Below are 72,089 nucleotides of genomic sequence, written 5' to 3'. Positions count from 1 at the left end.
GACAACTCTCACTGCTTTATTTTTTTAATTATCTCCCTTTTACTATTTCGAAATGGATTTTTTTTCTAGTTGCTTCTCGCCCAGCATGTGATCATTTAATGTAGTGAATAATTCGAATAACTTTCCAGGCTTTTGATATCCTCATTAAATTGTTCATTAATACAATAGTTTCATAATCGACAAAAAGTATTTTATTTTAGCTATAAACTTTAATTCTAGTTAGGAATTATTTTATTTAATTTAATTCAAAGGCTTCAAACCCACTTTTGAATGTTAAAGGCCACGAAGTAAACATCATTCCCGAACCCACCCCCTCATTTTTATAGATACAAAATATCTGTCATGATGATTTCTTTGTGGCCGCCTGAAATTAAAAAGTAATTTCTCGCCATAGTTAGCCGTGGTTCTCTTCAGAATGTGCTGCTGCCATTGCACACAAAATATTTTTTTTCTATTTCTTCTAACATAATAGATGTACTGAGACTAAAGCCACTTTGAAGATTGCCAGCAACCATTGTAAAAGAGTAATAAAGAACGTGAGAGACTTGTATGCACAGTCTGTTAAGTCCAAAGTAGCTGAGCAGTGGCTTGGTTCCCACCAGTTTTGGCAAATAGCAAACAGGGTTCTGAACAGAAGTGTGTGCTCTATTCCAACCATCATCAAGGGACCTGATGGAATCTCGTCATTATCAGACAAAGTCAAACTCTTTGCCAAGAACTTGGCAGCAAATTCTAACATATGCAATCACGGCTGTCAACCCCCTGTATTTCCTCCTGTATCTGAAAACATGCTATGCGACATACAAATATCTGTGTGATGTTGTCAAGCTAATCAAAAACCTTGATTCCAGTAAAGCAACTGACCCTAACGGTATTCCTATTATAGTGCTAAAAAAGCTTCAACCAGAACTAGCTCCCATACTTACAAAACTGTTTAAGCGTTGTCTTAAGAAAAATTGCTTCCCAACACCCTGGAAAATCTCATCAGTATGCTCTGTATTTAAGAATTCAGGTGATCTCCCTCTCAATACAGACCAATAAGTCTCCTGTGCATCATGAGTAAGTTACTGGAATCTGTGTTAAATAAGGAAGTAGTCAACCACCTCAGCAAAAATAACCTTTCTAGTGACATGCAATATGGTTTCCATTCTGCTAGATCTACAGCAGATGTGCTAATGGTGATATCGCATATGATTAGTGAATCTCTCAATGGAGGCTTCCTTTCTAAGGCAATTATACTTGACATATCAAAGGCCTTTGATAGGGTATCTTTACAAGATCTCCAGCTATGATATAGCTGGAAATGTTTTCTCAATTATTAAACCATTTCTCTCTGATAGGTTCATAAGAGTAGTGGTTAATGGGCAGAAATCAGAAGCACAAAGTATTAATGCTGGAGTCCCTCAGGGGTTTATCAAGGGCCCAACTCTCTTCCTGATCTACATGAATGATCTCCCAAATCACATCCTAAGATCATTTGTAGACATATACTACCATCTATGGCAACACTTCAAAAGCCGTAAATAATCAATTTTTCTCTGATCCTCTTTTCTCTGATCTTGAGAATGTTGTACAATGGGAAAAAGGGTGGCTTGTTAATTTTAATACATCTAAAACCAAGCTTCTATCTTTACATCATCAATGCTCTGATTCCTGTCTGGCATCAACTGAAATGAATGGCTCTCGTCTTGAGGAGGCTTCACGTTTTGATAAACTTCTGGGTCTGACCTTTACTCTTGATCTGAAATGGAATGTATATCAAATCCATTGCTAAGGTCACTGGAAAAATGGTGGGATCCTTCTACCACTCCAGTAGATATCTCACTACTGATGCAATTCTCTAGCTGTATAAGAGCCAAGTACGTCCAAGGATGGTTTACTGTTGCCACATCTGGGCAAGAGCTGCTAGAAGCACTTATCCTGCCTTGACAGAGTTCAAAATAGACTTTGTAGCCTAGTGAGCCTTTTCTCTTCCCTGTAACCGCTTTTCCACAGAAGAGATGTTGCGAGTCTGTCTCTGCTTTATCGTTATTTTCATGGCAAGTGCTCCGCTGAGCGCTAATATATGCCCCCCCCCTCGCCAAACTTTCATAAAAAACACCCATCTAGCTAAAACCACTATTAATAATTTCCACCACTCTTTATCTGTGCCTAAACCTCAACGTAAATTCCATAAACAAAGCTTCTTTCTTAGAACTGAACGCCTTTGGAACTGTCTTTCGTTTCTCTGCTTTCCAGCTGACTACAATATGGTCGTCTTCAAGTCCAATGTAAACAAGTTCTTGATGAACCGTTCCCTTAAATAATCCAATTTACCAAATTTCCACTACTAACGATTACTACGATATTGTCCCATTGACTACCGTACACCCATTAACCCTTATCCTCGAGTAGCCTCCGGGCCTTGATAAGTGGTTATCCTTTCTAAAAAAAAAAATTGTTTGTTTACATAGAAATGCTGAAAATTATGGGTAAATCTACATATCAACCTGATACAGGACAAACCGGAAATGACTGAAGCAATTTATGATTTTTAACCCACGCAAAAAATGAAAAAAAAAAAAAAAACTGACGACACTGAACCATACAGCTGCAAAAACCGAAATGAATTCAAGCACAACAACTGTTTAGTTTCCTGAAGAATTAATCGCATTCTGAAAAAGAAAGCATGATGGCAAATCCCCAATATTGAAACAAATGCAAATATTCATTGTTGCAGAATGAAAAATGCTGACTTTACATTTTGATAAGAACGGAAACATTTTTCGAGATGTCAACATTGGAAATGGTGCAGATAGATCTATGGCATCACAGAATGGCTATAGAAGAGATTGTGTGATTGTGTGCCAATGTGACATAGAATCAGCTAACATCATAAATGAATGGAAGAATTTTATGAAGGACAACTGCATCGAGCAATTCAAAAATCATCCTCGCCAATTGAACCCAAGGCATTTGGTTGAAATAGACAACCCTCTTGTCTCCATAATTTCACAGAAAATTTGAATATAGGTACAGAATAGTTAACACAGTTCTTATATGCAATTTTGTCCTCTTTTGAACGTTTTCCACTTTTTTTAGTACTTTTTTTAGTACAGAATACGGACCATGCTATTTTTTTAGACAGGATTTTCAAGTTAAATTAAATTTTTACAGTATTTTTGTTTATTTAATTGTCAGATGAAAGTACTGAATAGTTAAAAATAAATAAATAATTAAGGCCCCCTCTTCGTGTTAAGAACGGATTTCTAAATAATGCTATTATTTTAACATGGTCTATATTCTGCATAAGTACCACTTACTCTAATTCTGGTCAATGTGGTCTGGTCGTCCCACTGAAGACTTACCTTCAAAGAGTGTTTATTCCGAAAGCCCTTCTTAACATGAGGAGGTTAAGGATGTTTATTCCGAAAGCCTTTCTTAACATGGAGACTCTTTGCAGGTAAGTCTTCAGTGGGACAACCAGGCCGCATTGACCCTAATTTTTCCTATTTTTTCTTTCATTTGCATCCACTGTTCCTTCGTTTGCATGAAAAAAAGTTTTAGTTGAAGTCAAGCAGAGATAAGTTAACGTTTTTTTTTTTTTTAACTTTTTATTTTTGGTAAAATTATATCCTTCAATTCATCATATTTTACCAATAAATCAAATGTAGGAAGATTTTCTTTTTAAACCGGGAGAAGACATTGCCTGTAGAGGTTAGTATGATTATGATTATGTAATAATAAAAAAAAATTTTTTTTAAAGATGGGTCGAGAATGAGCTGTGTTCTTTTTCCATTTTCAGTTGCATGGATAAACTAATGCAATGCACTCTAGGCACATTTTCACTTGGTGGTATCTGTAAATCGTAATCAAAACATTCAAGCCAATATGAATTCTTGTCTGTAGAAAGATGGCATTATGATTAATTTGTACTCTAAATTTCTAAAGAAAAATATTTTACGATAACGCACTATTTTATTAGATAATGACCTTAGTAAATTGTTGGTTTGTAGCAGTCGAAATTACAACAAGCACAAGAAGGAGCTAATTCTCACGGCTGGAGATTTTGAAATCCATTTTCTTCCAGGCTGATCCAATCAGAGGCCATTTCTCAGTCACATGATCGAGTGTATAAAACGTAGAACTGTCAACAGACTCCATCTCTTTTTCCCTGGCTTTTGCTGGCAGCCGATATAGGCACACATGCAAACTTTCTTTCTCATGCTACAGGACTGCACGCGTCCATACATCGACGCACGCTCCTATTACCAACTTAAACATGTACACACTAAACACTTTTCTCTTTTCTTCTCATTAAACCGGCTTGTCTAATATAAGTCTCAAAACTTTCTAATATTTTGTTCCCGTCCCTACATGAACACATGCTCCTGCTACCAACTACACTGAACTATTCTCTCCTTCAACAGGCCTGTATAATATTTAGTCTACGTTTCTAAACAATAACATTTTCAGCTACTAACACGTGTCTCTCATATATTCTTACTATCGAAGATAACCAATAAAGTTATTATTAAATGTTAGAATGAGACTTCTTTCTTTATTTTCCTTTTTAACTAAAGGTTTGCTTAAAAATGTACAAAACTTTCTTCAGATAACAATCGTTCGTAAAAAAAGTAAATTCGATTCTATTTTTTTGTGATTCTAATTGCGTTAAAAAAAATTTTTTTAAGTTTTTATTAAAGATTTTAAAATTTTCATAACTTAAGAGTTGAACAACGCCAATTTAAAAAGAAAAGAAATAAATTGCCAAAATTTATAATACCAAAAAATGTAAATTATTGTATTTTGCTGTAAGTCCATAACTATCCCCCAGTGAAAATAATCTTTATGATATACGTACCCATGACAGTATTTATAAAGATTAGGCGTCCAGAGGATTTCAATACTTACGAAGTCAGTTTCTGATAGAGATTCCTAAGTCAGTCGCAGCCATTTATGATTCAAAAGCCACATTTTCTTTTCTTTTTATTTTTTTGGAAGTTTTTGTCTACTTTTATTTTTGTTTTGAAGGCCTAAAGATTTGTTTAACCCTAACAGAACCCTTTGCATGTAAAGTGTCGTCTGACTTTTATATTTTTTCGTAGCTTTCAAAAGATTGTATATGAATTAGTTTTAAGATGTTACGTTTTCATATTCTTCAGATTAAAAGATTATTTACAATTTATATAACTAAAAGATGTATTTAGGAAATTAATTCCTATTTCAAGCACATAAATTATTTCGAGCTGAATTATTTTGTGTTCTTTCTTTTTTCCCACAATGAAAACATTCATTTTTTTCACCTAAGCAGCAAATTTTTTCTCTTTAACCAGCAATAAAAAGAATCATACATGAATGAGCAAAAAATATATTTTAATTCTGCTACCTTAAACTCCCAACAGCGTCTAAATTTGCATAATCGTATTATTCTTGTATCTGAAGGGTTCTAGGTTCACACACACCTGTTTTCCTACAACAGGCACATGCAAACCGTGGTCGCTTATTGCTGTGCCTCTTCACACTGTTACAACACATATAGAGGTTAGATTCCTTCTGAGATCCCAATGAATTATATATGCATGTTTGGATTAAGATGTTAAATTATTTTTACAATTCGAAAATTGACCTTCAAAATTATATTTGGCCATTTTAAAGCATAATGTATGGACTAACTAAAGAACAAACAAGCAGATTATTATATAAATTATTCCGTAATTATGTATTTATAGTTGCCAGAGGAATTATTTGTTTCTTTTATCCCTATATATATAAAATGAACTCATTTTTCCACTTATGATTTTGACCTTAATAGGATTAAAAATCAATACACTTCATGCAAATGTAATATGCACAAACTGCAGCACAATATCTGAGGTGTGTTATAGGCATATAACCTCTCCACTTCCTCAATAATCATAGATTCCTATATTTTTTTCTGCTGAAAGTTTACTGCCACAATCGGTTAAAATTAATGGGAGTAGTAAAATCTTTTCTCTCTAATTAATTCCTCCTTCCCCCGCCGCCACTTACACTGTTTCCGGGATCGGTCATAAGGGACAGTTACGAAGGAACACTGGTTTGGGTTTTCTTTACTTCGTAGTTGCTTAAAAAAACTGGAATAGAATTTTAACGTTCCTTTTCGTTCTATGCTTTCTACTGGGTGATGCCATTTTTTTTTCGCTTTATTTCGTTTTGTAGTTGCTTAAAAAAAACTGGAATGGCATTTTAACGTTCCTTTTTGTTATATACTTTCTACTGGGTGAAACGCACCATAGACTTAAGCGAATCCCCTGTGTATTTTTTGTCTTTGTTTTTCCGAACACATACATTTTTCCCCTTATTTTTGCTTTTCTGATTTCTTTTTTAAAGAAGTTTTATGTTTGTTCGCTGTTTTTTTTTTTGTTTTGGTTTTTCCAATGTTTTTGGTTTTTCCAAGAAGTTTAACAGTTTTTTTTTTATTATTTAAATAGGGTTATTTTTGCAATATTTTGGGTGTATAATGGGGTGTGATCCCACACAGTCGGACGATTCTATTTATAAACGATGCTGCTAAGAACTGACGAATCAAATTAATTCACGTTCTGCTACCAACCAATCAGAAACCAGAATTGCTTCATAAATATTAAACCTTTTCTGGAGCACATGTTCTTTCCCGGGTTTCGACACGGTAAGAATATTTTGTTCTGTGGAACTGTCTACTACAAACAAGTCACCTCCCAGGACTTGTGTGGAACAGCGAACCATCTGAAACTGTTCTGAAACTCAAAATGGCTTACACTTCTAGAGGTTATGCGCCCAGCGTGCGTCTTTATTTCGATGGATCCGAATCAAAATTCGAATTGTGGCAAGTTAAATTTCTGGGATATCTACGAATCCAAAAGCTACACAAAGTACTACAAACACAACCTGAAAACAGAAACGACCCCGACTTCATTGAAAAGAACGCAACTGTCTTTGCGGAATTGATACAGTGTTTAGATGACTGAAGTCTATCACTGGTAATGAGAGAAGCCCTGGATGACGGCTGCAAAGCATTAAACATATTGAAAGAGCATTATTTATCGAAAGGAAAACCCAAAATTCTTTCTTTATACACTGAACTGACCTCTCTAAAACGAATGGAAGCCGAAACTATTACTGATTATATTATAAGAGCCGAGACAACTGCAAATTCTTTAAAAATGTCTGGTGAAGTTATAAGTGACAGTCTGTTAATTTTCATGGCCCTTAAGGGATTACCGAGTGATTTCAAGCCATTTACCACCGTGATAACCCAGAAAGAAAAACCCATGACTTTTAGCCAATTCAAGGTAGCACTCAGAAGTTCCGAAGAAACTGAAAAAATGATCACAGAAAAAAACCAATCCACAAATATCATGAAATTTTAAAATACACACATAAAAACACCAAAATCGAATTATACCCATGCCAGGAATAAAAAACGCAACTTTGCCAAAAGCAAGTTTTTTCCTAAGAAAAGTACAAAAATTATTTGCTATAATTGTGGACGACCTAATCACAAGAGTTTCCAATGTAGATACAGGACTCAAAATGGCGACTACATTAAAAATGTAGAGAGCTCTGTTAGCGAACATACATTTTTATTTTCGTGTACATTTGCTGCTTCAACAAACAATAATAATTTTCTTGTCGATTGTGGGGCCACGGCACATGTGATTACAAAGGAATCTGATTTTATCAATTTTGATCCCAACTTTAAGCCACAAAATCATTTTGTAAAACTAGCTGACGGGAGTCGAGTCAATGATATCGTTTTGAAAAGAGGCAATGCGAAAATCTCGCTAAAGAACAATAAAGGTAAACAGTGTTTCTGTATTCTAGAAAACGCTCTTCTAATCCCAAAATTTAAACAAAATATATTTTCTGTACAAGCTGCCACAAAACAAGGTGCAAATATAAACTTTAGCCCCAATAAATCAAAACTAGTATACCCGAATGGAACTGTATTCGACATTAAAGAAAATGGAAGACTATATTATTTAAATAGCGTAGTCCCATCAAAAACCGCCTGCCATGATCTACAGACATGGCATAAAATTCTTGGACACTGCAATATTCCTGATATCAAAAAGTTGCCGACTGTAGTTGATGGAATGCAAATACAAACATCAAAAACCTTCAACTGCGACGTCTGTACGCAAGGGAAAATGACAAACTATCAAAACAAGATACCAGACAAAAAGGCCAAAAAAATCCTATCAATGGTGCATTGTTACTTGAACGGTCCCGTAGAACCAATGGCCAGAGAACATTATAGATATGTGTTGAATTTCGTAGATGACCATTCAGGTTTAATAATGGTTTACTTTTTAAAGAATAAATCTGATACCCTGCTAGCAACTAAGAAATATCTAGCCGACATGGCCCCCTACGGTGAAATCAAGTGTATTCGCTCTGACAATGGTACGGAATTCACCAATAAAGACTTTGAACTTTTACTAATTAACCATCATATCAGGCATGAAACATCAGCTCCTAGATCGCCACACCAAAACGGGACTGCTGAACGTGCGTGGCGGACACTTTTTGATATGGCAAGATGCCTACTCATTGAATCAAAACTCTCTAAAAACCTCTGGACGTATGCACTTATGGCGGCAGCCTATATACGCAACAGGTGCTTTAACAAAACACTATCTAAAACTCCATATGAATCTTTCTGTGGTAAAAAAACAAATTTAAGCAGAATGCATATATTTGGTTCAACTTGCTTCGCATATATAGAAAAAAAGAGTAAATTGAATATTAAAGCCGACAGAGGTATATTTCTTGGATACAATAAAAACAGTCCAGCCAATTTAGTATTTTTTCCCGAAAAAAATAAAATAAAAAGAATCCGGTGTGTAAAATTCACAGACGCGTTTAATTTTACAGATGAAAACCCATCATATGAAGAAGATGAAATTATATTACCTCAAATAATTAGAACAAACGAAAACAATAAAAATGATGGAGACGAGAGTGTCCATGATGATGATGATGATGATGATAAAGTCGAAAGATATCCCAAAAGAAATAGAAGACGACCCGATTTTTTTGTGGTCGACAATATAAAGGATTATCAAATCGACTATTGCTATTCAATGGAAAATGCGCCAAAAAGCTTCAACGAAGCAATTAATTCAGAACATTGTGATGAATGGAAAATTGCCATGAAAAAAGAAATAGATGCCTTAACCGAAAATGATACCTATACGGTAGTGCCTCTCTCAAGAGATAAACTACTGGTTTTGGTTTTGTGGGTCGATGATATTTTAATCGCCTCAAATTGTGACATGTTAACTGATGTTAAGAACAAATTAAGTAAAAGATTCAAAATGACCGATCTTGGCAAAATATCCTGGTTTCTGCGGATAGAATTTACTCAAAGCAAAGGACTTGTTACAATGACTTAATCGAGATACATCGACAAAATACTATTAAAATTTGGAATGAAAGAGTGCAAGAAACCCTCTACACCGGTCGAAAATGATATTAATAAAAATATACACACAGAATCTGAAATAATAAATGACACACAATATCGCAAAATTATAGGTAGTCTTATATATTTAATGACTGCAACCAGGCTCGACATATGCTATACAGTAACAAAACTGTCACAAAAATTATCACGACCGAGAATGAAGGATTTAAACAGAGCTAAACAAGTCCTACATTATTTAAAAGGGACTAAAGAACAGAAGTTAGTATTTAGAAAATCAAGAAATCCCCTAAAATTAGAAGGTTTTTCGGATTCAGACTGGGCAAACGACAAAGATCGCAAGAGTGTATCTGGATATTGTTTCAGACTCTCAGAAAATGGGCTATTATTTCATGGAAATCTAAAAAGCAACAGATTGTATCTCTCTCTACGTGTAAAGCAGAATTTATCGCGATCACACACACGACCCAGGAAGCACTCTACCTTAAAAATATCCTACAGACTATTTTAGAGCCAGAATTAATTGCAAGCCCCGTAGTAATTAATTGTGATAATCAAGCCAGTATAGTCTTAGCACAGAACACGATAATCAACCAAAGATCTAAGCATATAGATATGAAATACCATTTCATAAAAAACGAGATAAAAAAGGAATCCATTATTTTGAATTACATATCATCAGAACAAAATATCGCTGATGTATTTACGAAACCCGCAACAAAGAAGCTACAACGTTTTTTCTCAAAACTTGTTGGGGAATTCGACTGAATAATTTTTTTTTCACTGCCCTGTATGTATATAGATTTCTATATATGAAAAAAAAAAAAAAATTAGTCCTGGACAAGACGTTAAACTGTATCCATTTTATTTGTATTAACACTTTAACCTACTATTGTGTAACTAATACTTTTGCTTAAAAAAAAAAATTAAAAAAAAAACTCTTTGTAATTTTCCTTTTTGACATTTGAACACAATTAAAAATGGCGTCTTTTTAATTGCTAAAATTCTAAGATCCAAATGATTTCTAATTTTTGTTATGTCTAAGTGAATATAAAAATATATATTTATTTTTGAGCAGAACAAACACAAGGGACTTCCCCATTATAAAAAATAGGGAGGATGTTGCAATATTTTGGGTGTATAATGGGGTAGTTATTTAATTGCCGCCCACATCGGCAATATTTGGCACAAGGCCTGGAAAGTGGGATTTTAAAAATTGCCTGAGTAACCCCGTCGGCATTCCCCGGTCGGGGCGCCTCAGGCAGCAAGCAATAAACTTGCCCCACCGGAAAGCCCGGTGGCAAGGCCTGGGAGGGTGGACCTCCTAGGTATTACCCAGGCAGTGTACCTCAGTCCAACAGGTGCTGGGCCGGTTCCCGGCCCCTCACCTGTTGGGCTGAGTGTCAAGTGACGAATCCTTGACTGGTACTACCCTGTCTCCCTGCAGCCAAAGCCGCTAGGAGGCACATCCCATCACAAGAGTGTTGTAATGGGGTATGATCCCACACAGTCGGACGATTCTATTTATAAACGATGCTGCTAAGAACTGACGAATCAAATTAATTCATGTTATGCTACCAACCAATCAGAAACCAGAATTGCTTCATAAATATTAAACCTTTTCTGGAGCAATTTCACATGTTCTTTCCCGGGTTTCGACACGGTAAGAATATTTTGTTCTGTGGAACTGTCTACTACAAACAAGTCACCTCCCAGGACTTGTGTGTAACAGCGAACCATCTGAAACTGTTCTGAAACTCAAAATGGCTTACACTTCTAGAGTTATTACTTCGCTTATTCTTTATTTTACCCCCACACCCCCTTAAACACGCACCTCCAAACACCTGGGCAACGCCGGGTACCCCCGCTACTACTGAAATAAAGTGAACAGCATGAACATAAAACACAAAGACAAATCCGTATTTTGTCGGGTTACATAAATAATTTTTTGTGTGCATGACAGAACATATACTACACTTTGATCTCAGCCCAAGGGACTAGAAGTGAGTTCGTATTTATTTGCCTCCCTACGAGGACAAAGTTAGACACAATGTCGGTTTATTATGTGAGGTATATCTAGCATTCTTCAAAAAAGATGGGACGAAAATTAAAATTGCCCCAGTCAAGGAAATAACAGATACTACACCTTGATCCCAGAGTGTCAGTAAATCAGAATTTTTTCAATCTGTTTAACAATTTGTGAGACAAGTATCCATTTCCAAATAAAATGGATTAAACTCTCAAATGGAAAAATAAATAGGAAATAAATCTCTCTCAAATACACAAATTTTTTTTTTTACTTTTTAGAATGTAAGGAGCTACTATATGGGATCGTATCTAACGAAACTGTGGGGAGTTGAGCAGCAAGATGTCTGTTTACATTTCATTTAAACTGCTGCAGGTTACTACAGTCAGGAAAGCAGAAAATGGGGAGGGAATTCAAAAGTCTAGCAGTCAGAGGGATTAAACTATTAAAGTAGAAGGCTTTCCGGCATCTAGGAATCTCAATAGTGAGGAGGTGGGATTTTGCTGCTTGTCAGGTGAGCAGAAGTATGTATGTCGAGGGGGCTCAAGTGCGTTGAGTTAATCAGAGCACATTCCATTAAAGTACTTGTAAAACAGGCACAAGGATGCAACATTGTGGTGAAGGGACAGGGGTTGGAACTTGGTTGATAGTATGGGACTTGATAGTATTGGAGACTCTTTTTTGGAACCTTTGTAAAAAGGAAAGACTAATGGTAGATGCATTAGCCGAGATGGGGTAACAATACTCCATGCATGAACAAATTGTGACTTTGTAAAGATATAGGATGTTGTCTGCTCTGAGACATTTTCTAGCATGCTAGAGGGAGCCCACTTTCTTTGCAGGAATTTTATCAAGTTTTACATGTGGCCAAGCATTTGTATAGAAGGCTCTGTCTGTACGTGACACTCAAGTTTAGGATATCATTTTTGTTTTTTTTCTAAATGTCCAAATTAAATAGATACATTTTAAGAATATCCGTTTTTATTTTTATCCTGTCTTGTATTTCCATATCTGTCAAATACAATTTATGTCAAATAATGAATAATAATTACTTGCAACTTTCTAGAAAATTTTATTTCAAAGTAAATTTTAACAACTTTTCTCATTGAAAAGAAAATAAATATTTTGTAAAATACATAAAAAAATTATAAATCAACAAATTAAAAAAAAATAATAATAATTTAAAATTATCAAGTGCTTTCACAGTATATATGGAAGCCCCAAAATAAGTATCATAAATATCCCACAGTTAAATAGAAGTTACTTAGAATAGAAAAAAAGTCTAAACATACAAAGTGAGTTAAAAAAAAATATATTGTAAACTGTCTGAAAGAGGAATACAGAATCATAACCTACCAACAACAGAAACTGCTTAATGGAAAACAAGGCATGATTAACAAATGTAGACATACTAGCAAGTTCTTGCTTTGTCAACTAGTTCTTGATTTGAAAAAATGTTGATGTGAATAATTCATATATATCTAAATATCTAAGTATATTGGGTTTACAACAATATTGTAGCTATTCCTTTGCCATAAGCGATGTGTGAAAGAAACCCTAGGAAAAAAAAACTTTTTTATTTTAATAACAAATTTATTATTAAAATAAAAAGTTGTGAATTAATGTTTTAAGCTTCTTTCCTTAAATTTTAAAAATATCTGTTTTTATTTTTAGCATGTCTTGTATTTCCATATACGTCAAATACAATTTATGTCAAACAACTGTTGTAACCGAGTTGTTACACTATTTACATAACTAGGACTTGTTAGCCATTTTGAAATAGCATTTTTAGATTCGTCCATCAGTTTTTTAAAGAGGCTCTGTCTGCCAATTTATACGTTGGTTCGACACACTTCTGTTTGAAATAGTATTTTCATTACTAAACATGCAGATTGAATGAACGTATTTTAAGAATCGCTATTCTTGTCTTTTTTTATTTAAAATAGGAATCAATTAAGAGGTTTATGCAGTTTGCTTTAAGCATTGTTCAGTATGTATATAAAGGAAATTTATAGACGGTAATACAATGCAGAGGTGTAATGGGTTGATACAAACTGTAGCAAATTAACAGTAGAACAAGATATGCAAATTCACCTTTTATTAATACAATATATATGTATTTGTTTAACTTGTGTCTGTGTGGTCAGATGGAAGTTCCATAGTATATGATGTTTCAGGAAAAACTCTTCTTCGGATAAGTGTTCAGATATAGTTTAAACATGCATACGGGACTGTTGTAGATGAGAGCAGTTTCACAGTAATTGAAATGGACCTGGAATTAATTTCAACCTGCATAACTCGTTTCACGATTATAATTTGCTTCAATTTGTGTCAATTCATTACACCTCTGTGTCAAATTTCCTTCTGTAAATTACCTTTATAGAAATCAATTAATTTTTTTTATATTTAATATAAATTCTCTGCTGCTATTTCATTCATAATTTGAGGGAAGTGTAGATTCATGCCTTTTCAAAAATATTGGTGCATACATGAAAGACTACATTTATTGCAAGATTCGAATTTTGTTGAATGTAAAGTTAAATTTCAGTTGTCAATTAATTTTCAACAATGGGTCGTCTAGACATGCGTCATATTATCCATAAGGGCGACTAAACTTCAGCTGAGGGAGCCTACTAAAAGCAGGAGCCCATGCAAAGTTTTTACTTTCTTTGATTGTTAAATATTAATATTATGAATAGAGCAACTGTGTATCCCTGAAATTAATTCATAGCAATCCTCTTTGATATGAAACACACTGAAATATTATAAGAAAATGTATGAAAAAAGAGTATGAATTTTGTTGAAATGAATTAGCCCCCAAAAGCTAAAAAACTAAGAGCCTAAGTATGACTCGATATGTTACTGTTCGAAAACCGTCTTTATTCCAGATAAAATGCCCAAACATTGAATTATCGAAATAACATTTGTTAACATTTGGATTTACAGTTTCCTGGTGGTCATTATGAGATCTTTCATTTTCAAAAAATAAAAATACAAAACAAAAGAAAAAAAAACATTACAAATATCAATTCATTGTATTGGCATTACAATATAATCTCAAACCATCATCAACATTTTTTATAATGATTAATGAAAATTAAATTATTTTTTTAATATCAGTTTAAAAAATGATTGTAGAAAAAGTGTATATTTATAAACCAAAATAAGGCAATTTGAATACATAATTTCAATGCTAATGAATTTTTCAAAAAGAATTTTCAATAAGTAATTACCATTCGAACATATATATATATATATAAGCAGAAGTTTACTGCTCGTGACAAGAGTCTTCAGATAAATGCCTGCAGATCTTTGTTTTGTGCAATCCGACTAATAAACTGCTTATTTAACTGTACAAGTTGACCTACTTCATAGCAGCACAAATACTGATAAACTGGAAGAATGTAAGAATGAGGCAGTGGAATTAGGTTTTTCTTGTCTACATGTGTAGACTTATTTGTGCATACATATTGGAAGGAACAAACATGCAATCCAAAAACAAACTTGTATCAAAAAGCAACATCTTCAACAATATGACACAATATCATAGCTGAAGGGTCACGCTACTTTTAAGCGAGGCATCCTATATATCAAGCATATTTTTATATTTGCTCGTATTGAACAGAGCACTTTTTTTGGATATTTTCTTTTCTTTTCTTTTTTTTCAGCTCTATACATTCATTTCAGTTTTCCAACAGGTTGTCTAAATATATATATATATATATATATATATATATATATATATATATATATATAAAATCGGAAGTAAACATACCAAAGATGCATTTACATTATACTCATGTTATTTCATTAGTAGTATAATTTATCTTACACATGTTTCATTGAATGGTGGAAATTCATGAAACAACTTATATATTTCCTCGGAAAAAAGACATACTTGGAGATCTTTTTCCTTGGATTAAAAATATATATGCATACACATAATCATCCTTGGATATACATACATATAATCATCCTTGGATTAAAAATATATATACATACACATAATGATCCACAACATAGTGCTTCGCTGTATCACAGTTTTCCAGTGTGGTAAGCCAAGCAGCGAAACACACTGAGATAGAAACCCAACTATTTTAACAACAGGCGGATTTCTTACTCATTACATTACCAACACAAGCTATAATGTCAGTGAAAAATAAATACTTACATTAAGCATTATTTCAGCAACCAAGAGTGCTTTATTCTTTTGCATAAAGCTATGCATTATTGCTAATAGCAACTTTGCTAGAGTGTTCAACCACCGAAGGTGGAGGAGAAGCATATATAGCTATCCACATTTTGTTGACTGTTTCGCTTTATTACAGCTCTTCAGTGTGGCTAGACAAGCAAGTACTTCAACTGGAGATCAAAATTATAGAAGCCATAGAAAAGCATGAAATGTCTGTCCTTAATTCCCAAAATACAATATACAAAACCAATGTAAGAAACAAAAACAAACCAAAAGCCATTGAAATTATCAACAGTTTCTAAAATAGCAACTGTCAAGCATTTGTAAAATATTTTTATTAAGGCAACTTAATGGTTCATGCTCTGATTTTTTTTAAAATGCAATCAATTCTTTAAATAGCAAACGATGAAAAAAAAAAGTTTGTGCTGCTGCCATTATTTAAAAAATTCTCCTGAGATTTAATTTGTAATAAAAGATACAAAACAGCATTTGACACTAACAAAAAAGCATACATTTATATTCTGACAATGTTTCAGGTCATCGACAATTGTTCATCAAAATTGATGTCCTGAATATAAAAACTAAAATAAGAAAACTAATCCAAATATAAGTAATGCGATTAACAATTCTACATGTGAATATTTAATGTTTTTATTTTAACCACAGAAGAGAGGAACTGCTAGAAAATTAAAGTAATAGTGAAGTTTTCCTTTTCGCTCTGCTATTTCATAAGATTCATACCATTCCCTAATTCTTGAATTCTGCATACCAAGTTCACAGAAATAATCATCAGCTCTCTACCTGTACTTCCTAGATTAAATCTGTAAATTTAAATTTCTACTGTGATTTTTACATTTAGATATCTTTTCATGAAATTAAAATCATGTTACAAAAACTGATGACAACTGAGAAATTACTTGCAACAGTCATTTTTATTTTTACATAAATAAAGCATTTGCTTTTCATAAATCGTATGTTCAATAAAAAATAATCATAATATAATTTGACAATGTAGACAGAGGTAAAAATGTAACAAATGTTTAATTTCATTAGTTTTTATATATAAAAAACAATGTCTTTCAAAACAAAAAAAAAAAGATGACCGATGTACACGAGTCGGATCCACATTGCCAAATAGGGACCGGCTTCAATGTCGAACATGCCATGCTGTGCTATTATAGGCACCAGCTACAATGTTGAACGTGCCATGATGTGTTATTTCTTCATGTTTCTAGCCATCCAATGTTGTTTCTAAATGGATTTTGTCATACTATTTTTATTATTTAAGAATTTTTGATAACAGTATCATGCATTGTTTTAATTAGTAAGAATTAAGGCAGAAAAATAAAATATGTAAAGATTTGTAGTGGGTGTCCAATTTCTAATACGAACCAATTTTGGAACCACTTGATGTTTTCAGTTGAAACCTATAAAAGTTGACTTTTTTAAGTTGGACTTAATATAAAAAATTACCTATTTATATAAAATAACTCGAAAAGCACTAAGTGCAAGCCAAATTAAAAAAAAAAAAAAAAGGCCACAGGCCAAAATTCTTGTAAAAAAACAAAACACAGCTAAATTCACGAAATTTGGTCTACAAACGTCAAGTGGTTCCAAAATGAAGAAATAATAACACAGCATGGTGCGTTCAACATTATAGTCGGTGCCTAAAGAAATGCATGATGCGGTTATCAAAAATTCTTAAAACAGTATGGTAAAATCCATTTAGAAACAACATGGATGGCTAGAAACATGAAAAAATAACACATCATGGCACGTTCAACATTGTAGCTGGTGCCTATTTCGCAATGGAGGTCCAACTCATGTATGTTGGCTAAAAAGATGTCTTTCCCTTAAATAATCTGACATCTATGGTTTTGATTTTTTTCTTTAACAAAACGTTCTTCACTCCCTTAGAATGACAATAATCACATGCAAGTGGAAGCAGAAAATGGCAAGATTATTACTTTCATACTTGTCACTTATTAAAAAAAAGGGACGAGATTGGTTGCCTCCCTTGATTAGAATTATGATTTCATATTTATCTCCCTTGTAATTTTGTCCGAAATTTATAGACTCGATATTGAATTTTTAAATATAAGCTGTTTTGTGTGGATCAGTCAATTTACTATAATTACTTTATTCACTCATTTTTTTTTTTTTTTTTTTTAATTATAATACGACTTTAAGTAAAATATGTTTTTAGGAGTAATACCGAAAACGAATCCATTGTAAATAATAAGCGACCATACATTTGGCACTTACCATTATTTTTGATAAAATATTTCTTTTTTAAATTGCTCAATTTATGTTTATTATCTATTTTTTAAGTTATGAATTTGAAAAAAGACATACAAAAACGCATTTGTTTTTTTTTTCACAAAAAATATTTTTTAAATGTAGATTGTCCCACACATTGAGAGGCCTTTAAAATATTTGTACAGCATTATGATTACAAAATTAGTTTCACTGCATTCACCACTATCTGGAAAATTGTTACATAATTTACTGCCAAAAGTTAGTCTAAACAAAGAAATCTAATGCAATATTTTCATCCGATCCTAAATTTTTAATAGCCTACAATGAAATCAATTACAAAAAATGCTACTGTGTTTTTTTGTTTTTTTTACTGAAACTAAATGTAAATGTTTCAATTTAATGTAAATGCATGAAGGGAATAAGGAAGGTCATAAATTAATCACAGCGTTTTTTTTATATGTTAATAAAATTTTGTTGTGTCAAGTTCAGGCAAGTACTAATATAACCTCCTAAAAAAGATGGAAGGAGGTTTATTTTGTTTATTTGTTTGTTTTTTTTTTAAACATAAAATAATTCCAAATAAATAAAAACATTTTTCAATTCAATAAAAAAATTTAAACCAACTCAACATATATTTCTGAAATACGAAAAGCATTTAATCTCTGAAACTTCTCTCCAAGTCTAATAATACTAAATTAACTATAACAATGGCATAATATAATGTACATAAAATGTCTTTTTTACTCATTCCTTTTCACACTGCTTTTTCAGCTATCTCATTCTGATTCCTATTTAGAATTCGACTTATGATGCACAAAGCCATTACAGGAGGAAGATATCATATTCCAAAAATCATATGAATTCATTAACTAAGAAAATCAAAATTTACGATTTTTAAGTAATTAAAAAGTTTTAATTATTTTGAATCTCGATAGTTGAATTGAGCTATCGACCTTGAATTTTAAAATATTCTAAAACAATATGGTGGTTTCTGGCTCCCATTTCACTTCATCATAAAATTTGATTTTCTTAATTAAAAAAAAATAATTACTTGATCAATTTGTATGATTTTTGGAGTCTGACATTTTTGTTCCATGATAGGCATGTAGATCAAAGATTTGTCTGTATTTTTTTAAATTAAATTGAATTCTAAAAAAGAACCCTCTTTTTTTCCCCATCCCTCTATTTTTCTATTTAACACATTTACATACTTCTTTCTTTAAGTCCATTATTTACATCTGTATCTTACATTCTACATCTGTGCTCCAATTGTTAGTGTTGATTTAGTATTATTAAACTGTTCTAGTTTTCAGAAGAAAATGTAGAAAAATTATAAGTTAATTATAAATAAATATTTGTAAAAAGTACCGGTTTTATTAAAAGCAATCTTCATCACTGGCATATTTCTTTAAAGTTTTGATTTTGCTTAATCAGATTTTGTGTAAGTGGGTACTGAAGTAAGCATGCTAATTAGTGTTGGGTGAAGGTAGAGACCCTTTAAACAATGTAGGAGAAGGAGGAGGAGAGATTGAAAAACAGTTTATTCCTATCACTTTCCTTATTCCCTTTTCCACAAGATTTTTTTAAAAATCATTTTTAGCTTCGTTCAGATCACTAATCATCTCTCTCATGATGGAAGATTCCTGGCGGTTCTGGTTTGGACACGTAAAGTTTTCGGAGAGTATTGTTCATCATGTAGTCCACCGAATGGTCAATTGGTTTCACGATGAATGGAATGCAACCAAGCCCAATGAATGTTGTTGTCCATTTGCGTATGTTTGTTGGAAGAGTTGAATTTCTTTTCAAAAGGTAATTGCTGAGAGCGCATACACGGTTGATAGTAAAACCTGGAATAGCAACAGAGGCAAGGCCTTGCCAGATGACAGTGTCAGCCATGGCAATGCCTCGTTCTTTTATTGCTGTTGAAGTGTCGGTTACTTTCTGAAAAGAAAAGAAAATGATAATTTTAAAGTGATGAAATTGACAATCTCTCCTTGTTATGCTGTGGTGATGATCTACCTTATTTTGTGACCCTACGGGCTCTTTTAAACACTATGTATAAAGAATCCTAGAACAAAATTTTTGAGTGGTCTCTCTGCAGCTTTAGTTGCTTAAAGACTCTGGACTGCTAAATATTAACTCAGGATCTATTTTCAACAATCAGTCCAATGGAAATTGAGCTATTTTGGTATTTTTTATTTTTCGATATTGTCGATAGAGGTTGATCCTCCCAACCCTTGCTTCCCCTTTTTGGGGTGAAGTAAGTTTATTGCTTACTGTCTGAGGCATCCTGACTGGAGAATGTCGAAAAGGCTGCTGAAGTAATTTTTAATAGGCTAGAGTGCCCTTTTTTTAAAGGCATCGTTTTGATTTTCTCTTCCGACCTTGTAGTAGGAAGGAAGTAAATAATGCGTTCTCTCTGCAGCTTCAGTTACTTAGAGACTCTGGATTGCTAAATATAAGTTGCAGACTTATTCTTGATAATCAGTCCAACTGAAACTTTGCCATTGTGGTGACCTGAAGGCCCAGTTTCAGTTCAAAGTAGTCCATCTTTTGAGGCCTTTCCTTACCGTTTTGGGAAGGAGTTAGTTTATTGTTAACTGCCTGAGATATCCCAACCAGGGAATACTGATGGGAATGCCTTGGCAATTTTTAATAGGTCAGAGTGCCTCTTCTTTATGAGCACTAGCTTGATTCTCCTTACCTTCCATCCTTTCCAACCTTGTGTCACATCCATCTACATTGAAAAGGAAGTAAATATCAGCAGTTTTTCTGTAACAAGGTATTAAAGTACACCACTGTGTTATCTTATCGGTCTTTCAAGTTCACAACACTTTCTTATTTAGTTCTCATATATATTCCCTTTCATATATACTTTGTGCAATGAACTATTTTAAGATCAATTTTTTGTCTCAAAAATACAAAATATTTCAGTCAAATTCTACTTTAAAACGAACGAACAATCCCTATTTTAGGATGAAAAATTAATATTAAAAGGTTGTTCATTTCAATCAGCAGATGGACTCAGAATTGCTTGGGTGTAAAATATGCAGACAAATTTTTATTTAAATTTATACAAGTTGTAATAAACACTACATAAATTCTTTAAAATCCTCTGTTCATAATAAAATCTTAAATTATTGCCATTTTACAGATTTTAAAAATAAATCTTTGAAAATGTCCAAATCCCAAAATTTTTTAACATTTATGTTATATAGAGTACCCGTCTCAGATGGATTTATAATGCATGAACATATTCATTGGTTGTTTTGTTTTACGATACATCAACCTTTTCCAGGTTATTTAATGCCAAATCTAGTAATTTTGGAAAATACTTTTATTCTTCGAGTTCTTTATATTTTCAAATATTTATTCATGATGTTTAGTTTGATTGTTTTGTAGAAAGTAAATTGTAGTTTTTGTTTTTGGCTTTTCAGAATATGATTGAGTTTTGCAAATGAAAATAAAACAAAAATAAAATCAATGTTTGGTGCAATTTTTTTTTTTTCTTTGTCAGGAAGCCAGTATCCTCAGATAGCCTAATCTGGTAGCACCAGATGCCCTAACAGGTATTACCGCTCTAAGATAAAGTAGATATATATATATATATATGCAATGGTAAGTATTTCTTACAACCCCCAAATGGGGCCTCCCCACTGGATGTCTTTTAAAGTCATACCTAGTATCGGAATATATTCAGGTTTTTTCTAAAGTGCAAGATATTAAACCTTTAAACATTTCAATGCAATTTATTTTTGTTAAAAATATTTCTTATAAAGCAAATTGAGTGAAAATGGAATTTTTACAATTGAATTTAAAAATTTGGAGAAATGTTAACTTTTTGGTGTTAAACCCTTAAAGACAGTTTTAAAATGATTAAAAATTGTCAAAATCAATAAAATCTTGCATTATTTTCAGTTAAAATCTAATTAAAAATCAGAGTTAAAAAAATTTCAGTTGTGACCTGCTACTAACTGCAAGGCATTACCATTTTTTGTTGATATGTCATATATTGGAATCTAATGCAGTAAATAACGATTAAGTTAGCTAATGTGAATTTTGACAGGGATCACATTAGTACAGGTCAAGATAACCCAGATCTGTAAAATAGATGGTTCTCAAGGTTGAATGGAAGATGGGTAACAAAGGTCAAACACATAGTCGAACGATATGAGGAAATAATGACAACATTTCTTCAAGAGAGAAACAAAATGAATGTAAAAATCAGTCTCACTGTAGAAACCATGGTGATAAGATACGACTCAATAAAGTGAATAATCTAAGATGAATGTCACCTTGATGTTTGCTGGTTGCTTTTCTTAATGCTCAAGTTTATTTTAATTTTATCTTTTCCCTTAATTTCCTGTAATAAAATATTTACATTTTTGGAAAAAATTCAATGAAGGAAAGACTGTTGTTAAAAATTTTGTTTTGCAAAAAAATTGAGAGAAATATTGAAATTTAAATCCCATAAATTCTTTTAAGTTCTTTCATATGTTTTTTGTTTTGTTTTTCTTTTTTTTTTTTAACAATCTAGTCATGATACAAATATATTTTTCCAACTGGTGTTGCACGCCAGTTCTTTTTTCTATTTATTGTTTTTAAAATTAGAGTTTTTTGGAGAGTTTATTTCAATTATTTACGGTATTATTTGGTAATTAAATTAATTGAATAAAATTGTTTAAACATGACATTCTTAAAAAAAAGTTGGTACTTATATAGTATTTAGCACAAGTGAAAATTGCAGTTCCAAATAAATTAACAGAAAAGTTTGCTGATATACTTACATGTCAGACAAAAATATGTATCTATACAAAAATTAAGAAAAATTATTCGATAGAATTTTAATTAAAAATAAAAATTAGTTTTATCATATTTTGTCGATCTGCCATTAATAAGAACAGAAATCCCATAAAGCAAGAGGAGATAAATTGGTGCACTTACACTATAATAACGAAATTCGAAATTTTTAATATTCAATTTCAAGGCAAACCAATTGTCTCCACTTAATTGTCATGTCACAGTAATAAATTTAAAAAATTACGAAAAACAATACGGTAGAAAAAATTATTAAAGGAAACATTTTTTTATGAAAATTAGTGAAAATATGTTTGTCCGGAGAGTTCCAAAGGAAGGTAAATAGCATGTAACTATTGGCAATTTTTTAAATAAATTGTGCGTTTTGCTTTGTTTTTAGCATAACTGAATTACTTCCCTTGTTATGTCATATCTTCTCCAAGAAATATTGTAATAGTTTTTTATGATAAAGATCGAAAAAATTTTTATTTTTTTATAATGCGGTAATATTTAAGTACTTCTGACATGCCCATTAATTAAATATCATTTCTTTTAGTTAAAATTGATACAAAATGTTAGTAGATACCACTGTTTTTTTGTTCGCTTTAATCAGTTTTTAATTTTCCGAATTTTGTTACTATAGTCTAGTTGCATTAATAAATCAGTTTGTTATTTAACCAAGTAATAATGAATATAGTCGATCAGCAAAATATAAAAATTGATTTTTATTTTTAATCAAAATTCTACTTAATAATTTTTCCTAATTTTTGGTAAGAATACTTATTTTTGCTTGATATGTAAGTACATATATCAAAGAGATTTTACTTGGAATGCAATTTTCATTTGTGCTCAATACAATATAAGCACTTAAAAGTTGATTTAAATTGAACTGTAACAGACAGACGCGGACTTGTCTGACAATTTTACTGTAAAGATATTTAAAAACAGTCAAAACAAACCTCAGCAGCTAGACCTCCTTTGTGGTTTGCATCAGCCGCAACGTAAGTGCAAGCCACTACGTAACTAAAACGCACAGCGTTGACGTGGACCAGAGCTCGAAATGCTTCTCCAACTTCATTTGCATATCCTGTCAAAAGAAAAAAAATATCATGAAAAAAGTTAATGATTAATGAATTAATGGAGTATGTTTTCTGATCAACTTATGTTTTGGGATAAAAAGTAGCGAAAATTATGGAGGTTTTACCAGAGTATGGTGAAAAAAGATCTCTTTACTATCACTCCTGATTTTGGTAGCAGTTTCTAGCCGGTCTAGTAAAGTTATTTTAGACTTAGCATATCTGATAACTTGAGAGGAATGGGGAAAGAAGACTATGGATATGGCGAACTAAAACAGCCAGATATTTGTTAATTCTGCGCGCGATGGCACATCTAGAGATAGCTCTAAGGATCGATTGTGGAAGTGATGCTATTATTGTGGCATCTCAGATCATTGGTTTTCCCATGCTTGAAAAGGAACACTATAATTAAAACCGACGCGTTATAAGATAAAGAGAGAGGGTTGCATGGACAGATGCAGATAATTTAGAAAAAAAAAAAAAAAAAAAAAAAAAATTGCAAGAGAGATAACTTATCTTATCTATAATATATGATATTATATTAATTAATTGCATTCAATTACTTCCCTTGAATTTATTTTTTTGGGGCTTAAGATATAGTCGACAAATATATATATATATATATATATATATATATATATATATATATATATATATATATATATATATATATATATCGTTTTAAGCAAAAACAATATTACATGCTTAATTGTCATGTCGAAAATAGTAATATATCCAAAAACTTACAAAATTTCATCAAGTAGGACAACTACTATTGTCTTTTTAGTAAAATAAAGTCTATCACTATAGACACAAGTAATCTAAAATATTTCTTTCGGAATTATGTCCCCTGTTATGATTCCTATAGTCTACTTTATAACGTCAAAGAAAAATGCGATTTTACCCTATTTTCCATAAAAATTACTTTTAACTATAAACAACTTTCTACTCAATGATATTTCTTAATTTTTGGATATATTACTATTTTTTGCATGCCATTTAAGTACGTAATATTGTATTGTTTCTGCTTAAAACTACATTTTTTTTAATCGATTTATCGACAGTATCTTAAACACCATTTTTTTTTCCAAAATCGATGAGCATACTTCAGATGTAACGAACGATTTATTATTTTTTTTATTTATTTTGTGTGTGTGATTTATTAAAAACAAAGTGCAGCAGCACAACTAAACTACCGTAAACGTCACAAATGAATAGATAGACAAAAATAATTTTTTGAACTTATTTCCCAACTGTATTTACTTTAAAATAATTTTTGTCAAAAAAAGTAACATTTACTCTAATTACACTACATTACATTTATGACACTCAGCCACCTTATTCTAATAATTTATATTTTAATTACTCTTTATTCAACCAACGAATTAAAAACACCTGTATTCGAAACATCAGAAATTTTTATTGCCTGCACTGTTGGCTTGGTAGGCGATAATATATATATATATATATATATATATATATATATATATATATATATATATATATATATATATATATATATATATATTGCATTCTATTGAATGCTATCGATTAAGCGCTGAATTTTCAAATTGTGGGGAAAATAATTGTTTTAATGTATTTGTTAATTTTTTAACATGAGTAATTCGGCATTCTATATGATTTTGATGTAAAGCCCCCACGAGGTTTCACCTGGTCTTTAGTTAAGAAAATCACTTTTACAAAAGTGTTCTCAGAAAGTTGAGCATAGAAATTTAAATGAACATCTTGCTACCCAACTTCCTAACCTGCTTTCCTCCATATAAATCTAGCCACTATCACGATAGCACCTTACACATCAGTGGAAACATGCCTGTGGACGGGTGATAAAAGTAAAAAAAAATAAAAATAAAATTTTCAGTCCGTCTAAAATGGTATTTTCAGCAATTTGTCATCTCGGGTTTACTTTCGACAGCTTTGTAACTCTCACTTATCTTATATCATCCTATAGTCCTCACATTATATGAGCGATGTTCCTGACAAAGGGGGAAGAATTGCAGTTTCTTGGGTCAGAATTTATCCATCTAATACTTATTGTTGGATAGTTTTTTTACCTCAAATAATTTTAATCTTTTTTTTTTTTCTCATTTGTTCAACTCGCTTAGCAACAAGTATGATAATAAAATATTATTTCAAACTTTTTTTTTTCATGGAAATCGTTCCAAACAAGGCATGAAACAACTGTAATTTTTCATGCCTTGTTTCATGCCTTGTTTGGAACGATTTCCATGAAAAAAAAAAAGGTTTGAAATAATATTTTATTATCATAAAACGTAGAGAATGAACATACTTGTTGTTGCTAAGCGAGTTGAACTTCTGTATAGAGCTCACAAAAATCATGCCTCAGGATTGCCTGGTCAGCATGAAGTCCTCATTGGTTGTAGCTATTCATATACCTGCAAAATTACAGAGCAATAAGGCTTGGTAGTTGCATATGAAGTCAGGGAAGGTTTAACCCAGAATACACAAAGGAATGACACTGAAGCAACATTTCTACTTTTACTCCATTGAATGCATTTTATTTTAGAGGCATTCAAACATCATAATAAGAAACTGTCTGTTGGTCGATTTGTTATGCTTACGTTTGAAACAGTATTTTTGGATGGACATGTTTAAGTTGGAAATAGATGCATCCATATATCTTTACAAAAGTTTAACATGCTAAAAAGTATTCTATATTTTTACGAAGCAACAATTCACCCACGCATGGCGCATTGCTGTTACATCTGGTGCATCTGTGACGTAATAAACCTGAGGGAGCAATTTGCCCTCATTGGGGAGCTGTAGATCTCCCCCAGGGGCCTGAAGAGGGCCAAATAACTATGCTAAGATAGCTTCAATCGATCCCGGGTAACAACAGATATCCCAAGGAATTAAAATAGAGAATATAAATATAAATTTTATTGCATTGTCAAAATAGATATTGTTTGGAAGTCAGAGAAACATATTTTGCATTTAAAATTGATAACAGGAACTTAGAACAATAACATAACACTGTCTTGCCTTGGCGAACTCAAAAGCCAGATGTCGAACTGACAGGGATGACTTTAAAGGGTCATGAGAATTTAATATGTCTGTAAATCTCAGATTGCAAAATTAGTGAATTGCACACCCACAAAATCTGGGGTTTTCCCAATTTTGTGGCATGATCTGATTGGCTGGGGACACCACTATTAATACGAATGTCGCGCAAAATTAGTCAGTTTCTGAAGCAGTTTCCAGCAACAGTTTGTGCACAAAACTCGAAGTAGCCCGCCATTCCCTGAGGACGTGACCCCCTCCTCTACCCGTCTGATGTTGTCTGTGAAGAAGATTTGAGATTTTGATAAACTTACTAAGAACTGAACGATAAATTTGTACATAATTTTGTGAATTAATCCTCGTAGAATAGAGTTTCACGTGTCTGTTTTCTTTCTGCCTGCGGCTTCGATATTCGCTTTCAGCATACAGGACTCAATGTAACAACCCTCAGAGAAGGACCAGACGATCCGAGCCGAGTTTCCAGACAAAAAGGGGTCCTAGCCGAGCTTCATCAGAGAGGGGTTACACATCTACCAATAGTTTTTCACTCTTAGACAAAATCCAAAAAAGAGTCTCAAATCGGTCAAGCTCCAACCTCTGTTCCATCGCTATAATGTTGCATCCCTGTGCCTCTTTTGCAAGTATTTTAATAGAATGTACTCTGATGAACTCATAGCACTTGTGTCCCCTCGATGTATATAATCCTGATTAACCTGACAAACAGCAAAATCCCATTCTTTCCTTGTTGAGGTCCCGAAATGTTAGAAAACCTTCTACTTTAATATAATTTCTTCCCTCAGACTGCAAGTGTTTTGAATTTGCTCCTTATTTTCTGCTTTCTTGACTGTAGAAGTTTAAATGTAATATGAACAGACATCTCGCTGCTCAACTTCCCACAGTCGCTTGTTAGACACAATCATAAATAGTAGCCCCTTAAATTCCAAAAGAGTAAAAAAAAAATTTTAAATTGTGCACATGGGAGCAGAGATTTATTTCCTATTTTATTTAAGAGTTTAATCCAATTTCTTTAGAAATATATACTTATCTTGCAAATTGTTAAACAGATTGAAAAAGATACTGACACTGGGATCTGTTATGTCCTCAGTTGGAGAAGAAGAAATCCTTCTGGACTGGAGCAATTTTAATCTTTGTTCCATCCTTTCTAAAATGGGCCATATATTCTTCACATAATAATAAACCGACCTCGTGTCTAATAGTTTAAATGTAATGTGAACAAACACTGCTCAGCTCACTACAGTCATAAGTTAGACATGATCCCAAATAAGTAGACCTTTACATCTAAGTGACATCATGCCTTGTTTGGGGTAAACAAGATTAAAAGAAAAATAATTTGTGACACTAGATTTTGAGATGGCATTTTCATCGCTAAATAAAGCAGATCAAATGAATGCATTCTAAGCATATCCATTCTTGTTTACCGCTTTACTGCATATTTAAGAGAGAAGGATACTGGCAAATAACCCTGATAACACAGAGATATCTTAAGTAGAATAAATATACCTGTCACTCAGCAACACAATAAAGGTTATCAGTTGAGAGCAGAAGAAAACAGAACTACATTTACAAAAAGACATGCATAAAATCCTACATAGTCATACAATATAGAGAAACGGTTATTGAATGCAAAAAAAAATGAAATAAAGCCAATTCATTTTTATTTTTGCCAAGATACCTCTGTACTCCTCCACCTTCCCTCCATCTAAATAATATTCTGCCTGTTCCTTCCTTAATTAGTCCGTACGGAAAGCTTTGAAAAAGGATAAATACAATTTTTGAAGGTCAAACTGATACAAAAAAAAAAAATACCAAATCCATAAAATTTGGCTTTAAAAAGCCAATCTGATGAGGGTATGAGAGTGATCTCCCTTTAATTTAGCTTCGTTTTCGAATATTATTATAATAATATATGACTAGATGTGGAACTCATATGTAATATATTGATGTTGGCATTCTGTAGCTGTTCAGCGTAAATGGAGGCGCTCTGATATTGTAGCTCTTTTGATAAAACTGTAAAGTATTAATCTAAGCTAGCAGGGACGTCCAGCATAGTCCGGTTGTAATATTTTAATTCTTGCAGATTTTGTATGTATGGTATATAGAGTTAATATTCTGTTGATTTTTATCTCTACAATTATACAAATGCAACTTTGTCTGTGTAGGTGCATGTGAGTTTGTTCCTTATAGACTCCAAAACGGCTGAACAGATTTTCTTTAAAATTTACAGAACTTTAGTGTATAAGTCTGGGAGTTATCTTAGTTAAGTTTTGTCTCAGAATACCCCGGATAATCGATAATGTTATTTCAATTTATCTAGCATTGGTAAAGCCATTTTTTCCATGTTGTCATTTAGCAATAATGATAGAACAACGGGCCGTGAAAATTCTACTGTAAATAATTTGATAGCATGTTTATTTTGTTTTTGTTTTTTTTGAACGATGTGGTCTCCAGGCTCAAACTCCATTAACTTTTTTCATTAACTGCAAAGAATTTACGTTTTTTTTTTTTTGGCATGATGTCTATAGGTTCAAAACCAGCACGTAAACTTCTTAACGCCTTTTTTTTTTTCATTAACTGGAAATAAGTTTATATAAAATAATTTTATATAGGTTCTCCAGAGTGCAATATAGAATAACACATATTTTGGATTAAGTTACTGCATAGAAGCATGTGAAGCTTCTTCCCAGGCGATTTCACAGATTTTGATGACAATAAAATTATAGGAGCGTGAAATATTCATTGATCATCATTTAATCCTGGGCAACGTCGGATCTCCCTGCTAGTATAGTATGAAGCTGCGATTTAAAAACTAAAAAGATATATCCATATGACTTGGGTGCATCAGTTTGAATCGAAACCGAAACCAAAACTTATGAAAAAAAAAAATATGTATGTGTATATATATATATATATATATATATATATATATATATATATATATATATATATATATATATATATATATAACTTCAGTTCCTTCAGCTACAAACAAACCAAAACTTATGATGAATTCTTGATAAAATTATTTCTAGAAAAAAATTAAAAAATAAAAATAAGTGCCATCAGCTATAATCAAAACCCAAACCAAAACATATGAAGAATTCTTGGTATTATTTATTACAAAAAATGGAAGCCCATAATGATTTAACGACAGTCACTTGAATGTAAGCGTGACACACAAAATAAATAACACACACGCTATCCTGTTAATATACAGATTATTGTTGTAATGATGCCAAAGAAAAGGGTCAGTGACACATTACATAAAAAGGGAGCATTCAAAAGAAACAGGGGAAAAAATGAGATACTAGATTGAAGGAGTTAATGTTCTATTGATGAGGATTTTTTTCTTACAATATGGTTTTATTATTTGTATTGAACTATGTAGCATAATATTACTTTCTGAGTATTTATGAATATTGTATCTCATTTGTGTCAGGTCTATATTTAAAATACAATGGATATTATTTTAATAGAATTGTTAATAAATTCATATTTACTGTGTGTTATTTGTTTTTCTGTCCCCAAAAATAATTTTTTGCATTATCCATAAAAATATCAGCTTTATCAAAACATATTTGTTGATAAAAAATATATTTCACATTCTATGGCAGTATCCATTAATTGGCTACAATTCAATGAAAACCCATATTTATATTATTCCTTGATATTGTTAACAACCTATAATGTTCTGTAAAACATTCACAATAACTTACCTTTGGTCAAAATCGAACTTCCTTTTTACAGATTTTTTCAATTACCGATTTTCAATACTTATCAGCTGAATTTCCATACAAAATCTTTTCCAGACACATCAAGTACCTCATGTAAAATTTCAAAAATATCGGCTCAGTCGTTTCTGAGTCCATAGGAAACGAACTCACACACAGACAAAGTTTCTTTTATATAACAGTAGAGATAATATGCTTAACTCATTACATATTAGTATATTAAATTGTTTTTTGTTTTTTGTTTTTTTTTAACTAATACATAGTTAAAGCAAAATAAATTGTTTTGGACTATCAAAATAATTTCCAACGCTATTGATAAAGTTTACTTATTCATTTACCATTTTTCTATCATTTATGTTTCAGAACATAACGTACATCATAAATCTATGACGTCATACCCATGTCAAAGCTATGTGACCTGACCACTTGGGTGAGATGCTGCAGGTTGCCAGAAAAACCATTACAGGCAAGTGTCTCATCAGTGTAGCTAGCATGGCGAGATTCAACCCGAGCCAAATGAGTGGAGCTAATGCTCTACCAGCTGGTTATCATATTTAATTGGGAATATTAAAGTATTTCCGATGCAGATATTGATTCCACGAACCCAAGAGCGAGGCCATCCATTTCTCCACTAGTATATATAATTATTGCTATAATAATTTAAATATTTACAGACATTAGTGTTTCATCCTTTTGGAATCATCAGTGCAGAGTGTCACAATTACAGCCAGTCAGAAGATTCAAACCCAGCCACGAAGCCATCTGTGACTCCATTAGCAAGGAACAAACCACACGGCCAACCTTAACCATGAGAAATATTGTTGAAATTTAATTACTAAGATGTTGAGATCATCCGTCCATAGTGATCTAATGATTATAACATCATGATCTGCACATGTGAGCTTAAGTGATTGACTTTTATTTCAACTTTAAAGGGTCTGCATAGACTCAGTGACCCAGATTAACTAACACAACGTGGGTGGGTCACAAAGGTCATATTTGGCGTCCGACTCCGGATACTATAAACTCTGTAACTGACTGAGACAGTCACTGCTTGTGGAACCTCCAGGACGTTATAATTGGTGCTCAAGACCAAAGAACTCTTTATAGCTTGGCAAAGGCTAGGACTTGTGACCTCTGTCCAGGTTATAACTATAATCATTTAGTTATGATATCGTTTTAAACTCTATAAGAAAATTCAAATAGATCAGTTGGCAGAAACTGAGAAAGAAGAATTAAAGATTTTAGATTTGGATACTGGTCATGACATCTGCTTTGCTTGTTGAGAATTCATTATATTGTTAATGCAATATTCCCATTTCTAAAAGTCTTTTACTTGCTAACTTTTGTGTGACGGGATAGATTTATATTTATTTATATACTAGCGGGGGTACCCGTCGTTGCCCGGTTGTTGGTTGTTTGGAGGTGTGTGTGTAAGGGGGGGGGAGTAAAGTTAAGAATCAGCAAAGTGATAACCCTGTTTAAATATAAAAAAACAAAAAAAAATGATGTTAAACTTCGTTAAAAAATTGGCGAAACAAAAACCAAAAAAAAAAAAAAATAATGTTAAACTTTTTTAAAATATTGGCGAAACCAAAACCAAAAAAAAAAAAAAATGATGTTAAACTTTTTTAAAATATTGGCGAAACCAAAACCAAAAAAAAAAAAAAAATGATGTTAAACTTCTTTAAAAAATTGGCGAAACCAAAACCAAAAAAAAAAAAAATGATGTTAAACTTCTTTAAAAAATTGGCGAAACCAAAAAAAAAAACAGTTAACAAACATAAAACTTCTTTAAGAAAGAAATCAGAAAACCAAAAGCAAAAATCAGAAAATCAGAGGGAAAAAAATGATGAACGTATTTGGAAAAACGAAAACAAAGAAACACAACGAAAAGCAAAAGAAAAAAATGGCATAAATAACCCTTGGTGCATTTCACCCAGTAGAAAGCATGGAAGGAAAAGTAATGTTCAAATTCCATTCCACAGTTTTTAAGCAACTATAAAACGAAATAAAGCGAAAGAAAAAAATGGCATAAATAACTCTTCGATTAAAAGATGCGTTTCCCCCAGTAGAAAGCATAGAACGAAAAGCAACGTTTAAATTCCACTCCAGGTTTTTTAAGCAACTACGAAGTAAAGAAAACCCGAACCGGTGTTCCTTCGTAACTGTCCCTTGTGAACGATCCCGCAATGGTGTAAGTGGTGGTGGGGGAAGGAGGAATTTATTAGAGAGAAAAGAATTTACTACTTCCATTGATTATAATCGATGTTAGCAGTGAACTCTCAGCAGAAAAAATATAGGAATCTATGGTTACCGAGGAAGTGGAGAGGTAACCGGCCTATAACACACCTCAGATATTGTGCTGCAGTTTGTGCAAAGTATATTTACATGAAATGTCTTGATTTTTAATCCTATTAAGGTCAAAATCAGAGGGGAAAAATGAGTTCATTTCATATATATATATATATATATATATATGTAAATTTTTGGTACAGCAAAATGGAAGGAGAAATTTCAGAGGAAACATAATTTAATTTAAATACCAAAAAACAAGAAATGGGCAGGTGAAATTAAAATTTCCTTAAGGCCTTATCGTCTGACCCTCTAAGAGGAAACGTCAGAATGATAAATTAAAAACTAAGAAAACGAATGAGGGAAGAGGGGAATTTTGGTTTCAGTTGGAAGAACAGTGAAAAAAAAAAAAAAAAAAAAAAATTCTCACTGTTCAGGTGGTTTTAAATCAATGAATATCTCCAACTGATGTTTCAGAATCTTTTGTCTACACAGGCTAGGTCGAGAGTTGTTAATAACTAACGCCTCAATGATATTGAGATGATAGTTCGACCTAGCACTGTATAAAACAGAAAACCACCTATCGGAATATTGATCGGCACACCTATTTATACTCAACAGGTGATTGCCAATGGCGGACTCATGAGCTTGGGAGTGCCCGGATGTTCTCGAAACCTGGTGTAGTCGAATATCCCGAGGGATATGTTGGGATATTCTCATTTCTAATCTTTGGGATGTTTTGCCAACGTAGTCAGCTCCACACTGACAAACGAATTTATAAACAACAGAGTTCTTTTGAATGGTTGGCAAAACATCTTTACGAAAAGAAGAGAAAAAGGTTCGAGTTGTGTAAACTACTCTAAGCATAGTAGCTGGAAAACAACGTTGAGTAGCAGAAGAAATCCTTTTAACAATATGAAGGCCATCAGGACCCAACCATGGTAATTTTAGATAAATGGGACAACGTGATGGACCAATATGTTTACCACTATTAAATGTAGTAATTTTACGTTCAATAGTAGATTTTATTATATTAATGGGATATCCATTATTAAGAAAAATATTTGTGATTTCACCAAGTTCCGTATCAAGACGGTTTGGTGAACAAATCATAAGTGCACGATGCGTAAGAGCGCTAATGAGGTTTATTTTTCTAGACTGAGGGGCAAAAGAAAACCAATTAAGATAGAGCCCTGTAAATGTAGGTTTTCTATAAACAGAGGTCTCAAACGTAGTACCAACTTTAGAAACACGAACGTCGAGGAATGGGAGAGAGCTACAGTCTTCAACCTCCATAGTAAATTGTAAAGATGGATGCAGGTTGCAAAGAAGACGAAGAAACTGTTCAGCTTCGCTCCGAGAGGGAAAGCATGCAAAAGTATCATCAACGTAGCATGTGTAGAATGCTGTCTTAGTAATTTTGGAAAATAATTCGTTTTCCAAAAATCCAACGAAAATATTGGCTAACGAAGGACCAAGAGGGCTACCCATAGATATCCCATCAATTTGACGGTACATAATGTTGTTGAAACTAAAGGAGACTGATTTAGTAGCGAGTTCCATCAGTTCAACGAAAATTCGTTCAGGAAATTGTGGAGATTTTAAGGGGCCACGGTATAAATAGTCAGCACAAATACCAATGGTTTCATCCAAAGGTATATTAGTAAAAAGACTATTAATGTCAAAGGAAGCCAAGAACTCGGTATTTTTAGATAAAGGTAATTTTTGTATCTGAGATACGAATTGAAAAGAATCAGAGATACAATGGACCGAATAAAAAGAAAGCACAGGTTTAAGAAGATCAACCAGCCATTTACCAAGTTCGTGTTGTGCAGAACCCAGCATAGATAAAATGGGTCGCAAAGGAATGTTGGGTTTATGGACCTTGGGTAAACCGTACATTCTAGGCCTTTGAGAACCGATGGGTCGGATTCTATCATAAATCTCCTTAGAAATAAATCCGCTTTTATGAAGTTGGAGAAATCTTTTCTGGATTTTTATTTCCATACGAAAAGTATCATCATGGCTTAAATCACCCAAACGGAGAAATTTACTTTTATCGTCCAAGATTTGTAACATTTTGGAGATATAATCCGTTTTGTTAAGTATAACAACGCCCGATCCTTTATCCGGGCGAGAAAGATAAATGTCGGGATTAGACCTAATTAATTTTGCCGCTTCAAAATGATTTTTCTGCCAAACAAAATCACTAGATTTAGTATTTATGGCAGAAAACTTCCGACCTAATTCGCCCAACTGAATTTTAACACTAGTTAATTCATCAGTAGAGATAGGCGAATGGTGTTTTAATTGAGTATACAATAATTCAATTTCACTAAATACTGAGATTTTATCAACAGAAGGGGGAGGAATGCAAAATTGTAAGCCAGCAGATAAAACAAATTCTTCTGTATTGGACAAAACATGAGAAGAATAATTAAATATATGTTTATCCAAATTTGTTATAATCCCAAACTTCTTAGTAATTAAATTTTTTAAATATTTATCATAAGAAGAAGTACATTTAATACGGGTAAAATTATCGCCGATGGATAAAAACCTAGAAAAACGGAGTTTATCAAAGAAAGATAGTTCTTTCCAAACCGTGGCCTAAAGTAAAAGGTGTTTACTACGTAACGAATTATATGTATCAGAATTAAACAGGATTTCATCTTGTAGGAAAACACGTTGAACTGCCAATGTATTTCTACATTTAATTTTAGAAATACGATGGCAGATATAACCGGGAGCAACATGATTTAGGCGGCAAGATTTAAGAAATTCCATCCTACACTTCAAAACGATTAACTTATTTTTAATACGTATAACTTTGTTTAACGTTTTGATAAATTGTGAGTTGTACCGACCTCGAAAATATGTAAGTAAATTTTTGGTACAGCAAAATGGAAGGAGAAATTTCAGAGGAAACATAATTTAATTTAAATACCAAAAAACAAGAAATGGGCAGGTGAAATTAATCCATATATATATATATATATATATATATATATATATATATATATGGATATAGGAACAAATACACGTTGGTCTTTATTATAGAGTGAAGCATTGAATAAATGCTGAACATTTCATTAAAATTAGTTAATTCTGATTTCTGTTAATTAAAAACAAATTAACACGTTTTTTTTTTTTACAACGAGTAGTCTCCTAGTGGGGGGAGAGGCTTATATCATACATAAATAAGGAGAATACTGAAGCAGGGGGTGGGGGTCTGAATTCCTAGTATCTGCATTGTTTTCAAGCACAGCAATAAGATATAAACTGGTTCAACTGAATTTCAGCCAAAAAAGTCAGAACAGATTCATCATTATTGCCATCCATTCATTCCTTAATTGCATTGATTAATACAATTGCAAACTAAACAACCTACAATTGAGTTGGATTAGTTTGAGCAAAACAAGAGATTAGGAAAACGATAAACTTATAAAGACAAATAGTGACGAGAAAAAAACAACTGCTACAATCCAAAACCAATCTCGAAGGTCAGTTGTTGTGTAATACCAGGTCAGTGCAAAAGTTTTTGCCGATTTAAAAATGCATCTGGAAAATCAAAAACCGTTGTTGAAAATCTTTATTCATAACAATAATGACCTTTGTTCTCTATAATTTGATTCCATCTGTCAACGAGTTTATAAATGCCTCGCTTGTAAAATTCTTTAGCTTTTGATGTGAAATATGAATCTAAGTTGTGTTCAATTTCCTTTCATGATGTTAACCATGAAAATGGTTTTGTAATCCTCAAAATGAGTGATAATCCAAGAGAGCTAGGTTAAGAGAATATGCAGGATGGGGCCAGATTTCCTAACCAAATTGTCCTAGGAGATCTTTGGTCAGTAGTGCTGTGAGGAGGGGGGGGGAACATAATTTTGATGGAAGATTACTCCCTTTCTGTTGCTAAAGAAGGTCGTTTCCAAGTTAACATGGGTAAAATACTGCCTACTGGAGAGAATTTTTATATCTACTAGACACTATTCTCGAATGTCTAAAATCTGGATAACCTGACATAAGGATACTTACCTTTACAAGAAAACCCAGACTAAATATTCAAAATAACATAATTGACGCACAAATAAAATCTCATTTATATGGCTACCCTATATTGGCTTATACGAGGACTAATGTACATTCTCTAAGTGATGTTGCATAAAGTAACAGCACTAAGTTGAATATTCCACCAGACTGATGAATTCTTGTCCTGGAATCTTAAGACCAAGAAACAAAAATAAAGATATATTATAACGTAGTTAACTGGTCAATAAATGAGAGGAAAATTAATATTACTAATTTCTTTAAATAACTCAACATTTGAAGAAAAATAAAAAAAAAAAAAAGATAAAAAAGACTTTGATGGAATATTTGAAGATCTATATATCTAATATGGAAATCAAGTTTTAGCTATAAGAAAGTGTTAGCCCTAAGAAAGTGAAAGTGTTAGCCATAAGGGACATCTTGATTTTTGAGAACTTCAACTGAAGTAAAATGAAAAAAAAAAAAATATGAATGATGCTTTGATAATCTGAAAGAAAAAGTCAAATTAATCATGGTGATATGTTTAAGTAATAACAATATTCAGAAAATAAATTACAAGCATTTAAAATGCACCTCCTACAAACCGGCAAAAACTTTTGCACTGACTTGATTTATCAAATGTTGGATATGTCATCTAGTTTTAAATAATTCTTATTTCCCCTGTTCTAATATCTTTTTTGTCCTCTGAAAGAAATCAAAGGCAAATAATACATGACCATGGAAGGCTAGAGGTCGATGTGATGAAGATACATTTGCAAGAGCAACAACATGCCACATGAGGACATAAATGTTGGCAGACAAGTTTTTGGCTGAAGCCAATCAAACTGCTATTCAAGGAACTCTCACTACTTCGTCTGATATTGTGCCAAGAGAATCCGTTTTAAGCAACTTATCACAGAGACTGTAAACTGAGAAAGAATTTTTTATTTTTGGACTTGTCAGACTGTGATACTATTGACGTTGCTCCTCCTACACACTTACGTTTTAGTAAGTGAGGAAAAAGAAGAAAAATAAATATGACAAAGAATATAGGAAAGAGATTTGTCAGTAGAACAAAGGAATATAAAAGAAAGCTGGAGGTAGGGTTGTTGATCAAGGTGTGGCAGTAACAGAAACTAAAATAGGATTGTTAAGCAAGGTGTGGCAGTTATTAATCTAACAAAATGCAATAGTTATTAAAATGACAAAGAACTGAATAATAGAGATCAATATATTTTAATTAGTTTTAGAATAGCTTAAAGACATTTTGGAGTATTGTTGGTTTTTTGTGGCAATAGGTTTTATGACAATTGGAGTGTGACGTCCTACGACAGTCAGAATTGAGCTGCCAGTTAGACATTTCAGGATAGTCAATTGAACTCAGTCGAAGACAGATCCTGGTTCGAAGTAGATAATGAAATGAATTGATCAACCAACTGATGAACACAGTCACGACACCAGATATAGACTTGTGCATTAGAGTTTAGAGTATAATTTCCTATGATGGTGTTATTCACGTATTCAGAGCCCAACTAATATATATACGGAATGAGTACATATATGTATATATACGTGTGTACTCCATTCACAGTTGTTAATGCGAGAGACAATGACACAGCCATAAGAAAAGCTAAAAAAAATCTACAACATACAGCGTTAGGGTCAGCAGTAATGTTGTTGAGCAGGGAATAACATGGTTTCATTAGACAACCAGTAAAGAAACTTTATATCTTTTATAAAGCTGTGTTAAATGACAACAATCTGACGAGATAACAACTGAACCAATTATTCAGTTTCTTGCTTCCAATGTTATCAGATGAAACAAGAGATGTCCATTCAATCTGTATTAAAAATTTAGCACTAAAAATACTAATTCAAACTTCAGGATAACAGAAATCTAGGACTATTTAAAAATGAATATATTGCAATATTTCTTTGGTACTATTGTAGATTAACATAGTCCGTTAACACCCTCCCCCTATCTAACAATCTCTCCAAAATATGATTCTACCTTTTCAGGCAATTACATGTGAACATCCTGAAAAACGTTAATGAAAGATGAACAACAATTATTTTAGAATTTAATGTAAAATGATTCATTTTAGATCATTCTAGTATTTTAAGGCAGATAACCATTTTTGCTATGGGAGATAAATCCTGTGGGTTTTTTTTTTTGTTTTTTTATAAGACGATTATGTGTAGTTTTAAGAGGGTTTTATGCAATTATGGTAGGATGTCACTCTGATTTTGGGTTGAGGCTAAAGGAAATTATGTGTGAACATTTGATAAAAACTAAACAAAAACAATTTTAGAAATTTAGAACAGGGGTTAGTTTCACACAAATTTAATGTAAAATAATTCACCATGTGAGGGCTATTCTAGCGTTTTAGGACAGTTAATCAATTCATTTTTTATAGGAGATAAATCGTGCATTTTTAAGAAAGGATTTATTTCTTGTTTTTGTTTTTTTAGGTGTTTACATGCAGTGGCATAGCATCATATTTTACCACCAAATTTGCCGCCCCCTTCGCCACCCCCGATGGCATATAATTGCCCCCCCCCAGCTGGAATGTAATTACATGTTTTGCCCCCACGCCACCCCGTTGGCATATGATTACCTGTTTTGACACCTACCCCACTGCTGGCATATGATTACCTGTTAAAACCTTCAAAATTCCAAAAAGCCCTCAAAATATTTATTTTCATTGAACTAATGTTTACACAATTCCCTTCAGATTAATGTTTACACAATTCTACCTTTTTGTTAAATTTTAATTAAACTTAACAATTTCTTTTCAATAATTTGAATAATAATAAGTATGTAAACATTAATCTGAAGGGAATTATGTAAATGTTAATATGAAACAAAAGAAACCAAATCATTTTTCAAAACAAAAATGTATAATTCAAATTATAAAAAATGTTAAATTAATTGGCTATGAAAACAACTATAATAATAAATTTAAATTTGGACACCTGAAAATATTAGGAAATAATAAAATCATTTTTTTTTCCTTTTTTGTTGTTGCTAAAGTCCGAATTTTCACCAAATAACATGGCTGTATCAAGGAGAGGATAGTCCGATGCAGTTTCCTTTTCTTTTTCTTCATAATGTTATTATTAAGAGGTCAAGCCTCCCGAAGAGAAAAAAAAAAAACGTCTTTTATCCGTGTTTTTTTTTAATTTGTGTGTGTAATCGCTCGGTTTAAGCATGAAACTTAAGAAATTTGTTGTTAATAATGTTTCAATCCTTTTAAAAATAGTTTTAATTTTTTTTTAAATAAATATATTTATGAATTGAAAATAAGGCTATAAATTTATTTTTGTGAGAGAACTATTGCAAGGCATCAAGTCGGTTGAAAATTTACAAACATACTTTTTGCGCTTTTTTTTTTCAGCAAAGTTATCAATAACTATCAAAATTCACTATCGACAAGTTCCCTCTATATGGAGAGGACTGCCAAGTCTGTAAGCTCATTTTTGATTGAAGGTAGTTTTTTATGAGCTTTAGTTTCGAGAAAGAGCGCTCAAAGCTGGCAATACTAATAACTCAAGTAAGAGTGCAGCGAGATCACAATATTAGAAACGGAATCCCAAGGATAGTATTTCTGTATAAAATTCAAAAGTTCAAGAGGTCCATTGATTTTGACTTTTCCTGAAGCTTTCATAAAATACTGTAATATCTTCCTTTCGGCAAAGAATTTATCTTTTTCTATATCTTCGTCAAATTCACCAAGCTGACAATCATAATTATCATCAAGCAGATTTGATGGTGTAAGAAAAATGTATTTACTTGCAAGATTATGAACTTGTTGAAATCTGCAGGATATTTCTTCAGTCAATCTGTCTATGACAGACAGCATTTCCCGTCTCAACTCAGTATCAAACCCCAGTGCTACATCAGTCAATCGTTCACCACCCATTCGTTTCTTTTTGCGGATACGATGCTCCATACTTATCCCCATTTCAGAGCAGAGTTTTCTGGCTTGTCTATTGCAGTGTCCACCATCTTTTCTTTATTCTGAAGAAGGCAACCTCTCAACGCCATCAGCCTGACAGAAATTTGTTGCAGATCCAGCCCCTTTTCTTCTTCTGGGCATCATTGATTTCTGGGAGAATAGTTTTCCAAAGGCTCAGAAATAAAAGAAATGGAAACGACAATACTGAGGTGAGAATTAAAGATGTATCTGGTTTTGTGGTTGCATTTTCTCCTTCTGTGAGCTGTTCAAGGGCAATGACGACTTCCAATAATTTTTTTACCACAACATTTACAGCATCTGCTCGACTATTCTATTTAGTTTTCGCAGTCCGCTTGATACTTATACCGGTCAATTGAATCAAGACGTCCCAGCGATATGTAGATGCAGAAAAGAACGAGAATAACTGGTCCAGTATGTCAAAAAATGTAACAGAGTGAACCGCTACACAAGTGGCATGTACACAAGTCAGATTTAATGAATTGTTAGTGCATGGCACAAATAGAGCTTTTGGGTTGATTTCGGAGATTCATTTCCACACACCCCCATCGGTGGCCTGCCATAATAGCAGCATTGTCAAATGCCTGGCCAATACAATCACCAATCTGAATCACATCGTTCTCCAGTTCTCTCAAAATCACTTTAGAAATGTCCTCCTCCGCACTTTTACTTTTTGTCTCGATGAAGCAAAGAAACGACTCCTCCACTGTCACTTTTATTTTTCATCAATTTTTACGTAGCGCAACACCTCACTCATCTGGTTCTTGTGAGATACATCAGGAGTGCTATCAAAAATTATGCAAAAACATATGCTTTCCTTGATCTGATCGATGATTTTCTTTCTCACATGCTTTGCCAAAATGCTCACAAATTCATTTTGAATTTCTGGTGACAGATAAGAAGTAGCGATTTTCTTTCCCAGGTTAACTTTCACCAAATGTTGCTGGAGCACAGGGCCAATATATATATATATATATATATATATATATATATATATATATATATATATATATATATATGTATATATATATATATATATATATATATATATATATATATATATATATATGGGGAGGTACCACTTGCACATGTGAACCAAAAATTATTTCACATTTTCGGTTGTTCAAAACAAAACACTGTTTAATTAATATTCTGATAACAAAATACATCTAACTAAACATCTAAGAACATTTTCATATTTTTAATCATTTAAAAAAAAAAAAAATCGTTCGGGATTAAAAAAAAAATCAACAAAAATCGTTTGTTGTGCTACTGCTTCTACTAATACTACAAAACAGTTTCCCATCGAAAGTCAATAGAAACAATTTTTTCTGCATATCATCAATTTAAATTGATAAAAAGAAAAGTATTCCGGACACCCCAAACTATTAAAAGTGACAATTCTGAATACAAACGCGCTAAGAGCTTTTACAAATCAGGGGGGGGGGGTACAAAACCTTACCAAAAACGCCGTTTTATGATGTTAACATTTTTATCACTTTATTTGCTTAAAACTCTTATAATATATCATGTACATTCATATTTATTAATGAAGTACATTCATTTTCGAACAAAATGGTGGTCTTTTGAGGACATAAGGTGTTTTGGTTTTTAAAATATGACTATTTTAGCAGAACACCCTTGAAATCTGTGATTATCCAAAACATTTTATCATCCATGTGTATTGCTAAAAGCCACCACTCCCTGTCCCACAAAGATGAATCAGTTCAACTAATTATGACAGTTTATCATTAAGAGGATTTAAATGTTTCTTGTAAATAATTCTCACCTTTCCACAACTGTACAATACGTGCATTGATATTTTTAAGCATATTATATTCGTGGGTTAATGGTGACATCCTGTTGAAACCCAAGTTCTAATTTGATCATTTAAGTTAAGCAATATTGACATCAATGTGACATGCGCTCAAATATCTCACTACCATCAACATCCTCTGTAACCATAAAATCAGCAACCATCTAAAGTCAAAGATCTACTGGATTGTTGTGTTTTTGATATTTCATGAGCTCATTCTCCAGCCCTCAAAATCCGGTGGGTCAACTGTTCTTAAATTCAATTCTGTATAGTTTTGTTCAATCACTTGCTTCCAGGTTTCCTTAGCTAGCCAACCTTCCTGCGATTCATGATATTAATGCTTCTGCAATAGCTTATCCAGAAAAATGAACACTCCATATAACCGTATCAGTGTAACTGATTCGTCCTTAGGATTAAATCTATGTTGGGCAAATATAGTGCTTTCAGCAAATCCTCTGATTTAATGTGTTGTGTTTGGTCAGATTTCACATTGCAGATCCATCTAATCTGTCATTCAATCCCAGGCTAGTTCTCCTGGCTAGTTCATTAATAACATTAGTTAATCTTAGCAATTAAACCCATACACACACACACATACTTGCACAAACATCACAGCTTAACTTAACTTCTTTTTGACAATTGATCAAGTTTGTTGCGTATTTGCAGTAAATGCCTGATGTCAGATTCATAATTTTTATTCAAATGACATTTTGGTACATTTGATGATTATTTTATTGTTTCTTGTATTTGGCCCGTGCACGCTTTTGACAAAATGATTTCTCGATACCTAGGCTGCTAGAGAGAGGAGATGCACTCCTATATACAAGCAGTAAATGAAAAACATCACATAAAATGAAGAACAAAACATTTTAAATAACATTGAAAGGATTTATTTAAATGAAAGAAAGTTGGACAGTGTCCAAGTTAGGAGAGGAAAGTTCGTTGAGCTGTTGAAGATCTGACAGCAGTTATTTTTATGTGAAGATTATGATGCTTGAGTATTCAGTGGACAGGGGCAGGTGAAAGAAGGAATACCTCTCCTTGTTGCTTCTAAAGTTCTCTCTCCTGATCGACCGTCATTCCCAAGGGTGATAAAAATGTTCTTCAGGGGACAGATGAAATCCATGCATCCTACAAGTTGATTGTTCAGTGTGTGATCAAATCACCTAGCAGGAACATCTAAGTCTTTATTTATGACTGCTATATCAATCTAAGTGGCGGAGAACACGAATTTAAAATGTAAAAAAACTGTTGTCTTGTGTCTATACTGACTAGCGTTAAAAGCTTTAGGAGTCAGCCCTGTGAAAAAATTCAGAGTTGGAGTAGAATAATATAGTTAGCAGGAATATTTATAGTAAATCGTCATGTTTTCTGCTATAAATGTTTACATCTTAAGGAGAAGTCTTTTGCTCGGTTGAAGTAATTAAAAATTTGTTTCACACTATAAACTGACCTTGTGTCTAACTTTGCTACTGTTGAATGGGGCAGAAAAATGTTTCTTTTATCTCTTATGGGCATGGAACCTGGTGTAATGTTAGAACAAGTAAGGTGAATTGTAGCTTTATGAATTACACACACATACATATATATATGTGTGTGTGTGTGCAATTCATAAAGCTACAAGACATTATATATATATATATATATATATATATATATATATATATATATATATATATATATATATATATATATATATATACTACCTGATTTGCCTTGGCTAACCTTTTTTTATATATTTAGACTGAAATGCATTGTTTGGCGATTCTTTTTATGCAGTTGTTTAAATTTAAGTGATTTTTTTATAATTAGGACACAGCAAAAATGGAAGCGGCATTGAGAAAACTCATGTAAATAATAAAATAAAATAAAATAAAAAAAGCTGTCGTGAATTAAAATAACGCGAAACAAACATGTAAAATGCCCGAAAAAATACCGGGTAGATACAGCTTGTTATTGATATGCATTAAAACTTTTCAAAATAAACAAACTTCAAGTAAATCTCGGTCACCTCTAGTCTATCTTTCTTTTACATGCGCGGACACACACACATACACATACACATACACACGCACACATACACACACACACACACACACAAGTATTAAGATTTTTTTTACTTGGAATGAAAACCTAAAATAAATTTTTAAAGTAAAACTGGAGACGGAATTGTTGAAACCCAATTTTAACAGAAAAGAAATAAAAACGTATTGAATAAAGTAGCAGTTAATTTTAGAGATTGGGAGAGAAAGAGCTAATGTGAAAACAGTAAGCTAGGGGTCGGCAACCTTTTGGAGCATGAGGGCCAAAAAGCTATGCTGATTTATAAGCAGTTTTAGTTATATTGTCATGGCAACAATGTTATTAATATATAAATAAATTTTCTGTGCATTGTGAAAACAAGTATTAATATATAATATGATATTAAATAAGAATGTGAATTTTTAACAAAATACATCCAGTTTCTCAACTGTCACTGATTTAGTTCATTTATATTTATATTGTGACCTGAGTAATGTGGTAAACCAAACAAAATTCACTCGAGGGCCGAGCCAGAAGTTGCCGACCCTTGCAGTAAGCCAAGAAAAGGAACCGTTGTAAAGAAGTGTGTATGAAAAAGCAATGACGCAATTGGAAAAGCCTCACGTGAGTTTTCACTTTTCTTGCTTAGTTTAGCAGTCATTATTTGCCTCCAAATTAATCTATCAAATAATAAGGAACATTGTAATGATCCTGTTAGTTTTGTAAAGCTTATGAGATTATGTCAATGATGATTAGGTTAGCTAGTACAAAGTTTGACATAGGCACATTGGGTATGTTTTATGATAACAAAATAGAATCATTTCCAGGATTGAATCAAGGATGGGTGAAATGTGAGGTTTTAATAAAACAAGAATCAGATCAGTTAGATAAAACAGGGGTAGGAGTAGAGATGATGAATGACGTTTTTGAAGCTGAGAGAAAACAAAAGTTTCCAAATCAGTTGTCTGTGGAAGCAGATACAGGACACACTGCTGATAATAATGTAAAAAGAAAACTTTGAATATCGCCAAGAGCGAAATGCTCTTTTTCTTTAAGCTGTCTGGTGACATCCAAAGATTTAAGTAAGAAAATAAAGTTAAATAATTAATTATCTAAGAAAACATTAGTCTCTTTCTTTCTCCTGTATGAATCAATTAAATAAAATGAAACCTTAAAAACTCTCAGCGGACGTTTCCTTGTGTCCTTTCTGTGTGAAAAGACGCTTATTTAGTCTAGCTAAATAGATGAGATGATCGACTGCCACTCATTGAAGCAGTTATAGCAGAATACCCGACGTAGCCTGGGATTGGATAAAATAGGTGGATATATGTACTAGCAGAATACCCTGCATAGCCTGGGATTGGATAAAATAGGTGCATATGTACTAGCAGAATACTCAGCGTCGCCCAGGATTGTATGCAATGAGTGGATATATGTACTAGCAGATTACCTGGCATGGCCCAGGATTGGATAAAATTCATGGAATGTTTCCTAGCAAAACACTCGGCGTTGCCTGGGATTGGAAAAAATTGGTTGATATATGTACTAGCAAAATACCCAGCATCGCCCAGGATTGGATGATATAGGTGGATATATGTACTAGCAGAATAACTGGCATAGCCTGGGATTTGATAAAATAGGTGTGTATGTACTAGCAGAATACCCGGCATCGCCCAGGATTGTATGACATAGGTGGATATATACTAGCAGAATACCCAGCGTCCCCCAGGACTGTATGACATTGGTGGATATATGTACTAACAGATTACCTGGCATGGCCCGGGATTGGATAATGTGGGTTGTAATTATGAAAAATAATTGTCAAAATTTGTAACATATCCAAGAATTATGGGATTTAACAAGATACGTCCACATATATACTTACTGATTACCCGGAGTCACCCGGGATTGAATGAGATACATGCAAATGTATGCAAGCAGAATACACGGGTGCCTGGGATCCAATGAGATGGATGCAAATACCTACTAGCATAATACCTGGCATTGCCTTGGATTTAATTAGATTGATTGAAATATATACGAACAGAATACCTTGCGTCGCCCAGGATTTAATGAGATTGATTGAGATATATACTAGCAGACCACCCGGCGTTGCTCGGGATTGAATGAAATAGGTGAGAATATATATTAGAAAAATACCTAGCGTCACTTTGGATGAGATAAGTGGAAATATATATTAGCAAAATACCCTGCATCGACCTGTATTGAATGAGATAGATGGAAATATAAAGGATTTAATAATGCAGGTGCAAGTAAATACTAACAAAATACTTGGCATCGCCTGGGATTAAATGACATAGGTACAAATACAGAATAGACGAATACTTGGCGTTGCCCGCATTGTATTAGATAGCTGCACTTATACACTAGGAGAATACCCAGCGTTACTCAAACTTGAATGAGATACGTGTGATAATTTATTTGCAATATACCCGGTGTTGCCCGGGATTGAAGGAGATTGATGGAAATATATATTAGCAAAATTCCTTGAGATGTCCGAGATTGAATGAGATAGGGGCAGAATAATCAGCGTTGCTTTGGATTAAATTAGGGTGGTAGAATATAAAGTTTGTACCGGAAATAGCTTAAACAATTTTCTATCTCAAAATTACTTTATTTGTGAAGCTGATTCCGGATATGGCTTAAACAGTTTAGGATCTCCAAATTAGATTAATACATATATATTGTTGGTTTTCTATGAAAGTTTCCTAGGCCAGCTTCTTTATTTTTTAAAATTTTTATGTAATTATCCGGGAATGATGTGATGGTTGTAGCAATGAATAGAAAGAAGCATGATTATGTCAATTTTAAACGTGCTCTTGAGTTATCTTTTGGCGGTTGGGTTGGAGAAAGTAATGTCTGTTTTGAGGTAACAAAAAGTATGTGAAATTGTTTCATATATGTATTTAAATTACCCGTCTTAATGTAGGTAAAATTATTTTAAATATGTGTTCTATATTACCCATCCTTGCAAAGATAAAATTATTTCATATACATGCTGTAAATTACCTACCCTGGGTAAGATATACTTATTTAATACGTGTAATACCCGTCCTAGGTAGGTAAAATATTCTTTTGCTCGAAATAGCAAATGATACATAGACATTAAAAATTCCTCTCTCCTAAGAATAACAAATATATTCAAAATCAAATTCAATTTTCTCATTGTTTATACGACCCCAAGCAACGCCGGGTAGCCCCGCTAGTCTATAATATAAATCTCACCTGTCTGTTTAGATGTATGTATGTATGTTTGTATGTCTGCCTAAAACTTAACTTTCCATAGAGGTGACCGATTTTTACAAGATTGGAATTGCTTTGAAGCTCGACCCTTCGGACGACAAATATCGAAAAATTGGCTAAAAACATTAATTCTTTCACCCTCAACTGGGCACTTTTCTACATGGTGGGGGTCGTTTTTCCGCTGATATTTTCGAAAGTCATCCCCTCTTTTCGATTGACTAGCCTTAATTTAAACCTTTGCCTCTTCTGGTTTGGCGATGGATGCAGCGGCAAAGGTGTCACATTGTTTTTCACATTCTTTTCCTTCTTTGCGGTATGGGTTCAAGCCTGCCTGCCTGCTACCACCTTTTTTTTTTTTTTTTTTTTTGCTCAACACACAAATCCAAACACCCGAGCAATGCCGGGCACCCAGGCTAGTCTATTTTATAAAGGAAAGTTGTGTGTGTGTTTGTATATCTACTAACTTTAGTCATCTGCATCCGACCGGGTCAAAACTGGTCCAATCTAGAAGAGCAATCCCTCAGATGCATAATATATAAAAATTAGCAAAAAAAGATTAATTCTGTGGCAGTAAACTGGATCACTTTTTAGAAGAGGGGACAGTTTTTGTGTCCCATTTTTCGCAAGTCATCCATGCGTAATTAACTTAAACTATGTTTAAAAACCTTATTTTGCAGCATCATGACGTCATAAGCAGTCGTAGTCGTAATGGCAAGCGCGTTTGCCAGTAACATTTTTCCCTTCTTTTCCTCTTTCGCATTTCAGCTGTCGTGGCTTATTTTTTATGTATTTCGGGGGGGGGGGGTTGCACAGGCACTCGCTGCTATTTTGATTGAATGAAAAGTTGTCTTGGCAAGCGCGAAAGAAAAGTTGTTTTAACTCATTGGGGGAGGGGGGAGTACAGCGTATGGGCAATAAAAAGTGCTCAATATCCAGAGAATAGCTATTTCTGTTCATATCCCTTCTGCTGAAATATTTCATGGGGAGGTTGTTGTTCTTTTTTTGGGGGCAATTCATTTCTTTATTTTTGGAAATTGTTGTGCAAGTATTGATGAAAGTGCTCAATATCTTTAGTATAGTAGGTGTGTCCAAACTGAATTTCATGTCCATCCATATATATATATATATATATATATATAGGTACGGGCAAAAATGGACGGGCAAAAATAGGGGGACCTAGTTTTGAAAGCCGATTTACATAATGTTTCTGTAGGTTTCCGACTACTTTTTTATTGTATTTGAAAGATTAAAGACTAAAGTTAATTTCCAAAAGGAAAAAAAAAATATTTGTACACGTGAAAAAAAAGTTATGAAAAATGTTTTCACGGCGAGCTAACCAATTCAGCTAAATTTTGAAGTTAAATAAATTCGTTGTAAAAATCCTTTTAGAGATAAATATTAGTTTTCTGGGTCTATTTCAAAGATAATTAGTAAAGTAAAGTCCTAAGATATTGAATTAAAAAAAAAAACAAAAAAAAAACACCTTGTTTGTGCAAAAAAAAACTTAATTAGCCTTCAAAAAGCAAGTAATTTACCGTTCGCCAAAAACACAACAAACTAAAAAAAATGTAAACACGATTATAAGGAGGCCCAAAATTTCAACTAATCGAAACGCTGTTTCAAAATGAAATCATAATAGTAAAGGTGGGTAGGGGTGTCAGATTTCTTTTTTTTTTTTTTTTTGTTTCCAGGCGTGCATTCCAATTCTGAACGTTTGTATCAATTTTTATCATTTTTTAATTTAATTATTTTTTATGTTCCTGTTTTTAAATTAATTTTTCTTTTAATTATTGTTCGAGATTATATAAAATTATGTTACGCCGAAAGTTTCACATTCTTGCGAACAAGGAAATTATTAAAATCTTGCATATAAAAATTATGCAAAATCTGTAATTTAAAAAAAAAAAAAGTAGAAATATATTTGCTATTATCATTTTTTTTTTTGTGTGTGTGTGAAAATATTAAATAAACAATGCAGAATTCAATGGTAATATCGGTAGTTCGAGAAATTCATTTTTCTTCGAGTTATATCGAATTCATTAATATGAACTTTAGGGTCTTTTTTGTAATGTTCCTGTAAAAAAAATTTTTTTTTCATTGTTACAAATTACGGTACTTTATATAAAAAAAGCAAAAAATAAATTCTTGCGTTTTTTATTTACTACTGAAAATCATAACTTTAGTAAAGGTATTTTTTATTTAAAAAAATAATGCATTTCCACTCAGATTTAAAAAAAAAATAATTATATTCCACGATCATTATTTGATAAATACTGAAAATTTCATTAAAATTGGTTAATTTCCTGATTTTTGGTGAATTTTTAAGTAAAGGGAGGGGTCAAAATGTTTATAGATTTTCAGCATCGGCATTCATTTTGCCCGTACCTAATATATATATATATATATATATATATATATATATATATATATATATATATATATATATATATATAAAGTAACCTTGTCTGTCTGTCTATGTGATGACCAAACTATTCTGTTAATTTTTGATCTACAGACTTGAAACGTGATATATAAAGGATTTATACATGTGGAATATTAAATTTAATTGGATTAACCACATGTAATTTTTACTATTCCCAGCAGAGATTTAGATTATTACTAGCAGGCCGTCTAGCATTGTCCGGTCATAAAATAAGCTTAAATATGACATTTTAATTAATGCAGATGTCATATTTATCATTACAGTGTCAATACTATATTGATTATATAGTAGTAATTTCAAAAGTTTTTAAAAATATAACTTTAATGTCGTCACAAAATATCGAAACTAAAACATATAGCTCTCTAGATTTATTCGTTACCACCACATCCATACTTATATAAAAACTTCAAAAGTGACGCTGTTAAACCTATAAATGTGCATGCGTAGAGAAATAGTATGTCGACTTATGCCTCCTAAGTTCGAATTCTTTAAATTTGGACCCTTAGAAATTATTTTTTACCTGCTGAAAACCAAATCGAATTTTTCCACAGGTCCGAATACTTCATAAATCAAGTTTCAAGTATGTGGAACAAAAATTAATAGAGTAGTTTGGTAGAAACCGTTCCTTGAAATAGATAAAGATTTACTCTAAATGCTATGAAATTGCGTGTAATGTATAAAATATGCGCAAATAGAATTGTGCATAATAGTAAAATGAAACAAATCATCCAAAGAGAAAACAGAAAAAAAATAAATAGTAAATTAATAAAAGTTCTTTTTCAAAGGAATATGCAAATTAGTACAAACGACATCATGACGTTAAAATTTTAGACGGTGACATCGTGACGAGCAAATTCAGAGTTTTAATACAATAATAGGAATATATATATATATGGGCCTTCTAATAAGGATTGAAATCACTACTTATGATCTGTACTACATAGGTATACAATTACCTGAAGGTGCCCTAAAACTTAGAAAGGCCAGATAAAGTACAAAAAGGTTGTTTATAGACAATAACACATGCAGGTGAACGGAAGTCACAAATATCTTTTTATAACAACTTACATATTTGTATCTCCACAGCAAAACATGTGTCTGTAAACGTGATAACATGCCAAATATTCATATAACTAATACGTGTATATATATATATATATATATATATATATATATATATATATATATATATATATATATATATATATATATATATATATATATATATATGTCAAAACATCGTTAAACTCACTACTCGTTCAAGCAGCCGCCAATAGCGTAATGGTTAGGAGCCTTGACTGCCGTACAAACGGTTGGGTTTCAATCGTGGCTTGTGGTAGTTGCCTGTCTAGCCGCACTGATGAGCTGTGAAACAGCGAAACAGTACTGTATGTGGATGACTATATATATATATATATATATATATATATATATATATACTAGCAGTTCAGCCCGGCTTTGCTCAGGCCCTATGTACTGTTCATAACTTTATGTGCATATGTATATATATATATTAAAAAGTTTGACTCATGTCCAGGTTACCTACATCTAAAAATTCAAGTGTTAAGACCCCAAATTGGTGAAGAAGTTTGGTAGAGTTTGCAAAGGTCAATTCTTTCAACTTTGACTCTTGGCAGCCAAATTTTCACTCAAAAACTAATTAAAAAGCCTGCTGCATATCTGAATGCCCTTATGTAAAATTCCAAATGTTTAGACCAAAAATTGACTGAATAGTTTGCTAGAGACCACAAAGGTCAAATCTTTTAAACTTTGACCCCTTGAAAGCCAAATTTTCGGCCAAAAGCTGATTAAAAAGCTTGCCCTATGTCTGAATACACTTTATGTAAAATTTCAAATGTTGACTGAGTAATTTGGTAGAGACTGCAGAGGTAAAATTTTATTAACTTTGGCCCCAATTTTGACCCCCTTAACATTTACTGTTTTGGGCTCAAATTCAATTAAAAAGTTTGATTCATGTCCAAGTAAACTACATTTAAAATTTCAAGAGACCCAAAATTGGCGGAGGAGTTTGGTAGAGTTTTCAAAGGTCAAATGGTTTAACTTTGACCCCTTGAAAGCCAAATTTCTGGCCGAAAACCGATTAAAAAGATTTTCCAATCTCAATACCCCTTATGTCAAATCTCGAGTATGTAGACTGAAAATTGACAGAGTAGTTTGGTAGTGAAATGTACACATACAGACAGACAGACAATTTCAATATATAAGAAAAAAACTAAAATTAATAAATGACAATCAACGTTTTGTTCCTATTTCATAGGACATCATCAGGATTTGGTTGGAAAAATGCTGAAGAAACAGACTACAGACCCCCTGCAAGTGAAGAAGGAAAGAACTTTAGGTTCCTTCGTACACTGGAGAGAATTTATGTGTGTGTAGAAAGGTTGGATTATTATATAAGTTATAAAATGTATATGGCGATTAAGCTACACTGAATATTCCGCGTTTCATCAACTCTAGGATTCTTCAGGCTTATGCGCCTGAAGAATCCTAGAGTGGATGAAACACGGAATATTCAGTGTAGCTTAATCGCCATATACATTTTATAACTTACAAACTAGCTCTACCTATGTATTGAGCACTTTTGAAGTAAATACTTAAAGTTTACGCATAAATCTATACGTTCGTATATTAATTTTATGCGAGTAAATTAAGTAGTTATATATATATATGTATATACATACATATATATTCAAACGTCACTAATATACATACATATATATATATATATATATATATATATATATATATATATATTTACTGAACCGTTTTTTTATGCATTTTTATTTATATTTATTTGTTAGTTAATATCTTATTTATTTTGTTGAAATTATATAAGGAGAAACGGTTAAGGATATATAGATTAGTTACCTAGGATCTGCCTTCATAGATTTGGTATACATACGATACAAACAACTTCTTTAACGATAAACCAAACATTAAAAGCCACTAGGACTCCTCCAAAACCCTAATATCTAACGCCGGTATATACTCTATCGTGTAATAACTGCCACTAAACATATATAGGAGAAACACAACATAAGTAAGAAATAAGACTCAATGAACATAGAAGGAACATAAAGAACGGCAACCCCTTAAATGCACTTTTCTCCCATTGTGCTGAACATAGTCACTCGTTCAACTTTGCACGTGCAAAAATCATTAAATTCGTTGTAGATAGAGCTAAACGGAGACTTCTAGAATCAGCACTCATTTTAAATACTAGCTCCATCGCGCAGAGAAAAGGATTCTAAAATTTAGCCCCTATGATAGGAAATATAATAATATAAGAACAAAATACGAATGCAGATCCTGGGTAACTAATCTATATATCCTTAACTGTTTCTCCTTATATAATTTCGACAAAATAAATAAGGTATTAACTAACAAATAAATATATATATATATAGATATATATATATATATATATGTGTGTGTGTGTGTGTGTGTGTATTAGTGACGTTTGAATGTATATATATATATATATATATATAATAACTGACGACACTACCATCTATGGTAGCACATCTAAGACAGTAAATGACCAAGTTCTCTTCGATTCTCTCTCCTCTGATCTTGAGCACATGGTACAATGGGGAAAAGAGTAGCTGGTTACTTTTAATGCATCTAAAACCAAGCTTCTATCTTTACATCATCAACGTGCTGATCCACATCTGGCATCAATTAAAATGAATGGCTCTCGTCTTGGGGAGGCCTCAAGTTTTGACAAGCTTCTGGGCTTGACCTTTACTCCTGATCTTAAATGGAATACGTACATCAAATCTGTTGCCAAGGCCGCTGGAAAAATGGTGGGATCCTTCTATCGATCCAGTAGATATCTCACTGCTGATGCAATTCTCTATCTATATAAGAGCCAGATACGTCCAAGGATGGAATCTGTTGCCACATATGGGCAGGAGCTGCTAGAAAAGACTTGTCCTGCCTTGATGGGGTTCAAAATAGACTTTGTGGGAGATGTCCTTTTCTCTTCGCTGCAGCCTCTATCTCACAGAAGAGATGTTGCGAGTTTGTCTCTGCTTTATCGTTATTTTCATGGAAAGTGTTCGACTGAGCTTCAATCTATGGTCCCCCCTTGCCAAACTTTCACAAGAAACACTAGACTAGCTGAAAACATTATCAATAATTTTCCCCACTCTTTATCTGTGCCTAAACCTAAACATAGATTCCATGATCAAAGCTTCTTTCTTAGAACTGCACGCCTGTGGAATTGTCTTCCGTTTTCCTGCTTTCCAGCTGTCTATAATATGGTTGTCTTCAAGTCCAACGTGAACAAGTTTCTGATGAGCCGTTCCACTTAAGTTAACAAATTTACCAAACTTCCATTTCTATTGATTACTATATTGTCCTTTTGACTACTCTACACTCTTTAACCCTTATCCTTGAGTGGCCGATCGGCCTTGATAAGTGGTGACGCCTATGTAAAAAAAAAAAAATAATAATAATCCAACCTTTCTATACACACATTTATAAATTCTCTCTAGAGTAGGACGGAACCTAAAGTTCTTTCTTTCTTCACTTTAGGTGGTCTGTAGCCTGTTTCTTCGGAATTTTTCCAACCAAATCATGATAATGTCCCATGAAATAGGGACGAAACGTTAATTGCCATTTATTAATTTTAGGTTTTTCTTCTCATTTGCATGAGGTCAACCATCGTTTGTATTTTATTTTACTCTCTCTCTCTCTCTCTCTCTCTCTCTCTCTCTCTATATATATATATATATATATATATATATATATATATATATATATATGAGAGAAAGAGAAATTACCTGAAGTTACATTTTATGCACAGAAATAATATTAATATAAAGAAACACTTGAATAAAGAAAAATACTCAGCCCACATCCATTTTCCGGAATCCAAATTATGCAGTCAAACCACTTTTAAAATGAAGTTAACTTTTTACGATTATATATATGTGTGTGTGTGTGTGTGTGTGTGTGTGTGTGTGTGTGTGTGTGTGTGTGTGTGTGTGTGTGTGTGTGTGTCTAAAACTATATATAAAATCAAAAAAAACTTTTAAAAAATTTAATTTTTATATTTTTTATCATTCGTTAGAAAACTATTTAGTCAGTAAATCATTTAATCACCTGCAATCAATGCATCAACTTGCTCTCTTGAATTCATTAAACTCCTAATGTTAATTTAAGGGATCATCAGTTGTTTACCATGAAACACTGTTTCAGGGATTTAAAACAAACCTGTATATTAAATCATGGCTTCTCAGCAGTGTTGATCAAACACCACCTCCCTTAATCAGAAGAACAAAAAGAATGTTACAGATATTAGATCTGGTTTCCTACTCTTGATGGATTTAATGAGCCTATTCATGTTATAAAAATGTATTTCTTACCTGTGAGATTCATCTGTTTCCAAATTCAAAATGGATATATTATTTCATTTACCAGTGTTGTATATATATATATATATATATATATATATATATATATATATATATATATATATACTAGCGTGAATACTCGGCGTTACTCAGGTGGACATGAAATTCAGTTTGGACAGAGCTGCTATATTAAGGATATTGAGCAACACTCCCAGAAGAGAATGGAAGAAGTAGGTGACAACCTAGACACCCCCCCCCCGGCCAGAAAAAAATGAATCAAAACAATTTTTATTTCAATGAAAATAGCAGCGAGTGCCAAAAAAAAAAATTAGTTGCAAAAAAGAGAAAGAAGGGATCACTCAGATTGTTCACAAAACCACCCGTGTGCCCGATACTACTGGTCAGTATACAAGCCTTTCTAGACCTTTTTCTCACAACTTCCTGTGAGCTATGGTCATGTTCCATCCTATCTCCTCTGGGATCCTCCGACCACTCTGTTGTATAAGTTAAGATAAAAATGAAATGTAATAAGTCTTCAGACGTACCTCTCCACCGTACTGTATATCGATACCCTATGGCTGAATATGATAGCTTCCGTACATTCATATCTGATCTACCTCTGCATTCTATGTTTAAAAAGGATGTGTCCTCTATAGTATCAGATCTGACCGAATAGTTAATTGTAGGCATAGACCGATTCATACCATCTAAAAAATTCCAACAAAAACCTAACAGCCAGCCATGGTTCTCCCCAGAATGTGCTACAGCCATCGCACACAGAAATCACTTTTTCCATAGCTACCAACGTAACAGATGTACTGAGACTAAAGCTGCTTTCAGGACTGCCAGCAACCACTGTAAAAGAGTAATAGAAAATGCAAGAGAGCTATATGCTCAGTCCATTAAATCCAAAGAAGCTGAGCAGCGGCTTGGTTCCCACCAGTTTTGTCAAATAGCAAACAGGATCCTGAACAGAAGCGTGCATTCTATCCCAAACATCATCAATGGACCTGAAGTCATCTGCTAAGAACTTTGCAGCTTATTCTACCCTAAGCAACGAAGACCATCAACTGCCCATATTTCCTCCTATAACAGACAACACACTATGCAACATACAAATATCTGTGCGTGAGGTCGCCAAGCTAATAAAGAACCTTGATTCCAGTAAAGCAACTGGCCCTGACAGCGTTCCAGTTATAGTGCTGAAAAAGCTTCAACCAAAACTTGCTCCCATACTTACAAAACTGTTTAAGCGTTGCCTTAAAGAGAAGTGCTTTCCAACACCCTGGAAAACCCCATCAGTATGCCCTGTATTTAAGAATTCAGGTGAAAAGTCATCTCCCTCTCAGTACAGACCAATAAGTCTTCTGTGTATCATAAGTAAGTTGTTGGAATCCATATTAAATAAAGAAGTAGTCAACCACCTCAGCAGAAACAACATTCTTAGTGACATGCAATATGATTTTCGATCCGCAAGATCTACAGCAGATGTGCTAACGGTTATATCTCATAGGATTAGTGAATCTCTTGACAAAGGCTTCCTTTTCAGGGTAATTGCTCTTGACATATCGAAGGCCTTCGATAAAGTATGGCATAAGGGCCTACTTTACAAGATTTACAGCTACAGTATCACTGGAAATGTTTTCTCAATTATTAAATCATTTCTCTCTGATAGGCTCATAAGAGTAGTGGTTGACGGGCAGAAATCAGAGGCCCACAGTATTAATACTGGAGTCCCTCAGGGGTCCATCCTGGGCCCAACTCCCTTCCTGATTGTTGCGAGCCTGTCTTTGTTTTATCGTTATTTCCATGGCAGGTGCTCGTCTGAGCTCCAATCCCTCGTCCCCCCTCGTCAATCTTTCACGAGAAACACCCGTCTGGCTGAAACTACTGTCAATAATTTTCCCCACTCTTTATCTGTACCTAAATCCAAACATAGATTCCATGAGCAAAGCTTCTTTCTTAGAACTGCACGCCAGTGGAACTCTCTGCCGCTTGCCTGTTTCCCACCTGACTACAACTTCGACGTCTTCAAGTCCAACATAAACAAACTCTTGACAAACTGCCCCCTTAAGTAAGACACTCTATCAAAACCCCAATACTAAGATTACTACAATACTATCTCATTGATTACTGTACATGCAATAACCCTTATCCCTGAGTGGCCTTCAGGCCTTGATAAGTGGTGATCCCCATGTAAAAAAAAAAAAAAATGATCTACATAAATGATCTCCCAAAACATATACTTAAATCATTCGTTGACATCTTAGCTGATGACACGGCCATCTATGGCAACACATCAAAGGGCGTAAATGACAAAGTTCTCTCTGATTCTCTCTCCTCTGATCTTGAGTGCGTGGTACAGGGGGAGGGGGAGAGGTGACTGGTTACTTTTAATGCATCCAAAACCAAGCTTCTATCTTTACATCATCAACGCTCTGATCCCCATCTGGCATCAACTGAAATGCATGACTCTCGTCTTGGGGAGGCTCCATGTTTTGACAAGCTTCTGAGTTTGACCTTTACTCCTGATCTGAAATGGAATACGTACATCAGGTATGTTGCCAAGGACGCTGGGAAAATGGGGGGATCCTTCTACCGCTTCAGAAGATATCTCACTACTGATGCAATTCTCTATCTGTATAAAAGACAAGTACGTCCAAGGATGGAGTACTGCTGCCACATCTGGGCAGGAGCTGCTAAAAGCAGCCTATCCTGCCTTGACAGAGTACAAAATAGACTTTGTGGCTTAGTGGGGGATGCCCTTTTCTCTTCCCTCATCCTTCCTCCCACAGAAGAGACGTTGCAAGCCTTTGTTTTATCGTTATTTCCATGGCAAGTTCTCGTCTGAGCTCCAATCTCTGGTCACCCTCGCCAATCTTTCACAAAAAACACCCGTCTGGCTGAAACTACTATCAATAATTTTCCCCACACTTTATCTGTGCCTTAATCCAAACGTAGATTCCATGAGCAGAGCTTCTTTCTTAGAAGTGCACGACTGTGGAACTCTCTTCAGTTTGCCTGTTTCCCACCTGACTACAACTTGGATGTCTTCAAGTCCAACATAAACAAACTCCTGACAAACCGCTCTCTTAAGTAAGACACCCTATCAAATATCCAATACTAATGATTACTACGATACTATCTCATTGATTACTGTATATGCAATAACCCTTATCCCCGAGTGGCTTCCGGGCCTTGATAAGTGGTGACCCCTATGTAAAAAAACAAAACAAAACAAAAAATCATCTCTCTGAGCCTCCATTATAAATGTCATTCCCATTATATGTGTCATCCCGTTAAGATATGTCACACCAATATAAACAGATTGATATATGTCATCTCAATATACATCCTGAGATATACACTCCCTTCGATATAAACACTCAACGATATGTACACACACACTGATATACTGTCTCGATACATATGCACACATGACTATTCAACACATATGTTGTGAATATGGATTATCTCCTCTTTAATAATCCAAGCTATAAAAGCTGTACATTTCCGTTTCTCAAGTAGATGAGTAGCAAGATTCTTAATTGAATAAAAGATTACTAGGCGGAATCCCTTGTTCTGTTTTCATTACAATTTATTCAATTAAGAATGGAACAATTTATGCAACCGGAGCGATTTATCTCTGATCCAGAAAGCGATTCAGCCAACAAGTGCTGAAAACATTCAACAAAATTATTTTGGATTCTGTTACTTACGAAGAAGCAATCAATGTACTGAACGCTACATAAAGCCCAAAACTGAGACTCGCTGACAAGAATCAGGCGAAACATTAACTTAAGAGCCTTCAGACTCGGGGCAAAGATTGCAACTTCTGCCCACTAACGGCATTAGAGGCACAAGAGCAACACGTTTTGGATACCTTCATTAACAGTTAACGTACGGCAACATTTTCTTGGGAATAAGACCCTTACACTTAGAAATGCTTACGAGCAAGCCTATACCTTGTAATGTGCTCAGTGAGAAATTTGGTGGAGGAGAATGTTGTGAACATGGATTATCTCCTCTTTGATAATTCAAGCTCTAAAAGCTTGGATTATCAAAGTTTCCGCTTAAAAGATTAGACGGAATATCTTGTATTGCTTTCATTACAATATACGACACTAAATGACGAAACTATGTTTTTTTTTTAGCCTAGGTTAGAGATTGTAACACTCGGTATCTTATGAAATATTGGTTTTTAAAGATGATTTTTAACTTTAAGAGTCGTCTTATACACCGAAATATATATATATATATATATATATATATATATATAATATATATATATATATATTATACATATATATACACACACACACACATATATATATATATATTATACATATATATACACACACATATATATATATTATACATATATATATACACACACACACATATATATACACACACATACATATATATACACACACATATATACACACACACATATATATACACACACACACATATACACACACACATATACACACACACACATATACACACACACATATATATATATATACACACACACACATATATACACACATATACATATATATATATAACCACACACATAAACACTGATAAGCAAATTTAGTAAATGTATCAGTAATCCATTATAAAAAGTTGTATTTTGTGTGTGCTAATCTCAGAAACTACACAAGATACACTTGCAAAACTTATATATTACAATTCAGCCTGAGGTAAAAAAAAAAAAAAAAAAATGATCACCGTAAAGTTTATATGGACGAAAATCTGATCGTTGAAAAAATTGATCAAAATCCATAAGTAGAATAACTTGTTTAAACAGAAAACAAAATGAAAACCACAATTCATACGAAAACCGTATTTATATATATATATATATATATATATATATATATATATATATATATATATATATATATATATATATAAATTCTCTGGAAAAAAAAGGTTGCTTTGTTCAAGCGTACACTATACCTTTCATGTCTCCTCATTTGAAGGATGGGTTTCAATCATTTCAAACCAAAGAGATTGCTTCGGTTCCAAAGCCATCCTCTTGGCTTTGATTTCTCTAAACAGCAAGCAGAGACAGCGCAAAAATCATTAACCCATTATTTGCGTGAATCATTAATTGAAGTAACTGATAAGCTCAAGAATCGGACATTTACTCTTAGACATCCTTACTATAAATAGAAAGGAATTGTTCCGAATAATATTTAAAAGGAAACACACTGGCATTATATTTGATTACATTACTACCTAAATAATGATTGGCTTTATTTAACAGTTAATTTTTGTTTTGTTTCATTTTTTTTTTTTAATAATGTTCCAAATTTTAGTTGCATGCAGACAGGAAATCTGAAATAAATTACATCACATTACATAAAGAAAAAAGGGAAAAAAATTGCTGGGAAAAAACACACTTTTTAAAAAGAAGAATGTTGTATAATGGAGTACCAACATGGCATATCGAGATGTGTACTTGTCATCATTATGTGTGTACGTGTCACTAAACTTGTCTATGATATGGTTTTATTATACTTTGACAGCTTTTATCAACATTCTTCATACTCATCTCTTGTTTATCTCTCCAGTTAGATAGATAGATAGATAGAGAAAGATAGATACAGAAATAGATAGAGAACTAGATCGAGAAATAAATCGATAATACACAAAGATAAATAGATAGATCGACAGACAGATAACTTACAAATACTTTCTTGTGTTCGACCTACTACTATATAACAAGAATACCCGTCCCAGGATTGTTTTATCGTTATTTCTATGGCAGGTGCTCGTCTGAGCTCCAATCCCTCGTCCCCCCTCGCCAATCTTTCACGAGAAACACCCGTCTGGCTGAAACTAGTCAATAATTTTCCCCACTCTTTATCTGTACCTAAATCCAAACGTAGATTCCATGAGCAAAGCTTCTTTCTTAGAACTGCACGCCAGTGGAACTCTCTGCCGCTTACCTGTTTCCCACCTGACTACAACTTGGACGTCTTCAAGTCCAACATAAACAAACTCCTGACAAACTGCCCCCTTAAGTAAGACACTCTATCAAAACCCCCAATAGTAATGATTACTACAATACTATCTCATTGAGTACTGTACACGCAATAATCCTTATCCCTGAGTGGCCTTCGGGCCTTGCTAAGTGGTGATCCTCATATAAAAAAAAAAAAAAGTGGTGACTCCTATGTAAAAAAAAATTTAAAAAAACATTGTCACAAGTTCATAAAAACCAGAAGTATCTGAATTTTCACAAATGGCTTCCACCTCCTCTTTGTCTCATTTGCATCAAACTAAACCAAATATAGCCCATATTACTCATCCTTACGATTTGTAGCTATGTTCTAAATTTCATAATAATCTGTCAATTAGTTTCGGTGTGAATTCTATGTACAAATACATAACTTTATATAAATAGAGACTAGCGGAGATACCGGGCATAATCCAATGTTATGAATAACAATAAGAGTTTAAAAATGTGTAACATCCTTCTTTAACCTCATCCTCTTTCTCTCTTTCAAATGGTTCAATATAATGAGAGGTTATCAGCAGCTGACTTACTATTTGACCTAATTTCAATGGGTTTTTTTTTTTCATAATTACTAGTTCTTATTGAAAGAAAGTCATTTTTCTGTTCCCCACCCCTTCTGCAGTAATTTGGTATGTAGTGACCTTGAAATAGATATTGCAATATTTGTTTTTACCATAACTAGCTCACGATCAGATCATATGAAATCCGTTGATGTAAGGTTTGAAAGTGTATCTTTGGTAGTTGCTGAGTTTTAGCAGGATATGCACATATAGGTGGAAATACGAACTTTCATTACATATAGTAGATAATTAATTCTACTTATTTGGATTACTTGCATTATTCAGAATACTGTTCTCATTTTGAGTGTTATTTTAACATTGTTTCGGTCAATGTAACCTCCGACCTTCTTCAGGTGTAACTTGTCGAACTCGACAATCTACAAAAAATTTTGAAGTGAACCGTTTATATAATCCATGAGAGTAGCACGTTCTTGTTCTGTCAGTCATGGTTGGAGGATTATTATTTATTTATTATTTTTTATTATTATTATTATTATTATTATTATTTTTTATTATTATTATTTTTTTTTTATTATTATTATTATTTTTTTTTTTTTTTATTATTATTATTATTTTTTTTATTATTATTATTATTTTTTATTATTATTATTGTTGTTGTTGTTGTTGTTGTGGTGGTGGTGGTGGTGGTGGTGGTGGTGGTGGTGGTGGTGGTGGTGGTGGTGGTGGTGGTGGTGGTGGTGGTGTGAATAACATGCCCTTATATTTCTTATATTATCCAGGTACCCAATGAACCCTGGGTCATTGCGATGCGCTAAAAAGTAATCTGTACTTATCTATGACCAAGGGTTTCCAGGGACATCGGAGATGGCACAAATCAGCTGCACAGCCCCAGATTGTAAAACCACCTTTGACAGTAATCTGGCATTAGAAATTCTCATCCATCTGATTGATATCCATACCAACATGGCTCATCCCCAGCTTGTGCCTACCATGGCTACATCAGCTCCAACTAAGGTAGAAGAGGTCAAGTGACCCACTGTATCAGCTGCAGGTTCAAGGATTTTGCCTACTTTGAGCAGAGATGGGGTGACTATAAATCCGTCTGTCACAGCTAACAGAACAATCACTTGAGGAGACGGTTTCCCTCATTGAGGATAAAGAAAATGGGAAATGCTCCGCCGGCCACCTCCTCATAAATAGCAATGAGCCCACCACCTAATCACCAGCTCATACGGGGGGGGGGTCAGAACTACCTACAGGACCATAGATCATGTACTACCTCCAACCATAATTCTGGCTGTCAGTATAAATTTTCTCAAGGCAACCCACCCTGAGGTTACTGCTGCCAATCTCACCAGAGGCCCATTTCAAGAGCAGACAGGATGAGAGTTTGCCTGGCATATAACCACAAATGCTCTCACTGTGGCATACTCCATCACTTTGAAAAGGTTTGCCGACGCAGTCAACAAAAATGCAATCTCGCCGCAAATGATAGTATAATGGCTGTATTTGATGCTCTCTGCTCCATCAAAACACCCCCCCCACACACACACACAGTTCCTGAGACACAATCTTTTGTCCTTAAATACTACATATACAATGACCTATGCAGATTATAGGAACGTTGAGTGTTCAATCCACAGTCATTCATAAACGTTGATATACAAGTCATCCCCTCGGACATCGCAGACATCAGTATACTCCCTTACTTCCACAGCCCCTCTTATCATCTCATGTGAAATAGCAATTTTTTTTTTTTTTCATTTATCATTAGGTTGTTTATTCATATTATTTTAGCTGTAGACAGTGACACATGTGAAATCAACTGACATGTTTTTATAGCATGACATAAAACACTGATAGGCAGTGCTCACTGCTCGACAGTGTCATGTTGAAAGAACGCGTTTCCTTGAGAAATTGAACGATGTGAACAGTTTTTCTTTGTTTAAAGAAAGAAAAGAGTGGGTGGTGGACGTTTTACATTAAATTTATAACGTGAAGTGAATTACTATCTTAAAGATAGTAAACATATCTGGGGGGGGGGACGCGTAATCGTATGAAACCCAAACACAGTCTAATTTTTATTTTTCCCTTAACAGCGTTTTGGTTAGGAGCAAAATGTATTTATTCTGATACGACACTTATCCTTTCTGCTCTCAAGCTAGAAGGATTTCTACTTTAGTTAGTGAAGCAATTTTTATCCCAATCTATAATGTTAAACTGACCTTTTTTCAAACTCTGCCCTCGTGGGAAGCAAGTAAATAGAGAGCGCGGCAGAGGCAAAGGGTAAAATTTTACCGCCGAAAATACCTGAATCCTTTTCATTTTTAAAATAACATGAATAGGAAAAAAAAATGAACAGGGTCTATGTTTTGTTTTAATGTTTTTAAATTGTTATTGCTTGGCAATAAAAAAAAAATATTAATAAAAAGATGCTTTCAGTTTCTTTCATAGTCAGCTGTTGGGAAAATGAATAAATATGATTAATGGTGATCATTCAAACATGATTTTGAATGTTGAAAAGAAAAAGATATCTTTTATAGTAAAAGCAATTTAAGATTTTTTCGAAATTAGTATTCTGACCTTGACGTTATCCATTGGTTCAATAAAAATAGACAAAGGTTATATTTCATCGTGATTTTCTGTTTTTAGCACTTGATTCACTAAAGAAGACATACGTTAACATAAGTAAAAAATGAATGAAAGTTCAACTAGTTCATAAAAGAAAAAAACAGCCAGAAAAGGCCGTGCAGTGCACGTCGTAGTTATCACGCAAAATTGTATCCCGTGGTGATGGGAACTTTGCGGATAGGGGTGGGGATAGTTACCGCTTAGTTAACACTACTCCCAGGTCCACACTGACTCGGAAAAGTGGTAGTACCTATCATGGACCTATCTATGGGTTAAACAGAAACCATCGTTAACAAACTGTTTAGAAAAGACAGGTCCACATAACAAATTGATCTACACAATAACTATATACGGCTTCGGCATATAAACTGATCTAACGACGGTTAGATATGCCGTAAAACTCAACAACCAATCAAGACCTGACACAGATAAACTCAGACAGTAGATATATTATAGCACTAGGATCTGACTTGCTCAGGGATTTTAATCGTGGATGCTCCGACGAACTACAAGCCCTTGTACCCCCTCAATGTAAATACCCCCGACAAACCTGACAAGCCGCAAAGTTCCATCCCTACACAGTAGAGATCCCTCGGTGTAAGAAAGCCTTCTACTCTAATAGTTTCTTCCCCAGAACTGCTAGATTTTGGAATTCCCTTTCCGGTTCCTGCTTCCCCAACTATACTGACATGCAGAAGTTCAAGTGTAATGTGAAGAGACATCTTGTTGTGCAATTCCCTACATAGTATTCCTGCAACTTACGTCCCTGATAGTAGCCCCCAACATCAAAGTGACAACTGTGTCTGGTTTGGGGTGGAAAGATTATAATAAAAAAATTATATCACGTAACGAATTATCGTATTTTTAGCAAGATGCATAATTATTTATCGATCTTTTTCCTTTTTTGGTATCGATTCTTCAAAGCATTTCCTATTTAATGGTATATTAGCAATATGGGGTTATTGGGTCCACTAAAAGAAAATTATTAATTTATTTTTCAAAGATTTAAAAGTAGTGTTTTTTGTAAAAATAATGAATATAATATATATATATATATATATATATATATATATATATCTGAAACAATTATTATTTATATATTCAACGAATTTGGCACTTCTAAACCAAAAAGATGAAAAATTAAACACATTCAAAATCCGGATTTTCAACCATAAGATCTGATACGTACAGAGTTATTTATTTATTTATTTATTTATTTTTTTACAAGGTAGTTACCATTTATCAAGGCCTGGAAGCCACTTGGGGATAAGGGTTATCGCGTGTACAGTATGTTAGTATTAGAGATTTGATAATGTGTTTTACTTAAGGGGGCGGTTCATCAGGAATTTGTTTATGTTGGACTTGAAGACATCCAGATTGTAGTCAGGTGGGAAACAGGCAAATGAAAGAGAGTTCCACAGGCGTGCACTTCTTAGAAAGAAGCTTTGTTCATGGAATCTACATTTTGGTTTTGGCACAGATAAAGAGTGGGGAAAATTTTTGAAAGTGGTTTCAGCTAGACGGGTGTTTATAGTGAAAGATTGGCGTGGGGGGACAGAGATTGGACCTCAGACGAGCACTTGCCATGGAAGTAATGATGAAACAAAGACAGACTCACAACGTCTCTTCTGTGGGAGAGAGGTTGCAGGAAAGAGAAAGAGGCATCCCCCACTAAGCTATTTTGTACTCTGTCAAGGCAGGATAGGCTGTTTTTAGCAGCTCCTGTTCAGATGTGGCAACCGTACGCCATCCTTGGACATACTTGCCTTTTATATAGATAGAGAATTGCATCAGTAGTGAGATATCTTCTGGAGCGGTAGAAGGATCCTACCATTTTTCCAGCGGCCTTGGAAACTGATTTGACGTATGTGTTCCATTTCAGGTCAAGAGTGAAGGTCAAGCCCAGAAGCTTGTCAAAACATGGAGCTTCCCCTAGATGGGAGCCATCCATTTCAATTGATGCCAGATGGGGATGGGAGTGTTGATGATGTAAAGATAGGAGCTTGGTTTTAGATGCATTAACAATAACCAGCCACCTCTTCCCCCACTGTACCACGCACTCAAGATCAGAGGAGAGAGAATCAGAGAGAACTTTGTCATTTATGGCCTTTGAAGTGTTGCCATAGATGGTCGTGTCATCAGCATAGATGTCAATGAATGATTTAAGTATGTGTTTTGGGAGATCATTGATGTAGATCGGGAAGAGAGTTGGGCCCAGGAATGACCCCTGAGGGACTCCAGCATTAATACTGAGGGCCTCTGATTTCTGCCCATCAACCACTACTCTTATGAGACTATCAGAGAGAAAAGATTTAATGATTGAGAAAACATTTCCAGTTATACCATAGCTGGAAATCTTGTGAAGTAGGCCCTTATGCCATACCTTATCGAAAGCCTTTGATATGTCAAGAGCAATTGCCCTAGAAAGGAAGCCTTTGTCAAGAGATTCACTAATCCTATGAGATATAATCGTTAGCACATCTGTAGATCTTGCGGAGCGGAAACCATATTGCATGTCACTAGGAAGGTTGTTTCTGTTGTGGTGGTTGACTACTTCTTTATTTAATATGGATTCCAGTAACTTACTCATGCCATACAGGAGACTTATTGGTCTGTACTGAGAGGGAGACGACTTATCACCTGAATTCTTAAATACAGGGCATACTGATGAGGTTTTCCAGGGTATTGGAAAGCACTTCTCCTTAAGGCAATGCTTTAACAGTTTTGTAAGTATGGGGGCAAGTAATATCTACAATGTATATGTTTATAGATTATATATTATAGTTTATATCTACAATACAAGTGTTTATCTACAATCCTCACCCTCTCTTCAATACAATATATTTTGTTCAGTTTCGGCTGATTATTTTAAGCATTATTGTAAGAACAAATAAAGAAGAGGGGTTGTAGGGATATATATATATATATATATATATATATATATATATATATATATATATATATATATACAGAGAGAGAGAGAGAGAGAGAGAGAGAGAGAGAGAAAGAGAGAGAGAATTCTTCACTTAATAATCGGTGAAAATCTCATATTGATTGGATAATTACTTGATTTTTGATAGATTTTTAAAGAGAGACTCCGTCAAAAATACTTACTCCCTCCTTCCATATTCCTATGTTTCCTGACTGCACTGACATTGTAAAGTTGAATGTAATAATCAAAGAAGAAAGCGCCCGTGTGTGTGTGTGTGTGTGTGTGTGTGTGTGTGTGTGTGTGTGTAGTTATACAACTTACCGAAGGATGGGATCTGCGAGAGAGAGAAATTAAAGATGGCAGCTATGGATTTATAAGGTGTAGTCTCGTGGAATCTCATCTTCCACTGCACACGTATGCAAATGGAATGGGGTCAGTTTTCTAATAAAATGCCTATTGGCAGAGGTGGTTGAGAGAACACGTGCTGGAAGTTGAGAGAGAAAATTGACAGTGATGAATTCTGGCTGAACTTTTGCTGAGTGTATTTATTATATTTTGTTTTGCTGTTTACCAGCCCATTTATTAACTGCAAACATGCAGAAACTCAAGTGTTATGTGAATAATAGACATCTCACTGCTCAACTCCCTATATAGTATCCCTGCAAATTTGGTCCCAAATAGTAGCCCCTTGCGTTCAAGTAACACTATGCCTTGATTGAGGTGAAAAAGCAGCAATAAATAAATAAAGGTAAATTTACTTTCTCTCCATCTAAACATTCGCCTTTAAAATTATGACTTTTAAAGATTTTCGGGTATGCTGAAAACGAATATTACATTTCAATTTGGGGCAGGCAAGTAGCTTTCTGGATATTAAGACATTTTTTCCAAGGTATTACTTAACAAATGTCAATGGCGTTCGCCATTCTTAACATGTGGAGGAGGAGGTGTATGTGCATAAGAACTTTTCAGTTGGGAAAAACATGGTCGCCAGTAAAAATATAATGGATTACATAAAGGGCTTAATATCCAGAAACTACTTGTCTTCGCTAAATTTGAACGTGATATTCTTTTTCAGCATATCTGAAAACCGTTAAAAGTCGATTTTCACGGTGAATGCTGAGCCTCAGCATTCACCGTGAAAATCGACTTTTAACGGTTTTCAGATATGTCTTTCCACCTCAGCATTGCTGAGGTGGAAAGACAGTAAAAAAAAAAATAAATAAATAAATAAATAAAAAATACGGCGGACGTGTGCACGAGCTTTCCCCACCCTTTCTCTGTTTTTAATTTCGTTTTTCTTTTTCTTTTCTTTTTTTAAAATTTTTCAGCGGATTACCATCGAATGACCACTAGTCTACCAAATTACCCAATAAAAAGAGCAAAAAAAAAAAATCAATATTTCAATATTTATAGGGGTACTCAATTTCTAATGTGAAATTTTAACTAAAAACATTAACATCGAGTGGTTCTGAAATGGGTGATCGATTTATAAAACGTTGCATTAGAAATTGAGCATCCCCTACAAATATTTAATTAGTGACTTTTTGGTCCATCTTTTATAATCTGGTAAAGGTACTCATGCAGAGAGTGATGATCCGTGCTGAAATAATAACGTTATTATTTAAAAAGCCATTCTTAACATGGGGAGGGTGTTTTGTATCTATTCTGTTCTGTACTTTAACATTACAATCGAATAAAAAAAAACATATAAAACTTTAATTAAACGTGGAAATACGATTTTAAAAAAATAGTGCGGATCACTCTCTGCATTAGCACCCTGGTAAACTAGTATCCATTCTATAATAATCCGTTAAAAAAAAAAAAAATTTAAATAGAGAGGGGGAGAAATCTTCTTCGGGTCGGACAAAATACATAAATAACATTTAAATTACTATATAATATATAGTTATGTTTAAATTAAACAGTTTAATTCAATAGTATATACTCAATTATTTTCCTATAACTCTCCAACTGGGCAACGCCTGGTAAATACAACTAGTTTGTTATAAATTGTTTATTTATCCTATAAAAACAATTTTAAATGAAAAAGACATCGGTTCAGATGAAGTAATGAATTGATTAATCTGTAAACTCCTTCATACGTAAACAAAAACATTTTGACGGACTTGAACGAGAATCACCCTTCCTTTAATTTTTATAGTTTTAGATGTTGAGGTGGTTATTCCGAAAGCATGAGGAGATTGGGGATGTTTATACTACGTTGGGTTAGGTCGTAAAAAAATACCAACTGCAGAATACCGGTTAGAATTATAGGAGTGGGGTGTCTCGTTCAGGTCCGCAGTTTTTTTTTTTTTTTTTTTTTCTTAAAAAAAAAAAAACATGCAGCTATAATCAAGTAACAATCACTGAAGTTAGCCTAGTCAGTATTTAAATGGGTGGCAATTCGGGAATATCAGGTAGTAAATAAATAAATAAAACTGGTTCCCAATAGCTTTGGTAGCTGTGAGGGTTGATTGCAAATCGACAACTTAAATGAACAGCAGCCCCGGCAACAACAGTAGTTGTGATCTGCGCCGACGCCCGACCACATGCCGGTGATTATAGATAGATTTCCGATTTTCAACAGAAAACATGTTTACTTTTTTTTTTTTTTTTTTTTTACAAACAAACGTGATATTTCCTTTTTTTATTATTATTGTTTATGCTTCTTTCTTTTCTTTTTTTAACCGTGAAATCGTTCAATAAAAAACATTAACACCGAATTAAATGTAATTAATATGCAAATATTAGTGACAATAAGAAAAATTATTTTATTTATCTTACCTAAATATCGAACAAGTGTGTCTCGGTAAATGTCCACTTCGGCTGTTTTTTCTGGGGGTGTTTGGGTTAGACTCACTCCCGTCTTCGGAGGATGATCACCCCCACCCGTTACCGATTTTTCATTATTGGTTGAAGGAGAAGCCATGTCGGTTTCGTCAGCGATCTAAACCTCCGAAAAGAGTTTTTCGCGTATGATCACTCTCTTCTTTTTGCATTACTCATCATTTATTTTTCAAAAAAGAAAAGAAAAGGAACCTGTTATTAAGACATGTGTTCGTTCGTTGTTTCATATTTGACCGCACCATTGCTGGGTGGGGCTATACCACGTGACACCTTTGCAAGGAGGGGAGATGGCGAGGTATAGGAAAAGTAGCGAAAAACTAAAAATAATATACTTAGTAAACTGAAAGCTTTTGTTTTATTATTTCTCTTTTTTTAAACCCAAAATTATTGTTTGTTAATTTAGTTTCATCGATTCATATTACGTTTGTAGAATGAACTATCAAAAATAAGAAATCGAAGTACCCGCCCCCTTAAAGTAACTAACCAATCACAAGCTAGCATCTTTTTTATTATTTCGCTTTCTGTCTCATTATTTTTGGCAGCTCTTAGTTCTTGGGGGGGGGGGGCTTTTTTTGTTTTGTTTTTGTTTTTGTTTTCTTTAGGAGGAGGGAAGGAAGAGGGGGATATTCCTCCCAGACATTATTTTCTCTTTCTTTCTAATAAAAATTAAAATTAAAAACAAAACGGCTATTATGAAACTGTGCACAAAATAGAACCGAAATTATGGACAGAGAAAAGTTAATTTTGTTCACTTAAGTTGTGGCGTTCGAACCTAAAAATGTTACAAGCTACTATAAGCTGCTCTTTCTTTCTGTCTCCATGCATTAGTTTTTTGTTTTGATTGTATTTTTTTTTCCTTTTCGTTTTTTTTTTTTTTTTTTTTTTTTTCTAAATCGAATGAAGACAATCAGTAGCGCTACTAGCAGTGTCAGAAATCGTCATTAAAAATGCGTGGTAAAAACTTGACTTACTATCTTTCGTAGCTTAACTACTTGAAAAATTTAATTTAACCCCTAATTTTTTTTTTTTTTTCAATAAAAGGAGCAAAGACAAAATTTCAAAATAATAACAAGTTTAATAGCAAAATATGCAATATTTGTGGGTTTTTTTTTAAATCGGTTTTCTTTAAAAAAAAAAGATTTCAAGAAAATCAACGAATTTTAACTTACTTCGACAATAATAAATATATATAAATTCTCAAAAATCACTTACCTATAAAAAAATAATAATCAATGGATACATCCATTCTTCATTGTTAAGAATTTATCCATATTTATATTTTATATTCTATGTACTTTTTAAATAAAATAACTTTTTAACAAGGATTCA

General features: G+C 33.3%; 1 protein-coding gene across 2 annotated transcripts; it reads right to left on the bottom strand.

The window, feature by feature from the left end:
* Positions 1 to 12,509: 12,509 nt before the first annotated feature.
* Positions 12,510 to 71,187, bottom strand: LOC145291027 (mitochondrial fission process protein 1-like). 2 transcript variants are annotated; one of them, XM_080136536.1, is made up of 3 exons: positions 70,698 to 71,187; positions 23,661 to 23,788; positions 12,510 to 19,845 (listed from the first exon to the last, which is right to left on the bottom strand). In XM_080136536.1, exons 1-3 carry the CDS (start codon positions 70,840 to 70,842, stop codon positions 19,519 to 19,521), a joined length of 600 nt encoding a protein of 199 aa, XP_079992662.1. In that variant the 5' UTR covers positions 70,843 to 71,187; the 3' UTR covers positions 12,510 to 19,518. The 2 variants fall into 2 exon arrangements, with proteins under 2 accessions (XP_079992662.1, XP_079992668.1); XM_080136542.1 differs by lacking the exon at positions 70,698 to 71,187 and adding an exon at positions 68,235 to 68,956.
* Between the last annotated feature and the right edge of the window lie 902 nt (positions 71,188 to 72,089).

Source organism: Euprymna scolopes, chromosome 2 (genome assembly GCF_053919585.1).
Source record: "Euprymna scolopes isolate OS-2025 chromosome 2, ASM5391958v1, whole genome shotgun sequence".
In the NCBI taxonomy this organism is placed as follows: domain Eukaryota; kingdom Metazoa; phylum Mollusca; class Cephalopoda; order Sepiida; family Sepiolidae; genus Euprymna; species Euprymna scolopes.
Note: the sequence above shows the minus strand (reverse complement) of the source record. Positions and strands in the feature narration are given on the sequence as shown.

Bases quoted from the DNA above. Each gene is read 5' to 3' on its own strand.
- LOC145291027 (XM_080136536.1), bottom strand. From the start codon at position 70,842: ATGGCTTCTCCTTCAACCAATAATGAAAAATCGGTAACGGGTGGGGGT. The intron at 23,789-70,697 runs GTAAGATAAATA...TTCTTTTGACAG, and splicing joins CACACTTGTTCGATATTTAG to GATATGCAAATGAAGTTGGA. The intron at 19,846-23,660 runs GTTTGTTTTGAC...TTTTCTTTTCAG, and splicing joins AAGGAGGTCTAGCTGCTGAG to AAAGTAACCGACACTTCAAC.